Source organism: Cryptomeria japonica, chromosome 11, assembly GCF_030272615.1.
Source record: "Cryptomeria japonica chromosome 11, Sugi_1.0, whole genome shotgun sequence".
NCBI classification, from domain to species: Eukaryota; Viridiplantae; Streptophyta; class Pinopsida; order Cupressales; family Cupressaceae; genus Cryptomeria; species Cryptomeria japonica.
In genome coordinates, this window is record NC_081415.1 from 182,781,535 (window position 1) to 182,853,623 (window position 72,089).

Sequence of the window (72,089 nt, forward strand, 5' to 3'; positions counted from 1 at the left end):
GAGACACTTTATCCCTTGGGAAAGATTGTTGGTGTTATTATAGTTTTTGGTATTTGGCATTTCTGTTTTGGAACTTTGATGGTTTTTCCATCTTGTGTTGCCATCAATGCCAAAGGGGGAGATTGTTGGTATTTTGGATATGTTGACATGGTTTTGTCATTGATATCAACACTTATCAACTCTGGTCAGCCTACTGGCACTTGGAGAATTGGCAATGTTCATCGGCAAGCAAGTGACTTATTCACAGTCATTGGTATCTGGTTCACCGACAACATATATTGTTCACCGGCACTTGGAACAACATGGAGAATACTTGGTTATGTTGAAGACATCATTTGAACACTTTGTCTTGAAGATTTTTTCATTGGTTTATTCGAGTTTGCATATTTGCTATTACTGGCAAATAGGTCCAGGATAAGCATCGACAGGCTTATCTATTCTAGATCAGCATGACACGCTATGGAGATGATTTATTATTGTTGTAAATGCATTAAGCCGACATGTTGAATCGGTTATTGCATCGATCATTGGTTTACTTGTAAATTGTTTTTATTGTAATATTTTTTAGAGCCGACCTACTAAAATTGGTCTTAGGTTATGGTATAAATGCAAGATCTTATTTGTAAGATAAGAGTGCGAATGTGAGAAGGATTATAATTCGGTATATGCGAAAATAAGCAGAGATATACACGCAGACATCTCTTGAAGGTTGAAAGAAGGTTTTTGTGAAGGCATATCAGAATTGAACCGGTACTGAATCCAGCATAAGAAGATGCTATTTTGAGCAGTACATCATGATTGGATTTAATCATCCAATTGTAGTCAATGTGACTCCCATTTGTGATTGAGAAGTGAGCTCTAGGCACTTGGCCTTTCTACATGTGTAGACCCCATTTGTATACACTTACTATCTGTAGTAGTATCATCTGATTGTGGGTAAGGTTTCCCACCATGGTTTTTCCCCTTACAAGGTTTCCACGTACAAATATTGGTGTTATGTGTTGTGGATATTATTGTCTTTCTATTTCATGCAATAATCTTTACCGATATTGCAATTAACTAACAAACTATCTACCAGTATTAAGTTTTGGTTTACCAGTAAACTCTTGACAACTATAGCATCTTACATTTTCATTTAAAGGAAAATCCTTAAAATTATTGTGCGGTACCAGTTTATTCTTCCTACACTCAAAACTCTTATGACCATATCCATTGCATTGATAATAGACAACATTCATATCCTAGAGTGCATTAAATTGATTTCTACTTTCATAACTCATAGAGAGCTTATTGATTAATCTACAGTCAGCTATTCTATGCCTAAATTTGTTACACCAGTAATAGTAACCATGAATGTTTGAAACATTCCGGTTAGGTTGCCTTGGTCCTCCAAAGGATTGCCTCATTGGGGGTCTTCCCTTCATGTTGTTGATTCTGGTGAATCCTTCGTGGTCAACTCTTGCATTTCTCCTTGGAACTACATGTCGATGCAACATGTGTGGCCTCTGGTTCATTGCTTGTGTATACTGGTTTGTGTGGCGATTTCCAATAGCATCTACATCTGTCCTTTTGCCAGTATCCTTGCCTACAGTGAATGTCTTCTTTTCTTCAACTTCATTTGAAGAGGTGAAGTTTATTTCTTTGCCGGATGTATCTTTGTTGGTTGAACTTTGTCCTTCTTCAAATACTAAGCCACCAGTGTCTTTAGATTGCTTCTGTTTGCTCAACATCTTGTCTAAGGCCTCGGTGTTGCCTTCATATTTGCTCCTTACTTTTATTTCTTCCTTATTTTCTTCAAGCTCCTTTCTGAGTTTCACTATTTCTACTTCCAAATCTTGATGCTCCTTTCCTTCTTTGTCAGATCAGAGGATGTAGCTTCATATATCCTCTTAGTTTCTTCCAGTTGTAATTTCAAATTAGATATAGCTTCACTTGACTCATCCAGGGATTTCTTCAAGAGAATTTGTTCATCTTCAACGACAAGCTTGACCTTTTTGAGTTCTCTTCTTGTTTTACTCAATTCCTCAAGAGCACTGATAAGCTCACCTTCCAAATCCACTTCAGCTTCAATAGCCTCCTCTTCCTCATCTTCATCAACTGGTTCACCAAGTGCCATGAAGAGATTGACTTTTCTGTCATTCTCATGGTAACCATCTTCTAATGCATTTTCTTCATCTATTGTATCATCCTCAATAGTATATAGGTTGTTCTGACTCCGATAGCCTCTCCTTCCTTTTCGATAGACATTTATTTCTCTATCTTTTCCAGCAGATTTGTTGAACTCTCTTGACTCATCTCCACCGGTTTCTTTGTGGGGACATTTTGTCGCAAAGTGTCCAAGCTTACCATAGTTGAAATATTTAAGTGGTAGCTTTCCTTTATACTGGTTGGATCCTCTTTTGAGCTTCCTGACAAAGTTTTCTACTTCTGCATCAGAGTCTTTATTGGATTCTTTATGAGTAGATACTTATTTGCCCTTTTTGGTGGTATTTAACACTACTTCTTTCCTAAAGGAAGTATCACCAGTTGTTCTCATTTCATAGGCTATCAGGGGGCCAAATAGCTCATCCATTGTAAAAGTCTTCAGATCCTTGGCTTCTTCTATGACAGACACCTTAGTATCATACTTGTGTGTGAGAGATCTAAGTATCTTCTTGACAAGAATCTCATCTGCAATTTCTTCTCCAAGTCCTCTGATGGTGTTCACAGTTTCATCAAATCTGTGAAGGTAGTCTGCAATTTTTTCATCATCTTTCATCTTGATGCCTTCAAGTTGGCCCCTTAGTGCTTGCAACTTGGCCTCTTTGACTTTTGCATCTCCTTCAAATAATCTCTTCAATTTATCCCAAGTTTCCTTGGCTAATGCACAGTGCATGAATTTGACAAACTCATTATCAGAAAGTCCACTCAAAATAGCATGTTTGGCCTTTTCATTGTTCTCATACTCCTTCTTGGCATCTGGATTAGTGGGAGGAACACTAGGGACATCATACCCATTCTTGACATACATCCACACATCAAACCCAAGAGAGAAAATATAGGTCTCCATTCTTCTGCTCCAAAAGGCATAGTTGGATCCATCAAACATGGGGGTTTTTGAGGAAGTAGACTCATTTCTTGCCATTGTGTTCTAAGTCCAGAATCTACCCAAAGTTTAAAAATAACTGGGAACCTGGCTCTAATACCAATTGTTGAACACAGAGTACCACTGAGAGGGGGGTGAATTAGTGGTTCCTAAATTTTTTTACTTTCAAAGCAACTTCAGAATACTGGTTATTGTCTTAAGCACTAAACAATCAAACTAGTAAATCAAAATGTAAACCAAAGAGATCAATCACACAAATGCAACCCACAACACTAGATTTATGAGGAAACCCAATATGGGAAAAGAAAACCTCAGTGAGAAATGTTGTTGGAGACTATTGCTCCAATCCAGCCTCACAAGTAACACATTGGATTACAAATATTTAGGGCACCAACCCAAGGAGCACCAACACCTACTGATTTAGGGCACCAACCCCTTCACCAAGCTCCAACTTGGTGATGTATTTTGAGAATACAATTTTAATACAATCATGGCTTCTTTTTGCAAATGAATTATGCAACTCTTGATCAAATAACTTACTGTCAGTTGATAGTATTTTCTTCTCCACAGGATCTCACACTATCAATTGTGATATCACTCTCTATTTCTCACAGTCTCACAACTTGCTATGTCACACTTGGATGTTGTCTTTCTCTACCACACCTCACCGATTTTCTTAGCCGTTGGACTCGCTACAGTAAACCGGTACTGAAACACTGCTGGTTAAACCCTCTCACCGATTCGCTTGCTCACTTTCTCTGCAACTTTCTTAGAATAAATTCTAAGTCAAAGTGATCCTTCTCTGTGCTTAAGCTCTCTCTTCTCTCTTTTTCTTCTCTGTAGCATCATCTTGCTCTATTTCAAGCTCATCTATTTATCACCATGGTTTCCGGCCAAGAGTGCATTCAAACACTGAGCGGTTAGGGTTTCCTTTACCCGACACAATCTTCATGAGATTCGATCCATTCTATCTTGGATCGATCACCTGTACTCCAGGAATGCATCTGTACATGTTTTCCATTATCCAATGCATACTTGCTAAAGATAGCAATCTCGTACATGATTTTCTACCTTGAAATCTGTCAACTCATAAAGCGCTCAGTTGTTTCCTTTTCGAGGTCTTCTTGTAGTCTGATTTCCTTTGCATTGATCTAGGTGCCAACTACTCCCTGATCTTCCTCTATTGTTCTTTCTTCCTCGAGCTGCATCAATCAGTTGCAATCACATGATTTGTGGTTGTTTCATTAATATCGACTAGTTGTTTCAAAAACCAAGTCGATGGAGGCTTTACCGACCTCTGCATGTTTTCCACCTCAGCTCCACATGGCATCACAACGTTCAATCACTTAGCTCACCGACACACAATCAGTTCATACTTGAAAATTCAACAAAATCATACTGATACATGCCTTTACCAGTGAGACCTTCTCTTTATGCTAACCAGCGGTGCTCGCTACACTGGTAATACATCTTCACCTCCTATGGTTTGTGATGATTTTAGCATTCTACCTCTTCATTACAAATAGGAAGCCAACCTCCAGAACAATTTATTGCTCTACTGGTTGCCAAACATCATGCTAACATACAACCATCATCTTGATTTATGCCTTACCGGTAAGCCTTCCTTATGTCTTCTCACTCTCATGTAAAGTGCCATCAGATTGGTCAACCCTTCTTCCTTGCCGGTGACCTTGCCAAACCGGTTGACATCAATGACAACTAAATGCCAAAATGTCAACAACCTTTCAAATGTAATATCATCATTGTGAGGTAAATTCATAGTGGGAATTATTCTAAAACCAATCATTTTATTTTTCAATTCCCTAGTAGAGTTTCCATTTTGTTGGTGTTACCAACCGATTACTCCAAAATTCCTCTATGAGTAGCCAGCATCAATCTTCAAGGCCTTGGATCACTGGACCAATTGACAAAGTAATGACTAGGGATACAAAAATAGTCATTCTCTCTGCACTTCAGGTTTTGTAGGACCTAGGTTGGTACCCCTTCTAACAACATCATTTGATGGTTTTGACCTATATGATGTTGTAACATATATGTTTTCAATCTAATAAGTGATTCAGAAGACTTAAAACCTTTAGTATGTGGCTTTTATCCGTTTGTGTATCCTGATCACTATGAGAACTAACTATCCTATTTCTGTAAAGTAAAGTTATTTTGTGAATGAGATTTTCCTTTTTTCCACAGTTAACAACACAATACCATGATCAATGTCTTATATATTGGGCTAGATGAATCATTATTACAATATAAAATGTGCAAACTTTGCACCATCTGGTGCAGGGGCACTTAGCAATTTTTGTTGAGTTTGTTTTTAGGATGCTGAAATCATGTTTTTAGTTTTGTAATAAGGCCAAGAGGCCATTGAGTGTGTGCTCAAATGATTGTAAGGGCCCTAAGAGTCTTTGTTTGGCCAATTTTGGCATGTGAGCTCTCAAGGGTGCTAGGTAGAGAACTTAATAAGATATGTATTTTGGGGGTTAATGTAGGTTGGTTGATGCTATTTTGAGGTTGTTAGGGTCATATGAGTCATGTGAAAGTGACCAATATTGGGTTTGAGCAAAGTTGCTCACCTATGAAACAAATTGCAAAAGTTGCTCATAGCAACTTTGCAACATTTTTATACACCAACGACAAGTTGGTTGACACAATTGGTTATAAGCATGTGTAACTAATCCAAGGAAAGTATAAGGCTTTGAAAGACTGAAGATAATTGGTTGTTGAAGATCTAAAAAAATAAACTAATTTGGTTTCCCATTTGGTGTGTTTTCCGAGTTACCACCTATTCGTTGCAAGTTTGTATGACCTGTACGGATTGACACGTGCAAGACAGGGTCATGGATTGTTAGAATGGTGTCTTACCTTCATTTTTTTTTTGATTTGGAGTCTTTAAGTGTTGTAGTTTATGAATAAACTTCATTTTGTTGCAGGTTGGTCCAAGAGCCCTAAAAACCAGGGTTTTGAGAGAAAAATGGCTCCAACCTAACATTCCATGGTGGATTTCCTCTCTGAAACCTTGTGGAATTTTAGGTTGCATTGTATACTATGTTTTCTTTTTAGTATTGAGACAGGGGAAGCCAAATCAAAGATTTGCCACCATACCCTCGGCTTGGCACGTTGAGTTGGCAAGCATTAGGAATCATGGATAACAGGCCCTAATTGGGTGAATCCGGTGGGTGGAGGTGAAGTATGATTGGTTTGGAATTCCATATGAAATTAAAGACATTAAATCAACATCAGTTCACAAGGGCAGTCAGATCGGTGAAGGAGTTTTGACCAATCCTTACTTTTTAGGCCTAGAATGGGGAAATTAGGCCTAATTAGTCTGGTAAGGGTTAGATATGTTAATGACAAAACCCACCTCCAGTTTTGAGATATTGTATGTAAACCCCAAAACCATGTCTAGAATGTAAAATCTTTCATAGGGTTTTTCAGGAAGTTTAACCGGTAAATGCAGAATACCTCGTTGACAGGGCTACTAGAATTAGGTCTCCTATTAGGCCTAAAAATGCAATTTGTGGATAAAACACCAAATTGGTAAATGTCAAATCTCTTGAGAAAGGAGTAGATTTGGGAATCCATCCAAAATAATCATTCCTTATTCACGTAGTTTGGGAAATGAAACCTATGATAGAGGGGTTGAACTCTCCAGTTGAGTGTGAAAGGGAGTGGGAAAACAAGGTCTCCTAACCAAGAACATGGAACTCACAAAACAACAAGTGTTTAGCCTAGCCTAAGCACCTTTGGAAGGTCAGAGAGGGTAATTATTGAAGAACCACCACATTTGGATTGGTTCCAAAATGATGAAGCTATAGTTGAATTCTTGGGTGCTAGGGATGGACTTCCCTATGATGATCACAAGGTCGGTTTTGATATAGATCTGGACAAAAGTGCATGAGAAGAAAACTCCTCTTCTAATCTAGAAGATGTAGATGGAATAAAGAATACACCTATAAATAGACTAGGCACTCTCCCTATAGATAAAGAATAATCAATATTACTAGTAGAAGAAACTGTAGAGATCAACATGAGAGATGCTGAAACTATACATAAGATACACTTGGCATGGTCGCTAAATCCCACAAAGAAAGAAAAAATCATTCAATTTTTCACACAATGACCAATCAACTTTGTATGGTTGTATGTTGATATGCCAGGGTTGGATACCAAATTGGTCTTGCATCATTTTCCATTGCTACTAGGAGTGAAACCTTACAAATAGAAACTCAAGAAGATGTATCCTCACATAGCCCTATTAGTCAAAGTTGAGCTACAGAAATTGTTAGATGTGGGTTTCATCTGACCCATAGACTATGTAGAATGGATTTCAAACTTAGTATCGGTGACTAAAAATACTGGAGGCATAAGAATCTGCACTGATTTCAGGGACCTCAACAAAGATTACATCCCAAGGATGATTTTCCACTACGTAACATAGATATGATTGTGGATTTGACAACTGGAAATGAAATTCTATCACTCAATGATGGTTTTTTTGGTTATAATCAAATTAGGATTGCACCAAAAGACCAACATAAAATAGCTTCACATGTCCTTGGGGAACATACTACTGGAATGTGATGTCGTTCAACCTCAAGAACGTCGACACCACTTACCAAAGAACAATGACAACCCTATTTCATGACATGATACATAACATCATGGAAGATTATGTAGATGACGTACTGGCTAAAACAACAACTAGGGATGATCATCTTGATGTGATGGGCAAAATATTTTAAAAAATTGAGAAATACAATGTCTGACTCAACCCAAAAAAGTGTGTGTTCCGAGTAACATCTGGTAAACACTTGGGGTTCATTGTATCCAACAGAGGCATTGAAATAGATCTTGAAAAGGTGAAGGCAATCCTATAAATGCCATCACCTCCACACTTACGCAATTGAGAAGTGTACAATGGAAATTATAGTCTATAAGGCACTAAATTGCACAATTGGCAGACAAGTGCCAACCATTTCAACACCTCTTGAAGAAAGGTGTAACCTTCAAATGGATAGAACAATGCTAGGAGGAATTCCAAGCATTAAAGAATATATTTTATCAACACCAATCTTGGTTCTCCTAGTACATGGAAAACCATCACTATTGTACATATCTGCAATGAACTCTTCTTTGGGTGCTCTCCTAATACAACATGATGAGAAAGGTAAAGAGAGAGATATCTACTATATCAATAGAACACTCATAGGATATGAACTCAACTATACATTTATCGAACAAGCATGTCTAGTAGTGATCTTTGCATCCCAGAAGCTTAGACACTACATGTTGAGTCATAAAATCCAACTCATTGCACATTTTGATCCTCTCAAGTACCTGTTGAACATAGCAGCATTAACTAGAAGACTATCCAAGTGGATCATGATCCTAAGTAAATTTGACATAGAATATGTCAACAAAAAGACCATTAAAGGGTATATCATAGCAGATCAACTGGCAGAGGCACCCCTACAAGACAGTCATCCATTGGTGGTAGAATTTCCCAGTGAGTTAGTGTATTCAATCTTAGCATCCACAAGATGGAAATTGTAATTTGACGAGTCATATACAAATCATGGAGTAGGAGCGGGAATACTTTTCATCACTCCTCTGTAAGAAAGTTAAGTAGCGAAAAAACTTCCTACACTAACCTTGAGAGGAGGGTAATGCAATTTTTTTTAATAGATCATTACAACAGTTATAGAAAACAAAAATGAAGATAATAACATTCAAGCCATAACATAGTGATTTAAATGGGAAAACCCTTACGGGAGAAAAACCCCACGCTCCAAAAGCTGCCCAATATATTATTCAACAATCAAAAACATATTACAATATACTTGCAGAGAAAGCTCTTCACAGGACTACCACTAATCAATGATTCAAAGGTAACTCAATATCCATACTCTTACACACAACCTCTATCTCACACACGTCATATAAAGGAGATACAATACAAGAAATTGCCAAACGGTATTACAAAACCATGGGCTAAAACAACTCATTAAGGTGTAGCTAACCTTATCTCCCTTCTAGATACCCTATGATGTGTTATAATCAACACATGTCTCTCCCTTTTATAACTCATTTATGTGTCAGATGAATTTTATATTTCCTATTTCAGGAGTACAAACTTCCATAGGCCATAACTTGTGAACCGTGTGTCTAATTGATGAATTGTTTGAAGCGTCTGAAAGCTCGCGAAGTGCTCTATCACCTTGTAAAACGCTATTCCATTTAAACCCAAATTTTAGGGTATTTTGAATAGTCTAAATTCCCCAAAATTAAGTTTAAACCTTTAATTGCATCCCTCCAAAATAAAAACTTTAATATCTTCAAAACTAGCTGTGATATTGTGACAAAACTTTACTGACATGCTTATGTAACCAACCAAAAGTTTATGGGAGAATTTCGCACCATTTCATGCTCAAATGAAAATTTACTATAAATAGTAACCTCATGTAAATGCAAGGTTGAGACACCATTTTCCCAACAGCCTCACAGAGACTCCATTCCAAAATCATTCATATTTAGTTTTCGATGCACCAACAACATAGCCAAATATGAAGCCATACTCATAGGAATTTGTATTGTCTTACAATAGAAGATAATGAAGTTATAAGTCTATGGAGACTCCTAGCTTATCATCAATCAAGTGAACTATGATTATAATACGAAAGATGAAAAATTGACACCTTATAAATAATTGGTGGAGGAATACAAGCAACATTTCACCAATGCAACATTTGAACAAATACCTAGAGTAAAAAATAGAGCAGCTGATGTTATGGCAACATTAGGATCTCTCTCAGATATCCTCAACAATGGAACTCAGTTTGAGTTCATAGAGAAACAACTAATGGTACCAGTGTATGAAATTCCCTCTTCTGAGTATGTGTGTATGATAGTGGGACCTGAATCTCCTTGGTACAAATAGGTATACACCTATTTACATGATCAACATATGTCTACTGATCTCTCACATAATCAACGGAAAACACTTATACGTTAGGCATCAAGACATACAATCCTTGTTGATACTATGTACAGGAAAGACTTAGATGGTACTTTGCTTCGCTGCCTGAATGTGGAAGGGGCATAAACAACTCTAAAGGAAGTTCACAACGAGATCTACAATGCTCACTCTTCTGGTCCTGCACTAGCCAATAAACTACTAAGAATTGGATACTATTGCCCAACAATGGAAAAGGATGCCTACAAGTATGTCCAAAAATGCAGACAATGACAAATACATGGAGACCTGATTCATGCACATGCCCAAGAACTTCAACCGCTTACATCACCATGATCGTTCTCACAATGTGGATTGGATCTTGTAGGAAAGATAAACCCTACCTCCTCCAATGGACACAAGTTCATACTTACAACTACTGAATACTTTAATAAATGGGTCAAGGCAATCCCTATGACTTACACAACATGAAAACAAATAGCTAAATTCATATTGAACTATATCATCTATAGATATGGAGTCTCCATGTGTATCGTTACAGACAATGGGTGACCTTTCAAGAATCAAGAAGTGAGTGAACCTTGTAATCAGTTTCATATCCTCCAACAATATTTCACAACTCCTTACTATCCCCCAAAAAATGGTCAAGATAAGGCAACAAAGAAAACGATATTAAAAATCTTAAAAAAAGTTATCAACAAAGTTGGATGAGACTGGCACCTTTAATTGAATCCAGTGCTCTGGGCCCATCTAACAAGTGTATACACAACTACTTGTGCTACACCATACTCTTTGGTTTATAGTTCAGGACCCATTTTTCCTATTGAGGTAGAATTGCCATTGCCGAGAGTCTCCCTGAAACATATCATATCAAAGGAAGACTACAAAGTCGCACATTTGCAATAACTATAACTATTAGATGAAGACAGTCAAAGTGCTATGAATAATTTACAATGTTACCAAGATAGAATGAGGCAAACTTATAGAAAAAGAGTAAGACCATGCTGCTTTGAAGTGGGGGATATGGTCCTTAAGGATAATCAACAGAACCTAGCAAAATGAGAAAAACCAAGAAAATTTGAGCCTAACTGGTTAGGTCCTTTTGTGATAACAAGAGTGGTTGAAAATGACGCCTATAACTTAACAACAATGGAGGGAAATCCATTCCCCGATCCTATGAACATCACGCACCTTAAATGATATTACATCTAAGGGATGGGTTAATTTAATCTTTACTTTCTGCATTTGCATATCATATTCTTTAAAGTATTGCATCTCATATAGTTTCTTTCCTAAATGGACCACATTCACAATCTTCATAGCATATTGTCTTTGCTTGCGCATATAGTTGTATCAATAAAACAAGGCGAATATCTAAGTCATTTACCTATCTGCACTGAAAGGAACAAAGGTTGTCTCATTTCCTAGATATCGGTACATGAAGTTCTTACGAGGTCTTACATCATTCATCTTCAATGTCACCTTGTGATTGAGTTTTATCCATGGTTGTTTAGAGGTTTCAATATTGAGCCTTGTTACCCAATTTCTATCAATTATTATATATATCACAAATTAATCATTTTCTTTAAGTCATTATAGATACCTAGTTGGTCATGTGGCTAGGGGAAAGTCCAAAATTGTACTTCACCACCACTATAATCATCATACCCAAGTACGTTTCATTACTTACAAGTCAAGTCAAGAAAATAAAAGAAAAAGAGTTATGCCAAAATCCATATGAAAATATCAAGGCAACATAGAAAAGATATATAACTGAAATATCATGCATACAAGTGCATTATAAGCTTGACTATGGGAACATGCGAGTAACTCCATCAGGGCTATGGACCCATGTTGGAAATGGAGAATTATTTGAGAGATTACATTGTATAACCTCGTCAGGGCTATAGACATTTGACTGGGAGCAAGGCTCTATCAAGGATTTTTTTATGTAAGAATAACTCACATAGCTAGTCACATAGGATTCCAAGGGTCTCTAATGGGTATAAGAGTCAGAATAAATTCAATTGCACACACATGGGCAAAAGAAAATCAAAGATTCAAGAATTGGTGGGGAATTTTTCTGCGTCTTGATTCATAAATCTTACTTACATAGTGTGTTAGGTTGGATGGTCCAAAGTCTTTTGAGAACGGATTGAACTCCTATCACTGAAATCTTTTATACCTTTAATTCAATTAATGCATTTTAGAATGAGAAGCACATGCAATCATCCTTGTTCAAATGCATCTTCATCTTGCATAACTACATTACCATAGATCATGCCAAAAATTCACTGTCTCCATATGCATTGTATCGATCATCATGTCATAACAGGTCTGCATATTAGGGGCAAAGCTGAAAAAATCATTAAAATCGTACATTATGAAAAAACCATAAAAATCAGATAAACTTCTAAAAAACAAACATAAAAATCATCAAAAAACAATCAGAAAACAATCCTAAACAAATACCAAAAACATTCGAAAAAAATCCTAAAAAAAATCAACCAAAACTATCAGAAAATAAAAAATCAAACAAAAACATTCAAATACGATCCTGAAAAAAAATCTCAAAAATGTCAAAAAAGCTTTTCAAAACAAACTAAAAAATCAAAAAACATCAAAAACTTGCAAAAAAATGTCTCGCAAGAGCCAAACACCCTAGCAGATATCCAACAAAAACTTTGCACAGAGTTCGCAAAGGATAAGACTATCTTGTCAACATCTACAATCAACTGATCAAATTGTCTTATCAATCGTATCAACTATCCTTATCAAGTGATCATTATCTTGTCTTAAACAAAAGAATATACACTCGAAATTAGATAGGTCAGTCTTAAACGGGGTCCAACATTTCTGAAACCAGACATTATCAACAATCACATCAACCAATCAAAATGAAGGTATGAATCAATATGGCTACTGGATTTTGTCCTAGTTGGTCTTTATATTTTTATCAACTGGTGATAGATCATGTTACTATGCTACTAAAGGATGCCCACAAGTGACTAGAGGAGTTGTGATGAGCATGATCTTTTTTTTGGTTTTTGTTTGTGGTGTGAACCAATGAAGTTCAGGGGCAATAGTTCCAGTGGGTGTCTGTGATTGGTACGTTCATTCGGCAAGTATCTCATGAAGGATAACTATGATTGTGACTACCCCACATACCTCGACCCTTGGTGTTATTCCTAGAATGGAGGGTTCACTCCTTGTCTGCTATGTGTTTTTTCTTTGCAATGAGATATGTTTTACATCTTGGTTCCTTGTACCCTGATGTATGCAACTTTATTGTTACATATTAAGGCTCAATGATGAGTGTATATTGCGCTATGAATAAAGGCACAAAATTTCATGTATCAAATATCAATCTCATCATGTTGATTGGATCTATCAAGATCATTCTTTCATCAAACATCTTTTTGTGGATTGACTTGATTATTCTTTCTGATCACTCCATCATTTAATTTTGTCTCTCACATCATCTGTCTCTAATCTTTTCATCTTACTAACAATTCTGCTTCGTTATGAAGTCAAGTGCAAAACCAATTTTTTTGGCACTTTCTTTAAAAAAAAACATTCATTCATTCATATAGTTGCATTCATTTATTGCATTCAATATAGTTCACATGCATTTCCATTTAGGTGATTGCATGCATATCATTTAGATTCATTAGAATTACATTCAGTAGATCAATTAACATTGCATACATTTACTGTGCATTATCATATAAAATTATTGTATTAGATCATTTCAATACATTTATTTTACATTATCATATAGATTAATTGCATTATATCATCTAATTTGCATTCATAAAAAGGTCATAACAGAATCACATCATACATCATGTATTATAAGCACATAGACCTGCATCATATAATCACATAGAATCATAGATCACATATAGATCATAAGTAAAATCATATAGAAGGCATTACTGAATCATATAAACTGCAACATAAAAGCATAATAGAACAATTCATCACAAATAGACCAAAAATCATATAAATCACCACCAAAACTACATATCATATATTTCTCAAAAATGATAACGTGTCAGAATACAATCATACAAAATGCCCAAAGGCTCAAGTAACATCATCAACAAGTGTCAACCGACATTGCCTCTATCACTAGGTGAATCCTATTTGCCAGATCCTGCCCTCAGATGTACTAAAGATGCCCGAGGTGGACCCATCTCTCCAACACTACTCGTATCCTGACTCTAAGTTTGGGAACTTCTCTACGATCGAGAGGCCCGATAGCTAGGAACTCTCTGACCCTTAGGAAGAACCGCCTCATAGTGTCGATGCTAGTATAATGTCTCATAACCAGCATGGAATAATCTATCCACCATCTGGTGTGCATCAGTTCAATAGCAAAATACCGGATGAAGAACATCAAACTCAACAAAAAAACAACATGAGGATCAATGCAAACCCCCTAGTCACCAACCTCTCGAGAGACTCAAACAAAATAATTTGTAACATCTGGGATACCTTGCACCTCCCCAAACTATTAGAGCACTCGTCCTGGGAGATGCATATCAATAATGCGATGTGTATCAAGAACACTTCCAATAAGATACCTCTTCTTGCAGAACGAAAAATGTTGAGAATTGTCTGCCAAACCAGGGCAATCAAAATAAGGTCTCCAAGTAATGTACTGTAGAATATCGAGTTGATGCCTCTAGTACAGGGTAGTCCCCAAACCCTTGTGTCTGACCCCTGAAGTGTATTTGTAAGCATAAGGCTACTCATCTTGAAGATCGACATGAGTAACTTGCCGAGAGATGGCAATACGCTCCCAAGCCCAGACCTAAAGCAAAGTGACACCACATCCAATGGATCTTTGTCTCAAATATAAAATCCCATGCATCTAGTAATACAATATAGCAAGAAGACATAAACCCCATGCAAATATACATTTGTGCACAATCATATCAGGGATCACTTGACCCTATCCAAATGGAAATCTAAGAGTCCTCCTATCAGGTATCAGAGTACCGGCTACTATACTGCACAAAACTAGAGAGAGATCACCGTAATCTATATACTCCCAGGGTATCTCGTACCGACCCCTCATTTGCAAATCCTTCTTTGTACACTCGAAGAGATCACACAATCATGTGATACCTAATCTGTGCTCATCTACAACTCTGGCACCATGAATCAGAATATGCAATATACACTGACATCCTCTAAAGTGATGGATGCCTCACTAGTCAGAAGATGGAATGAGCACGTCTTAAAGTACCAATGCTCAACCAAAGTAGTGATCATGGTCCTATTGGTCGTAACCTCAGGAAAGTGCAGAATATGATATAACCCAAGATGTTTGATCAATGCAACATCCTTTGCAAGTAACTGACCTCGACGATCAAGGCCATCAAGTCTTGTCTATCTACATACGAGTACATGGAAATTCTCCTGCAAGCGAAAAACAAGAGAAAAGTTGGATACCATATTCGTATTACAAATTGCAATTCATACATGATAAAAAACTACCAATCCCAATGAATGTGAATTAATAATGTCGATTGCACATCAATAAAGACGAATGTAAATTATTAATATCAAATGTGAAACATTTGCATCGAATGCGCATCAAATCAAACGATTGCACAATAATAACATTGATTGCGCATTACTATAAGCCAATGCATAACAGATATGTGAATGCGCATTACTATAAGCAAATGCGAACAATTTGCATCTAATGCGTAAAAAATGAAAGGTGAATGTGCATGAGAGCTAATTTTGCTTTGAGAATTTTTTTGAAAATTTGGCAAAAAACAAGAAAAACAAGAAAAATCTTTGAAATACATACCATGCTTCCAATCCTCGGTGGTCTTTGGTATGAACGAACTCAATCTGATAGGTGCAATCGTGCTCTATGATCGGCCATGATGCTTCGAAAAGACACAAGAAAGCTCGAATATCAAGAAGAACTCAATAAACTCAAAGAATACAAATGAGCAAATGAAAATAAAAAATTCCTAATTATAGCTCAAAAATTAGGGTTTTTACCACTCTGACGATCATGGTCCCCCTGAACTTCAATGCACTTGTAGGCAGGTCAAGTAGACTTGAAATCGTGCGAAACTTGAAACGATTACTCAATAAATCTGTATCGTTAAATTGGTCTTCATTCCATAATTTTTGAACAATTTTATGAGGGGGCATATTTACACCCTAAGTGTCATCGAGGCATACTGGGGCATAATTCATTTTCTTTGAAACAATGTCGTGCCGACATCACCTAAAAATGTCTGATCGATCACATACTAATTATTGGTCTTCTTAATTAAAAAATTCTTTTATTATTTAATTAAACTAATTAAATTCTTCTACATCGCACCCTAATCATTATCCTTCATCTTACTAATTATTCACTTTCTATCCCTTAATCATTTCATCATTTAACCCCTTTCTCAAATATTAATTATTTATTTAATTATGATTTAATTCCTTAATTAAATAATCTTTATTATTTAATTAATTCCATTTTTAATGATTAAATAATTTCATTTAAATTAATTAATTAATTAATTCATCCTCCAACTCCCCAAATTCAGATTTCAATTAATTTCATCTAATTTCATTTCTCCCAAATTCGCATTTCATCAAATTCTAATTTCATCCCATACCAATAAATTTCATGTGCATTTCAATTTCAGTATTCGAAAATAAAAAATTCAAATCCAAATAAATATGAAATTGAATTTCAATTCAAATTCCTACAGCACATGTTGAAAATCATGACTGATTGATCAAATCAGTTAACTCAGTTAACACTTGAATCTCCGCTCTTAACTCCCAATTACCTTTTTCTAACTAACCAATCTATTTAGTCATCTCCCATTCTATTCAATCTTCTCCCCAATCAATTCAGTTAACTAGCCAATCTATCTAGTTGACTATTCAACAAATTGAGTTATCAATCCAATCAATCCACTTAACAAATCAATCAAAATGAGTTGCCCGATCAATCAAATCAGTTCAACTATCAATCAACGCTCTAGTTCAATTTCTCACCCAAACCATCTAAAAAATCTATTAAAGTGAGATCATTTTTTCATTCTCAATAATCACGAATTTTGAATCTTTGTGCCACTTATAGGTTATCAGCGCGGTATCTAAGAGCCACCATACCAAAGAGATGAGAAAAACAATGGAAGCTAAAATTCATTTGAGGGAGTTTTCATTTGTTTAATTCTTTCAAATCTACATTCATGTCTATTGCTTTAAGTTTAGAGTTATCTTAATTAGTTAAGAGATTTCATGATTATTCCTTATTTTCTATTATTCCTAATATGATTTTAACCATTAAAATAATCCGAGTGCGGAAGATCACCAAGTAGATACATTTATTATTGACAGTTATCAAATTGAAAAGAATGTACAAAAGATCTAATCTATCTACGGATATGATTTTCCCAAGAGCTTGAGATGTGATTTTTAAATTCATTCTTGGAGGGAAAATTAGGCGGTATCTAGATTACCACAAAGTGAAGTTAGTGGAGAGTTGAGGAGATATTAAAGTGTGAGAGTGTGTGTGGGTGAGACAAGAGAAGAAGCTCTACAAAAACAGAGGATAGAGAACAGAGAGAGGTGGGAGCAGAAAAATGATTTCCATAGGTGTCAATAGCACGACATCTATGTAGTCAATAACATCATAGAAAATATTGTAGATAAAGTAATTTGAAGTTGAAGAGGTGATTAGTGGGAGCTGAAGGTCAAAGAAGAGAGTGCAGAGATATGATATAATTTAGCTATACAAAGTAAGACATAGAGCAAGAAGAGGAGAACAATAGAAGAAAGTTGCAGAGACAAAAAGATCAGAGAGTGCAGAGAAAATAAATATTGTAGTCACATAAATCTGTCCACTTAATTAAATGAATATTTAATATTTATTTGATTATTTAACCATCAATCAATAATTAATTAATTTAATATATTTAATTAATTCATCTTAACCCTCTTCTCCTATTAATTAAATAAATTATTCAATTTATTTGATTTAATTCACTTAACCAAATTCAGACCATTAATTAAATAAATAAATCATATTTATTTAATTAAATATTCTCTCACATTTAAATAAATTAATATTTATTTAAATCCCCCAAAATCCCACCTCTCACAATTATTTTAAATAAATAATTTATTTAAATCACCTTTATCCTCCACCCACTTGTATTTTCCTACAAAAGCAAGTTGCACAACTATTTTAAATAAATTATTTATTTAAAATCCTATTTATCCTCGCCCACTTGAAACCTTTAATGGTTTCCCTTAAAGTATTCAAACTTGATGGCTTCCTTCTATAGTCTTCTTAAGCCTTTAATGGTTTCCCTTAAAGTCTTCTTAAGACTTTAATGGTTTTCCTTAAAGTCTTCAAGCCTTTAATGGTTTCCCTCAAAGTCTTCAAGCATTTTAATGCTTTATCTATATTTTTCTCATTTAAATAAATTAATATTTATTTGAATATTTATCCAAATGCAAATTACACCATTTAATTGAAATAAATGATTTTATTTTAATTGAAAATACCAAAATTTCTCCCACTTACATTTTCCTACAAAATCCACTTGCATGCCTAAACCCCTTCTAGAATTTTCTAATCACTTCTAAATAACCTAACCCCTTTCTCTAAACTTTGTCACATTCCTAAGCAAAAGGGAAGTCACTTCTCAAACCCTCAAAGTCTTTGATAACCATTAAAGGCTTTCAACCTTCAACCACTAAATGGCTCAAAGTCTTTGATAACCATTGAAGGCTTTCAACCTTCAACCACTTAATCCCCAAAGTCTCCAATAACCATTAATGGTTACCTCAAACCCTCCCACATGGTTAAAACATTTGTTTTGACTCAACCTCTACCCAACCCAAAGGTCTCATCAGGCCATTAATGCTTTGACCATGATTATCTCTTAAACATTTGCACAAAGGTTTATCCTTGGATTAACTCTTAATCCAGTGGGTAATCTTAATTTGGACTTGACCCTTAGCCTCTAGATAACCATGAAGTCTTCTCAGGCCTTTAATGCCTCCAACCTCTTCTCTCAACCCAATCCTATGTTGACTCTTGTCACCATTTTATTGGTGTCAATTGTGCACATGGATCCCCAACTTTCAAACTTGGCCCTTGATTAAACCATTCAATCTTAACCCTTCATTTCTCCATTTCTTTTATAAATAGAACCCTTCTCCTCAAAGCAAAAAAAAAGAAGCATTAGAGTATTGTTGTTATACTGGCATTAGCATAGAGTTTTCTCATAGCATCACTATCTACACTTGCATAGCATTTGCTTAAAATATTCAACCATCTTGAATCTCCATATGGCATCCATGGCTAGTGCTAAAAGCTGAGAGCTACACTCATTTGGGACTTGGAGAGGAGAGGAACAAGGGAGGAGCAACTATGAGCATCTTGATTAGCTATTTTATTCTATGTTTATATGCTTTTTATTTCATGCTTCATATCTCTCTTGATATGCCTGTTTAGGATAATCTTTTGTTGCTAACACTAACGTTTGTTTCTTGTACTCTTGTGTGTGTTGCCATCAAACAGATTTTCTAATCCTTTTTGCAGAGCATCATTTGGTGAACCCGACGTGAATCCAAACACCAAAAAGATCAACTTTTTTTTTTAACCAATAACATGTTTGAATGTTGAAAATGTCACACAGGTTGCGCTTTTGACACTGTTTTGGTGCGTTTGACATTATTTTGGTGCTATTCACCCTGTTTCAGTGTTTTTTCCTTCTCTGTCTTTCCCTTTCTTTTAGTACGTTTGTGTTAAATAGTGCCTCTGTTCAAACGCAGACTAGCGCTATTGTAACAAAACGTTGTACAAATCACCTTGTAACCAAAAAAAAAAAAACCAAAAAAAAAAATTAGGCTTGTAGAAGCCCACCAAATAGGCGGATTTTACTAACTATTTTTCTCTTTTGTGCAGATTTAAATTAGATTAAAACGTAGATTTATATTTTTTACTAACTTGTTTTTTTAAGTTGGTTTTAAAAATGAATTCACTTTTTATTTTGGTTTAAAATTAACTTCACATTTCAAATTTGGGCTTTTAAAAAAGAATCACACATTTGTTTGGGGCTCTTAAAAAGAATTTCATTGTTCCAAGGTAAAAAGAACCACAAACTTATACAAAAACAACTTTATTTTTATTTTTATTTTTTTTGCAAGTTAGGAAACAAACTTCGTTTTGTTGCTAAAAATCAACAAGGCAAATTTTATTTCTTGCATCAAGATAAAACTCACAATCCACACTTCCATTTTTGGTGCAAATAAAATTCACAATCAACTTGTCTCATTTTTAAAGCAATTTTACTTCATGCAAACGTGTTTTTCATTAAGTTGACCAGGATTTTCAAATTCTAGTTTACTCAAACAATTGCTTTTGAAAATTAAAAAGAACACCATGATTGTTGGAGCAACATCTCCAAATAGTTAGATCACATTGCAATGATAGATTAAAAAGAACAAGTGTTTTTCGTGCTTGGCACACTTGTGCAAAGAGTTGGTCGAGTGGTCCTACTTCTAACACACACTATCCTCTCCCTTGGCTTTCGTGGTCCTAGGTGCAAGAGAAAAGTGTTAGTAACACTCAAAATTTTATCTTTTTAAGAGAGGCCTGCCAAGAGACACATCACTCTTGGGAACGACCTTGAGCGGTAAATCCTTCGAGCCGCTATAGAAATCAGGTGTGAGTGAAAGCTGTAGCCTTGGGTGTAGTTGTTCCTATAGTGTAACTAGCTGAAAGGACAAATGGGCCCCACCACCAGTTACAAGGCTCTTAAGTGAGTCACTGTAGAATGCACTTATGTCCAAAAACATCGAACATGACTAAACACCTTTAAGTAGTAGCCCACCCGTTCTATTGATTGAGGATATTTGAGGTATAATTTAGTGCAAGAGCATAGATGGTTTTGCTCCCAAGATACTCACCATACGTATTTCATACGTATTTCCTTGAGTAGAAACATAGCTTTTTGAAAAGTCACTTGTGGCTTGATAAAAGTGGTGACTCCCCCATCATAGGGATCATCTATTTGTTATGCTTGTGCAAGACTTAGTATATCACATCCTTACCTGCCACGGCGGGATTCATAAGGTATGTAGTACCAAAGTCGAAGAAATATCAAGATGTGGGATAAATTTATCACAACTGGCCATTTGACCTTAGGGATAAAAAGTGTTTGAAGTATGTTCGTTTTAAAGACCTAGTGCAAATTGAGCCGACTTCAGGCTTTGGAAATACACCTTAAAATACATCTAAAGGAAGGGTTATATACAAGTCCAAGGATTGGGTTGATCTAGACCCATACTCATTTGTGCCTTTGGAGGCAACATTCTTGTGTTTGTGTGTTTGCTTTGTTTTCTTGTCAAAGAAAAATCAGAAAATCAATCCCAAAAACAAAGTATTCATCCAACATTTCTCAAAAACAAACAAAATACCAAAAACAAAGTACAAACAACAAAGAGTCAAATTTTATGACCATTCTTCACATCTTGCGAAAGAAGAAGTGTCATCAGAATATCAACTTGAAAAGGAGACCATTAAGCTCAAAGGCTTTGATCAAAAGAAGAAAGTTCTTCTATCTAAATAGACAAATCTTTGTCTCACATAGAGTCTTTCTACATCGCATGCGTCTATACCTTCAAGGTAAAACAAACGAGTTTGATTCAGAATCCTTGAACCGTAGAGCTTTTATGCAATATAGAGCTCTGAGTTATCACAAAAACCAAGGAGGAAAGATTAATCCCAACTTCTTCCCAAACGTCTGCATCACCTACAACACAGCTCGAGAAGTGCCACCAACGCCTGAAAGGGAAGAAGTAGAGTTTGTTCCATTTGTAACACAAAGTTTTTATTGAAAGTTGAAAAACAAAACATCCATCATCTTACTCATTCATCATCACTTCATCATCAATTCGTCCCAAACTCTCAAAACATTAAGAGGTTCTTGTCCCAAGTTCTCTTTTAGATATTGCTTGAAATCAAACACCTCACATCACTTTTTAGATTGTTTCTACATCTAGGATAAGCTCATCCTAAGAGACACATCTACACAGGTTAAAACTAGTTCATGAGTGAATCCTCTCATTGCTAGGTAGTCAAAATCTGTAACACATCTCAGATTTCTCTACACCTTATCACATCCTAACTCCTCAAACAAACAAGCAATTCAAAGAAGGAATTTCGGTTACATCTACCTTAAAGTGCTAGAGATCCACATACAACACAAGTCACCAATCATCAATCTTTCCTTTCATCAATAAACTCATCATCATCTTTGATCAACTTCAACAAAAACTTGTAAACAAAATGGCTCAAACCCGATCACGGTCAAGGCAACGAGAAATAGAAATTGAGGAAGAAGAAGACGAAAATCTCAATGAATTTCAAGAAGCACTTGGAGGAAATATAAATGATGAAAACCCAAGTACTCCCACTCCTTCAACAATCAAAAGGGTTCAGCATAACCCTCACTTTAACAGATTGTTTGATGAAATACTCAGGAGCAATGCGGATGCTCACTTCTTAAAACTCGCTCAAGAAGGAGCCAAACTCCCCTCTGACTTCGATCTTACCCAATTAAGACAAGCATCAGAAAGACAAAGTCACCATGAGGAGGAAAGGGGTAGAGATCCCATCAGATATAACCTTCCTCGAGGTAACCCACCACCTCCTCCTCCAAATGACATGGAAATGTTGCGGCAACAAGTCGAGAATCTCGCCCAACAACTTCATAGTGGTGTTAAGACCAATCAATTCTCACTTAACGACATCTGTCCCTATCCGTTTGATAGGAATCTTTATATGCCGCCCTTTCCACGAGGATTCGAAACACCAAAATTTGAAAAATATCGAGGAAAGGGAGATCCTCGTGATCATGTCCGAGAATTTCATTCCGCTTGTCTTGAAGTGGCATATGAAGACACATACCTAATGCACCTTTTTCCCCAAAGCTTGGGAGGAACAACCACATCATGGTTTTCCCGACTACTAGGTGGCATTAGAACATTTGAGGAACTCATCCAAAAGTTCCTATCTCATTACTCTTATAACATTGAACGCGACATCACCATGGCTGATCTGTGCAATACCAAACAAAAACCAGGTGAACTATTCTCAGTATTCCTGCAACGATGGTGCCAAATGTCTAGCAGACGTTCTCTTCAGTTACCTGAACGAGAACTAGTGGAAATTTTCATTTCCAACTTAAACGAAGAAATGGAATTTCACCTGGATGTCAAAGACACAGACTCTTTTAACGATATGATCACCAAGGGTATAAAATGTGAAAAGGCACTCATCAAGAAAGGACTCATCAAAATCTTTAATGAACCAAAAGATGGTCCTCGCACGCGCTTCAATAGTGATAAACCAAACTTCTGGAACAAGAATAAGAATATCGTCAATGATGGGGTTGTGGATGCTCGAACTATCCAAAATGCGCAACCTGTGGTTCGGTTTGCAGGACAAAATCTTCCACCTCAGAATAACACAAATGTTCCTTCCAATCAAAGTCGCATCACATTTCATGATGAACCAAGACCTCGTCCACAAAAACAAAAATGCACATACACTCCCTTAGGGGAACCCATTGAAACAGTGTTGCGACAACTCATTTATCAGAATTTGATCACTCTACCTAAGCTACCAAACTATGAACCTCAGGTCAAACCGGCATGGTGGAGAGATACTGAACACTATGAGTTCCATCAAGGAAGAGGACACAAGACAAGTAATTGTCACCGATTGAAAGATCTCATTCAAGATCTTATTGATCGAGGAGAAATTGAAATTGAAGGACATGACCCAAAAACGACCAATAATGATCATCTGATGTTCAAGAATCCACTTCCATCACAAGATCAAAGGGGTCCTTCCACTTCCCGACGAGGCACTAATACCACTGATTATACGCAGGCTGCGTATAACTACACTGTAAATCACCTGTATGATGCCAATGAACAAATTGCAACTATCACCTTCAAAAATCCCACCTCAAATTGCAATGTTGTCACACGTCGTGGCAAGGTCACCATCAAGGCAGCTCCACAGGGCACCACCTCCGTCCCAAAGCAGTACAATCTTGTGGAACACTTAGATAAAACGCCTACGCTTATATCCATTTTAGAGCTATTGCGCCTATCGCCATCTCATAAAACAATCTTGGATCAAGCACTCCAAGAGGCGTCAGTCCCTGCGAACCTGAACACAGACCAATTTCAAGCCATGGTTGGAAATCTAAAGTCATCACCTTGTCTCACTTTTTCCGAAAGTGACAACTCTTCTTTCCAACAACCTCATAATGCTTCGCTACACATTGAAGGCTTTATCAACCAACACAGGATCAAGCGAGTCTTGATAGATAATGGAGCAGGCCTAAACATTTGTACACTACAGTTGGTCACAGCATTGGGATATGCAATAGAATCGGTGGATCCTCGCAAGAAGATCACCATCAAGGCCTATGATGATGCAGAGCGTTCATCCAAAGGAGCTGTGGTACTACCAATCCGAGTGGGCCCTGTGGTAAAGCACATAATTTGTCAGGTTCTGGACCTTCCTCTGCCATATAATCTATTATTAGGGAGACCTTGGATACATGTCATGCAAGCTGTTCCATCTACCTACCATCAATGTATCAAGTTCCCACATAACGGTACAGAGATCACAATCCTGGGCGATGCAAATCCCTTTGCATTTTGCCATAATATCAGCCATCAACTAGAAATTACTGTTCCTAATAATAGGGAAGCCATTTCCTCCACATCATATGTAAGTCCCACCTCTCTTGCCAGTTCGAACACCCCTATACCCAAGCAAGAAAAGCTTAAGATGAAAATAGCAGAGGAAGGTCCTGGAGAATACAACTTGAGTCAGCTCTTTTGTGTGGGACAAATGCCCACTTCTCCTAGAACACATGGTAAACCACAACAGTTACTCCAGCAACCACTAATCATGCCAGCATGTGCCTTGACGCCTTTCGTCCTTGGAAAGAGTCAAGAGGAAGAGACACAAGATGAGGACCTAGCGGACTGGATCTATAAAGATCCCATCACCACTGATAAACCGCAAGTTACACTTCCTACAAAACAGTATGGCAAAGGCCTCCTCATTATGCAAAGAATGGGATATGATGGTCAAAGTGCTTTGGGATATTGCAAACAAGGACGACATGAACCTCTACTACCAGAATTCAAGCCCAAAGGTAATACAGGCCTAGGCTTTGAAAAAGAGATCCTTCCTAAACTCAGATTCAAAGGAAAACCCAGCAAACCATTTTGCCCACCTACTGCAAAAAGGACACCTTTCATTATCAAAGCAGCTTCAAGCACCATCCCGACTGCCCCATCGAGGCTCACAACCCCAACACAACCATCTACAATACCAATCATCCCACCAATCAAACCAGTAATCCCATTCGCAGCAGCCATTACATCCATAGTACCATTAGCAGCAGCAACTGTATCAGAACCTGCAGCAGCATCTATGGTACCAGCAGTTCCCGCAGAAGCCACTGAGTCAACACTGCCGATACTTCCTGTGCCAGATTCGTTTATCCCCATCAAACTTCCTGTAGCACCAATCACTACAAAGGTACATCAACCAATCACACCTGCAGTGTTTAACTCAAAAGACATCCCAGTATGGTATAGCAATCGGATGCTGGAAAGTGATTCAGAGACCGACTCACATGAGTGGGAATTTGATTCTGTACAGCTTAACACTTCAGATGAGGAAGGCACATCACCACCTCCACCACGCAAAGACATCCCTGTTTACGGAGAAGCACAAATAAAGACCACTTGGGTACCTGAGCTGGAAACATCTTCCACAAACCCTACGTCTCATCCTACGCCTGATTCTGACAGGAAGAGTACCATCAACGACCTTCACCACACTGTCTTAACCCTCACTAATACATCTAACGAACTTAACCTAATCGATGACGTAATGCCCATTATCCACCCTGAACTCATCGAATGGACCCAATCAAATCCCCCATGTCTTGACCTCTTCCAAAATGATGAGGCTATCATTGACTTTTTGGAAATAAGGGATAACCTACCAAGCGGGGATCACAAAGCTGGATTCGCCATTGAACTTAATAGCGCAGCATACTTCGGGGCGGATGCCAAACCTTTCAGCTGCAAAAATATAATAATAAAACATGGATCTTCCAGTGAAAACCACACTGTGGCACTGTTTGATCTGACAAAAGTAAAAAGAAAGAGCGTATCCAACAGTGAAAACCTCTCTGAGGCGCCTGAGGATGAAGGGTTTGACATTCTCCCTGCTAATGCACAACAGGAACGATCAACGATTCTTATCGAGGAAACCAAAGAATACAATGTGGGGACTCCTGAAAATCCTCATATTATACATCTGGCATCTCTTCTCACTCCAGAGGAACAACATAAATTTATAGAGTTCTTCCAGCAGCGCTAGATCAACTTTGCATGGTCATATGCAGACATGCCTGGGCTTGATCTGGATTTAGTCATGCATCATCTCACAGTAGCAGAAGGAGCCAAACCTATCAAGCAGAAGCTTCGTAAGATGCATCCCCAGATTGCAGTGCTAGTAAAAACAGAACTCAAGAAACTCCTAGATGTTGGTTTCATTAGGCCAATTGATTATGCAGAATGGATTTCCAACATTGTGCCTATCGGCAAACCAAAAGGGGGCATCCGCATTTGTACTGACTTCAGAGATCTGAATAAGGCATGTCCTAAGGATGACTTCCCCCTACCAAATATCGACATCATAGTGGATTTAACAGCAAGACATGTGATGCTTTCACTCATGGATGGCTTTTCTGGCTACAATCAGATAAAAATCGCACCCGAAGATCAACATAAGACAGCCTTCACATGTCCATGGGGCACCTACTGCTGGAATGTAATGCCTTTTGGTCTAAAGAATGCAGGAGCGACCTATCAAAGAGCAATGACTACCATCTTCCATGACATGATGCATACTATGATGGAAGATTATGTGGATGACTTACTAGCAAAATCACTCACTAGAGATGGGCATCTCCACATCTTAGATAAAATCTTTGATAGACTGGAACAATACCATGTTCGACTCAACCCAAAGAAATGTGTCTTTGGAGTGACCTCCGGGAAGCTTCTAGGGTACATTGTCTCAAGCAAAGGCATTGAGGTCGATCCAGCAAAGGTTAAGGCAATAATGGACATGCCACCACCAAAGAATATCAGTCAGCTAAGGACATTACAAGGACGGCTTCAATCCATCCGAAGATTCATTGCACAATTGGCTGATAAGTGTCACCCATTCACACATTTGCTACACAAGAACATCCGCTTTCAGTGGGATGCCCGATGCCAGCAAGCATTTCAGGCGCTTAAAGACTATCTCATGAATCCACCATTGTTGATGCCACCAGATCCAAGTAGACCATTGTTACTTTATATCTCAGCAACAAGTACAGCATTGGGTGTATTATTGGCACAACATAATGCAGAAGGCAAAGAGTGTGTTGTATACTACATCTCTCGCACACTGGTGGGCTATGAACTCAATTACACACCTATTGAGCGAGCTTGCCTAGCAGTAATCTTAGCAGCCACTAAACTAAGGCACTATCTATTAACACACAAGGTACAACTCATCGCAAAAATTGATCCATTCAAGTACTTACTTAGCAAAGCAGCATTGACAGGTCGCTCAGCCAAATGGGTGATGATTCTAAGTGAATTTGACATTGAGTATGTGGACCATAAAGCTATCAAAGGGCAAGTCATTTCCGATCAGTTGGCCGATGCACCACTCATAGGCGATCATCCTCTCATTTCCAATTTTCCAGATGAAGAGATATTCATGATCACAGAAGCACAGCCATGGAAACTATATTTTGATGGTTCATACACTAGGCACGGCTCGGGGGCAGGCATTCTGTTTATCACACCTCAAGGTGATAGCATCCCGAAGTCTTACAGGCTCACATTTCCATGCACAAACAACATAGCGGAGTATGAGGCCTTGATCACAGGACTCAGATTAGCCATACAATGGAAATTACAAGAACTACAAGTATATGGTGACTCCCAACTGGTCATTCGACAAGCCACAGATGAGTATCAGACCAAGGATGATAAACTCATGCCATACAAGCAAATGGTGGACACTCTAAAGACATCATTTACTACTATCACTTTTGAGCAGATACTAAGAGATCAGAGTCGAGCTGCTGACGCTATGGCTACCATCGCATCTCTACTAGATCTTTCGTAGAATTCAACACGCTACGAGTTCTTGGTAGAACAGCTTTGGATCCCTGCTTATGATATCCCTGAATCTGAAATGATATGTCACCTTGTTGGTTCTGAATCCCTGTGGTACGGTGAGTTCTACACCTATCTCCGTGATCATACCCTTCCTCCCGACCAATCAAATAACCAACGAAAAACCTTCATTCGCCAAACTGCTCGATATACCATTATTGCCGAAACCCTATACCGACGTAGTCTTGATGGTACTCTCCTTCGATGTCTGGAACAAGATGAGATAACAAAGGTTTTGGAAGAGGTACATGAAGAAATTTGTGGGACTCATTCAAGTGGTCCATCACTAGCCAAAAAGATCATGCGAGCTGGATACTATTGGCCATCTATGGAAAAAGATTCTTACTACTTTGTCAAGAAGTGCAAGAAATGTCAAATTCATGGTGACCTGATACATGCACCAACCCAGGAACTGCAACCAATCACAACACCATGGCCTTTTTGTCAATGGGGCCTTGACCTTGTGGGTAAGATTCATCTATCTTCATCCAACGGCCATAAATTTATTATTACCGCCACTGAATATTTCACCAAGTGGATCGAAGCTGTTCCACTTACCCAAGTCACCGGCAAGCAGATCGCCTCATTCATCCTCAATTACATCATCTGCCGGTATGGTGTACCCATGTCCATCATCACAGATAACGGTCTTCCTTTCAAAAATCAGGATGTCCGTGAACTTTGTGAGAAATTTCATATCCAACACCGCTTTTCCACTCCCTATTACCCACAAGGCAATGGTCAAGCTGAAGCATCCAATAAAAACATATTGAGGATCCTAAAGAAGACAATCAATGATGCCGGCCGTGATTGGCATGTTCAACTAAATCCAGCGCTATGGGCATATTGAACTAGCATTCGAACCCCTACAGGTGCAACTCCTTATTCATTGGTCTATGGTGCAGAAGCTATCTTGCCTATTGAGGTCGAGATACCATCATTATGGGTTTCCTTGCACAATCTCATCGATGATGAAGCATACAGAGTATCCTATCTTCAGGACTTAGAGTTACTAGATGTGAAGCGACAAGCTGCATACAATCACCTCAAAGCCTATCAGCAGCGCATGAGTAGAAGCTACAATCACCGAGTTAGATCTCATACATTTGAGGTAGGTGATCTAGTTCTACAAGAAAATCCTTGCAACCAACCAAACAGAGAACATCAAGGCAAGTTTGAATCAAACTAGTTGGGCCCATATGTTGTCACTGCCATATTTGGGTCTGGGGCATATCAGTTGGCTACATCAGACGGAGAACCATTAGCAGATCCGATCAATAACATGCACCTCAAACGGTTTTATACCTAAGCTGAATAGAGCATCAGGCTCCCCTACATACCAGAAAATACCAAAAACATTCAGAAAAATGTCCTGAAGAAAATACAAAAACATTCAAAAAAGTAAAGAAAAATCATGCATCCAAACGGTGAACAACCACTCCGGTGGCACCTTGGGTAAGTGCGATGGTGAAAACCTGGCAAACAGGCGCCACTCATAAGGGCTATGGCTCCATTGTCTTTTCAAACTTGTTGCGATCACATTTACTTCATACATACATCCATCCATCCAAAGCCATGGCTTGTTATTCATCTGCTATTAAGAAAGTACTCCATGCGTCTTACATCCCGCTTTTTCATAGTCAGGTCTAAAACTGGGGGCAATACTCTTAACCTATTGATGGAAGTGGATTCTACATTACTGGTGATTCATTGGCAAAAACATTCGAAAATGTCTCACAAAAATCAAAAAACATTCGAAAATGACTCTCAAAATACCAAAAACATTCAAAAATGTCTCACAAAATCCAAAAACATTCAAAAAATTGTTCCACAAAATAAAATAAAAAACATGGCAATACATTGTACATACCCATCTGAGCAGATCTCAAACAAACATTGCGACATACTTAAATGACCATTTATCAATCAAACCAAACAACATCAACAATCTACACCACAAACTGTCTTCAACAAGGATGCATCCTTCCTTACCAAAACAAAGACAAAAGTGACATTTTCTTTGACAAGAAAATTGTGTTAAGCTATCAAATACTTGGTTGATTTATGAGTAATTCATTTTGATTGTCTGTATCAGGATCTTTCAGCATTATTTTGTATCAGTTGCGCATTATTTCCGATGAAGTTCTGGGGCATGTACTAATGGTGTCTACGTGAGAAGTTCACTAAGCTACGTGATCTTATGCAAAATTCAATCATAGATCACTACGGCTTGCTGACTACAGCGTATACCTCGACCATATGAGCATGAACCATTACCAAGGATCCATATTCTTTATTCTTTATGTATATACTATTTGTTTGCAGGTACAATGCTCTTTCTTTGGTTCCTCCTACCTCATCCAAACTGGATAAAGGTTTTATCTCTTATTACGGTATGCACTTGTCTCAGGATATGATCAGTCTAAGATCAAGGAGGACGATCCAAGTCATGCATGAAAGGAGATAATCCTTGTCTATTCCACAAGCAATACTCAGGTCAACTTGATCCATTATATCAAGTTGCTTGTATTAACTTGCTATATCAAATCCATGTAAGAAATACTCTGGTCATCTTGAATCTTTATGTCAAGTTGCTTGTATTTTCTTACAACATTTTAAAGCTCAATGATGAAAATAGAGCCCTATGGATCGTCATCTCATCTCATCTATATATATTGCATTTCGTTGCATTCCACCCATCCATACATTCATAATAGTTGCATATCATGCATACATAGTCATAATAATGCATACTCTATTTTACTCATCTTCTTCCATAGGACTCAGTCCTAGTCCTCCATTTCTTCTATCTAACATCGAATCCTCCCTCACCCTCCCTATCTTGATCATCAACATCATCCTAATCCCTTCATTGCTTCCCATCCTCACTCATCCAAAAAAATTAAGTCAGTTACTCTGTCTACACAGATACATCAACTCCCACACACCTAGACTATCAACAAATACTCTGATCAAGTATCTTCGGGTCTCAACAGGTAATCGATCATGGTAATCCTAGACTACATCAGGCATTTATCATAATGACCTAGTCTCAACGGGGCTGCCATGATTCCCCACAACCATCCATCACACACACACACACACACTATCAATTGATCAACCAATCAAACACAATCCAACGGACAATTACATCAATTGTCTAAGTCTCAACGAGTATTTTGCTTCAGATACCTTGACTTCATCGGGCAATTACATCAATTGTCTAAGTCACCAACAGGTCACTTTGATTCACTTACTCAGACTTTATCATGTCCAAGAAAACAACTGACATCAACTGTCATGCTTTGACTTGACCGGGGCAATTAAACCGATTGCACAAGATTGTCCAACCAATTTTGATCAATTGTATAGCATCAATCCAAACCCCACACTACATCTGCTATGTATCTCTTGCATGACCTCAGGGTACTTGCTGGCTTGTTGTTTCTTCATATTCACTCCATTTTCTCCCATTCTTTCATCATTAGTTCTAATTTCTTCTATTCTACCTCCCCTCCACTTTTCATTCTTTTTCGAGAGATCGCCCGATTTTTCAAAAAAATTCGGCCCATCTCTCGAGGGGGCATTTCACCCATTAAATTTACATTTTATGGGGCATTTCTTTACACTTATTTTTCTTTCTTTGAAACGGCGCGATAAACTGCACCGTCTCAAAGAGGAGCAAATGTAGTCACATAAATCTGTCCACTTAATTAAATGAATATTTAATATTTATTTGATTATTTAACCATCAATCAATAATTAATTAATTTAATATATTTAATTAATTCATCTTAACCCTCTTCTCCTATTAATTAAATAAATTATTCAATTTATTTGATTTAATTCACTTAACCAAATTCAGACCATTAATTAAATAAATAAATCATATTTATTTAATTAAATATTCTCTCACATTTAAATAAATTAATATTTATTTAAATCCCCCAAAATCCCACCTCTCACAATTATTTTAAATAAATAATTTATTTAAATCACCTTTATCCTCCACCCACTTGTATTTTCCTACAAAAGCAAGTTGCACAACTATTTTAAATAAATTATTTATTTAAAATCCTATTTATCCTCACCCACTTGAAACCTTTAATGGTTTCCCTTAAAGTATTCAAACTTGATGGCTTCCTTCTATAGTCTTCTTAAGCCTTTAATGGCTTCCCTTAAAGTCTTCTTAAGACTTTAATGGTTTTCCTTAAAGTCTTCAAGCCTTTAATGGTTTCCCTCAAAGTCTTCAAGCATTTTAATGCTTTATCTACATTTTTCTCATTTAAATAAATTAATATTTATTTGAATATTTATCCAAATGCAAATTACACCATTTAATTGAAATAAATGATTTTATTTTAATTGAAAATACCAAAATTTCTCCCACTTGCATTTTCCTACAAAATCCACTTGCATGCCTAAACCCCTTCTAGAATTTTCTAATCACTTCTAAATAACCTAACCCCTTTCTTTAAACTTTGTCACATTCCTAAGCAAAAGGGAAGTCACTTCTCAAACCCTCAAAGTCTTTGATAACCATTAAAGGCTTTCAACCTTCAACCACTAAATGGCTCAAAGTCTTTGATAACCATTGAAGGCTTTCAACCTTCAACCACTTAATCCCCAAAGTCTCCAATAACCATTAATGGTTACCTCAAACCCTCCCACATGGTTAAAACATTTGTTTTGACTCAACCTCTACCCAACCCAAAGGTCTCATCAGGCCATTAATGTTTTGACCATGATTATCTCTTAAACATTTGCACAAAGGTTTATCCTTGGATTAACTCTTAATCCAGTGGGTAATCTTAATTTGGACTTGACCCTTAGCCTCTAGATAACCATGAGGTCTTCTCAGGCCTTTAATGCCTCCAACCTCTTCTCTCAACCCAATCCTATGTTGACACTTGTCACCATTTTATTGGTGTCAATTGTGCACATGGATCCCCAACTTTCAAACTTGGCCCTTGATTAAACCATTCAATCTTAACCCTTCATTTCTCCATTTCTTCTATAAATAGAACCCTTCTCCTCAAAGCAAAAAAAAAGAAGCATTAGAGTATTGTTATTATACTGGCATTAGCATAGAGCTTTCTCATAGCATCACTATCTACACTTGCATAGCATTTGCTTATCATATTCAACCATCTTGAATCTCCATATGGCATCCATGGCTAGTGCTAAAAGCTGAGAGCTACACTCATTTGGGACTTGGAGAGGAGAGGAACAAGGGAGGAGCAACTATGAGCATCTTGATTAGCTATTTTATTCTATGTTTATATGTTTTTTATTTCATGTTTCATATCTCTCTTGATATGCCTGTTTAGGATAATCTTTTGTTGCTAACACTAACGTTTGTTTCTTGTGCTCTTGTGTGTGTTGCCATCAAACAGATTTTCTAATCCTTTTTGCAGAGCATCAAATATAACACAATGAGTTATATACATTGTGAGAAGCAAAGAAGGAGGAGATATTAGAGCAGAAACTAGAGATTTGTTTTCAGTGACAAGAAGAAGACAAAGAGAAGAGCATAGAGGTGGAGAGAAAAAATCAAAGTCCATAGAGAAGTGAGTAGTGGCAAATAAGACAACGAGTTAGTCACACAAAGTGGGGCAGAAAAAGAAGATTGATTTGTAGAGACATGAAGATAGAGATGATGCATCAGGAAGACGTCATTTCAGTGCAGCAGTAATGTGTTACAAAACTCATTTGTAACAAGGTTTTTTCTTTGTATCAAATTGTTTATTTAGTCATTGTTATTCTTTGAGTGGGTGCTCAGAGCAGGGGTAGGTGCTCCTTTGGGTTGGTGGCCATAAAGCTAAGGGTTGGTGCTCCTTTGGGTACGTGCCCATAAACTACAGGGGTTGGTGCCCATAAAATTTGTAATCAGATTTTCATTGTGAGGTTGGATTGGAGCAATAGACTCCAACAACATTTCTCACTGAGGTTTTTCCCAACCGTGAGTTTTCCTCATATCTCCGGTGTTATGTGTTTCCCTTGTGTGTGTGTGCAAATGAGTTGAACATCTCTGCCCATAATTTTCTTGATGCTTGTTGTTAGAACCTTGATTGTTTAGAATGGTTTCATGACTTGTGTGATTAATGTTTTAATCATTCAAATAGTTCATGTTTTTTATTACCACTGATTCACCCCCCCTCTCAGTGGTCCATTTGTGTTCATCACACATCACTTCACCTAGATAACACTACATTACTAATACTCTCCAAGGCTACCTTATATAGAGAAATACAACAAAAAAAGGAATCTTCTAGATGAAGCAACAAGATGGGATCCTGCAAAATATTTCACCCTATTTTTTGGCCATCAAAAAACATGCAAATGACACATGTACATGTCCAAATGAGTCCCCATTCAAACTTCCTAAGTTGGGTGCCCAAAATTTACTATTTTGAAGTATGACAAATTCTTATATGCATCTTACAATTGTCATGACTTAAACACTTACAACTATAAGAGAATCTATGATAACTTACTATTATTAGCTTATTCTTGTGCACCCGCCTTCTCCATGCAAAAGTTATCTCCTGCCACTTGTCCAATATGTCATGGAATATGTCATAGGCTATCATAACATGGCACTTGTCAAGATCCTCAAAGTGGGATATGTACCTCCACATGTGCAACATATGTGTTATACAATAATTATGAAATAGGATGCCACCAAGCTTGTATGTCCCACTACATGACTAGACATTCGTAGTTAAGTTTTTATTTAAAATAATAAATAAAAATAACAAATAAATGCAATAACCAATGTTAGGATTTTCAAAGGTTGGGACACCTTAATCCCAACAAAATACAACCTTCAACAAGGTTGAGAATGACCAATTGTAACAAGTATTTGTCAAATATTGTCCTAAATTACTCTACAATCAAACCCTAGAAATCATAATTCTAAATATAGGGTTATAAATATTTTAAAGTAATTCACATATTGATCTAAACAATTAATTTTTGGAAGCTTACATATGAGATTTTTTATGAATACTAATGGCCAAAGTCATTTCTGTAGTCATCTAAAATCTCCCAACTATTGATTTGCAAGACTCTTCTCAAGAAGGAAATACCTATCAGTGAAGCTATATTTTAAATTATTTATCTAAATTATAGTTGAATCCTTGGTCAATTCCTAAGCCTAGTTAGTCCTAGCAACAATTCTTATATTAGTTTTGACATAGTTTTTCACCAATTATGAGTGAAAAATATAAATGATTGTCAAGTAAATAAACTAATTCTTAAAATACCCTCAATCATGAGGTTTCAAAGAATAATATTTCATCTTATCCTAGAGTAAATGCAAGGTGGGTCCCTCTATATGAGGTATGACACAATCAAATTTTATGGAACAGTTAGAGGAAACATGAAGAAAATAGGGATTGGAGAAATCTTGAGAAATAGTGAAGGGAGGCTAGTTGGTTCTACGGTTAAAACATGTATAATTTTAAATATTAAAAATGTTCTATAGATGGGGATTTGCAAATTACAATTAGGATATTATGAAGATATCAAACTCCAAATTGGAGGCATAACAATTTCATAAGGTAATATACTAAACTCCTTGACACCTTTGATGGATTTAAGGTAAGCCACATGTTCAAAGAAATAAAGAGGATTGCTAACAATCTTGGAAGTGTAGTGATAAACATGACTCCAAACTATTATTTTGTAAGCTCGATTGGCATGTGACATGATATAGCCTTTGATGTCTCATCTTTCTTCATAGTAAGCACAATTAATTATCCCTATGTAATTAGAATATTTCATGTTATTTGACCTACCCGTAGTCAATTGTATTTCTACACTTTTGGCTGCCTAGTAAATTGAATAAAGACTATTTGGGGGTAGCATTTCATCTCTTATAATTCAAAATGGATGCCACTATTTTCCTCAAGCCAAGAAGTGTTAGATAGATTTCAAAGGGGGGGTATCTAATGTACAATTAAAAAAGTCTTCAAAATGAACTAAGTGGTAGTGTTGCATGCAATTAGGCTAGTGTTTGGTACAACTTTTCTCTTCTCTGCTAGGGTACAGGGTTGACAGGAACATTTCATTAATGTTCATGGTATTTTTTTTGGATGCAGGGGAGGTCAAAGATGATATTCAAGCAATAATAGAGTTGATTATCAAGCTACATTGGTGTGGTTGAAAAAAAGAAGGTTGTGGATGTTGTGTTGGTTGAGCTAGGCTTTCATCTAGACAATGAGAAATGGCCCCTTTATCAATCCATAATTATCAAGCCCCTAGGCACATTTCATAATAAGGGCAATGGGTGAGAATGAGGTCGCTTGCAAACACAAGGCAAAGTGGGACATTACTTTTGTAAAGGCAATTGTAGGTATCTTAACCCCTTAGGATGTCAAATACTCTTTTGATGTAGTATTTAACAATTCATAGTGAGAAGGAACCTCTACCATGTTATAGGGATAGATATAATAGATAAAATCTATGTTTTAGTTTATGATTGTAAGATGTATATGTAATTTATTTGTTGGAACTACTCTCTCTTAAAGAATTTCAAATAGAATTTTGCAATTTGAATATCAATGCGAAGGGCATGACTCTACTAAATCATTTTCATCAATATTTTTTTTTTAAACAATGTCAATAAAATAATATTTCTCCACAATCACATAAAAATTACTTAGAACTAGTAGTTAATTAGTTATGTTGATGAGCGCATGGGAATGGGAGCATGGGGGATTGAAAATGTTAGTACATAAAATCCACTTTTTGTCAAGGATAAGGATAAGAATAAATAAAAATAAAAAATATAATGTTATGATAATATACTAATATTTTAGCTTTGATAGTTTTTAAGCTTTTGTAAAGAGTTTAATAAAAGCAAAATAATATAAGACTAAAAATTTAGTTTTAAAATCTTTTTTACTTTTGTAAAGAGTTTGATAGAAATTTAATAATATAATAATAAGAGTACATTTAATAATATAATCATACAAACATATATAATAATAATTTACTATTAATTAGTATAACAATATAATAATTTTTAAAGTGAAAGAATGAATAAATATGTTAGATTTCAATGTCTTTTATATTTATATTTATTTTTAAATATGCTCAAGTTTAGTGATAGTGGGTTTGGAAGCACCAAATAATGAAGTAAATAACTAGTGAAGGGAAGCTAGTTAGTTCTACTGTAAAAAAAAAAAAAGACTTCCAATACGAACAAATAATGAAGTAAAATTTCATGTTAACTTGTTAGGCCTTAGAATATGCAAAACTTTAAATATTAAAAAGGTGCATACAGAGGGCGATTTTCTCATTACGATTAGTATATTATGAAGACATCAAACTTCAAATTGGAAGCTCAACATTTTCATAAGGTAATGCAGTAAACTCCTTGACACCTTTGATAACTTTAAGGTAAGCCACATGTTCAAAGAAATAAAGAGTATTGCTAATAATCTTGCAAATGTAGTGATAAACACAACTCCAAACTATTATTTTTCAAGCTCAAGTGACATGTAACATAATATAGTCTTTGATATCCCATCCTTCTTCATAGAAAGCACAATTAATTGCACATAAATAATTATAATATTTAATGGTATTCAACCTCACTATAGTCAATTACATTTATTCACTCTTATTTGTCTAGTAAATTGAATAAAGACTTTATTTGGTGGTAGCATTTGATGAATACTAAGAAGGGGGGTGAATTAGTATGCCAAAAATTACTATAAACAAATTCTTAAACAATTTAGTAGATAACCGGTACACCAGATTCACTAATAAATCAGTTAAGATAAATGCAAACTAAACATCAAACAAAGCATTCACCCACAAGAGCACAATCACCATAACACAGGATATTTGACGTGGAAACCCAAATGGGAAAAACCACGGTGAGCAGAAACTCACAAGTAACTATCTGCAGAATAGTAACCAGACCGGTTAAGGTCATACAATGTTCTTCACCAGAACAGATCCTGTTAGGAATCTAGATCTTTGTTAGGAGATAAGTCATGTTAAAGACTACCCATTTAGAGGATTTAAGATCCATAGTTGTGAACCACCTTGTTAGAGGATTTACAAAGGCTTCGCTGAGCCTACCTGGTCAAGGGCTTCAAACTTGTCGAAGATGTGAGTAATCAACAAGTGAATGGTCTAGCTAATAGCACAGTTTGCTTAATTAGATCCTTGACAACTCCTTGTTAATGCATTTCAACATTACTTTAGTCTTCAATATCTTCACACTCTATCTCTTCAAAGATCGCACATAATCTTTTCTATTCTTAGTCTCATACATGCAAAACCCTCATATCATATATAAACCCTAGACATGATGTCCTTATAAAGGAATCTGATTTCATGTCGGTCCAATAGGATTTGACTACAAGTTCCTTGGTTCAGTGCATCTAGACACATTTGGTAACACGACACAAAAACACCACCCAAGTGTCGGTGGATGATAACTCATCACACATTACAGTAATACTGGTTGGTAACTCATCATAGATTAATACCGGTTGCTATAATATATCGATTACCGGTTGTCAAAAATGAAGACTGGTAGATCGTAGTGTTCCGATCAAAAGCTAACTACCACTTGGTTCCTTCATACCGCTTGAGATCCTCGAACCGCTTGGGATCTTCATACCGCTTGGGGTCTTCAGTCAATCCGTGACCAGTAAACCTTCATCTACAAAATATCGATAGTATAAAGACTACACATTTCAATAATACACAATACCATTTGGAACACCCATTAAGCATAACTCATACATCAAGAAAGTGTGTGTCCATCAATAACAATCAAAACATCATCAAAATTCCAATAGCATTTTCATCTATTATCGTTCAAGGTGTGTACCACCATTTGTCTTCAAGCTCATAGTCATTTTTCTCTTAACTGAAGTGTGCAAGATGGGAGATAAAATTATGTTTCTCAATTCTTGGCCACTTAGTAAATTGAATAAATACTTCATTCTGTGGTAGCATTTTCATCTCTTATCATTTTAAGATAGATACCACTATTTGTCTTCATCTTTAAATCATGTTGTTTTCCAAGTTTCCTCTTTGGTTTTTATTTGCATTGAGAGGAAAAAATGCTATTTTGATTTAGAAGTCTGAGAAGTTGTGCTCTTCAAATTTGGGTTGGAAGGTGTCTGGCCTTTGGATTTATGTTCTCTCCTTTTTGTTTTTTTTCTCTTCTCTATAAGAACTATTCTTTTAATAGTATGAGTAGTTGAAGATTAATGTCTATGGATTTGGGTTATTCAGACACCTTGGTGTGCTCCCTTTTATATTTTCAATCTTCATTTCCAAATAAGATGATTGAAACATCTTATAATTACTTTGGATTGGGACATTAAGAACCACTGCTCTGTTACATTGATACTTCCCAAATAGTTAAAAAGATGTGGTTTTATAAATTGAGCTACTAGTATACTTTTCTCTTTTTTGTTTGCTTTGTGATGAATCCTCATGTTTAGTGGAAAGAGAGACTATTCAACACTTTTGATTGTTCAAGAGAAAAGATAACTAGATTGAGATATGTGGAAATAGGAAGTTCCTGGTTCCTGATGGTAAAAATTATTCTAAATCAACAGGTGTTGGCATTTTGGCACCGAGTTGTCATTGATGTCAACCAGTGGAGATGAAAAGGCAAAGTGTTAAGGTGTGCAACCGGTACTGGATGCTATACCGGTCAAAACATGAAGAACTTGATCGGTGAAGGAGCTGGACGACCGTGTCTTGATTGGAGCAATGTCATGTGAAGCTGAGGTGGCAAGTAGGGTGTAGTTGGTGGAGTTTCACTCACTGGGTTGATGAAACTGATATCCGTCATTAATGAAGGAACCAAATATCTAGGAATCATATCAGACTAATTGCGGCTCGAGGAAGAAGGAATGTAAGAGGAAGATCAGGGGAGTAGTTGGTGTCTGGATCGAAGACAGAAGATCGGATTGAAAGATCACCTCGAGAAGGAAATAGCAGGAGCATTAATGGCAATCTATAAAATGCAAATCTAAAATGAAGGATCACATTTCCCATATCTGGAAAAGCACGAAAATGATGGAGAAGAACAGATGGACATCAAGGAGATCAGATCTTTCATATTTGATTAGATTTTATTTGCCTCGAGAATGGTGTAGAAACCCTAACCGCCCGGATTTTGAATCTGCCTTTTGGCGGGAACCTACTTGACAAGAAAAGGGAACAATGGACATAGGAGATGTTGCTGCTGAGGTGTAGATTGCAAAACAGAAGTGTAGTGAGAAGAAGGAAGTGAGGAGGAGGAGACTGGAGGAGAGGTTTCATCAAGTTACAATATGAGGTAGCAGACAAATCGGTGAGTGGCTTGTACCGGTAGTTTCTCAATAGAGCGGTTGTGCTAAATTAGTGAGGTGTGAAAGTGCAGGCAACATCCTGGAGTGACACTGTGTGTGGAGACACAGTGAGTTAATTGATTCAAGAGTTGCAAAACTCATTTGCAGCAAGAAGCCTTAATCGCACTTAACCAGTAGCTCAGTATACATCGCCGAGTCTAAGATTGGTGCAGGGGTTGGTGCCCAAAAGTGCAGGGGTTGGTGCCCAAAAATCTATGTAAATCTGTGTTTTACCTGTGAGGTTGGATTGGAGCAGTAGACTTCAACATCTTTTCTCACCAAGGTTTTTCTCATGTTGAGTTTTCCTTGTAAATCTGGTGTTGTGGCTTGACTGTGTGTGCATGGGCTCTTTGGCTTTCTCTCTTATATTACTTGTCTGACAGTTTATAAGATTAAAGCATAAGATTGACATTATTAAGATTGTTCAAAGAAAGTAATAGATCTAGGAACGACTGATTCCCCCCCCCCCCCCCTCTCAGTGGTATTATGTGTTCATCAATTGGTATCAGAGCTAGATTCTCGGTTATCTCTAAACCTTGGGTAGATTCTGGACCTTGAGCACAATGGCAAGAAATGAGTCTGCTTCCTCAAAAGCTCCCATGTTTGATGGATCTAATTATGCCTTTTGGAGCAGAAGAATGGAGACATATATTTTATCTCTTGGCTTTGACATATGGATGTCAGTCAAGAATGGGAATACTGTTCCTAACACTCCTCCCACTGATCCAGATGCAAAGAAGGAGTATGAAAATAATGCAAGGGCTAAACATGCCATTTTGAGTGGATTGTCTGATAATGAGTTTGTCAAAGTTATGCACGGTGCTTCAGCTAAGGAAACATGGGACAAGTTGCAGAGGTTGTTTGAGGGAGACGCAAAGGTCACGGAGGCCAAACTACAAACTCTAAGGAGCCAACTAGAAAGCATCAAAATGAAAGATGATGAAAAAATTGCAGAATATCTTCACAGATTTGATGAAATTATGAATGCTATCAAAGGACTTGGTGAAGAGATTGCAGATGAAGTTCATGTCAAAAAGATACTTAGATCTCTCACTCACAAATATGATACTAAAGTGTCTGCTATAGAACAAGCCAAGGATCTGAAGAATTTCACTATGGATGAACTGTTTGGTTCCTTGACAGCCTATGAGATGAGAACTACAGGTGAGACTTTCTCAAGAAAAGAAGTCACTTTCAATACCACCAAAAAGGGGAAGGAAGTTGTTGCTCATAAAGAATCCAGTGAGGATTCTGGTGCTGAAGTGGCAAACTTTGTCAAGAAGCCCAAAAGAGGATCTGGCCGGTAAAAAGGAAAACTACCACTAAAATGTTTCAACTGTGGGAAGGTAGGACACTTCACTGCAAGTTGTCCTCACAAAGATACCGGTGGAAATGAGTCAAGAGAACTCAGAAGATCTATCGGCAAAGACAGAGAAAGGAATGACTATCAACAGGGAAGAAGAGACTACCGGAACCAAAACAATCTTTATACCATTGAACATGACAAAACAGATGATGAGGATGCATCAGAAGATGATGACCATGAGGACCACAAAAAAGTAAATCTTTTCATGGCATTTGACAAACTGGTTATTGAAGAAGAGGAAGATGAAGATATTGAGGCCAAAGTGGATTTGGAGAGCGAACTCATCAGTGTACTTGAAGAACTAAATAAAACAAGAAGAGAACTTAAGAGAGTGAAGCTTGTTGTTGTAGATGAACAAGATCTCTTGAAGAAATCTCTAGAAGAATCCGGTCAAATCATATCTGTCCTGAAGCTGTAGCTAGAAGAAACTAAGAGAATCGGTGAAGTTACTGCCCTTGACCTGGCAAAGAAAGAAAAGGAATATCAAGAGCTTGAGGTAGGAATATTAAAACTCGGGAAGGAGCTTGAAGAAAACAAGGAAGAGATAAAAATAAGAAGCAAATTTGAAGGAAACACTGAAGCCTTGAATAAGATATTAAGAAAACAAAAGCCACCCAAAAACACTGCCAGTTTAGGTTTTGAAGTTGGTCAAGGGTCAACTCACAAAGTCAAATCTGACAAAGACATAGTATTCACCTCCTCAAATAAAGAAGAAGAAAAGAAGACATTCACTGTAGGCAAGGAAACCAACAAAAAGACATATGCTGATCTATTAGAAATCGACACCCCAACCGGTATGCATAAATGAACCAGAGATCACATTTCTTGAATAAATTTGCAAGTCCAAGGAGGAATGCCAAGATTGACCAAGAAGGTTTCACCAGATTCAACAACATGAACGAAAGACCCCCAATGAGGCAGTTCCACTCAGGACCAAGACAGCACGACTGGTATGTATCAAATTTTCATGGTTATTGTTACCGGTGCAATAAATTTGGGCACAAAACAACTGATTGTAAGATAAACAATAAACCCTCTATGAATTTTGAAAGTAGAAATTCTTTTAATGCACTCTGCAATATGAATGTTGTTTTCTATCAGTGCAATGGATATGGACATAAGAGCTTTGAATGCAGGGAGAACCAACAGACATCCTACAATAGTATTAAATGTGGTTCCTTTATTGAAAACATAAAATGCTATAATTGTCAAGAATTTGGACACTTAGCTAAATTATGCAGAAACAAGAAGAGAAAGCAAGTAAAGGATAATCCTGATCAAAGGACGGTATCTGAATCTAAGCAAGATACAGGAGCTGAAAATAAGAAGGAAATCAAATTGGTTTGGGTTGAAAAAGAAAAGGAAAAGGTAGAATCAAGTCTCTTGGTGCAGACTGCCTTGCATGCTGAGAGGAAAAATCTATGGGTAGTAGATAGTGGTTTCTCAAACCATATGACTGGTGACAAAAGAAAATTCATCAATCTTGAAGATTGGAATGGTGGATCAATAAGGTTTGGAGACAACTCCTCCATCAAAATAAAGGGAAAAGGGACACTAAGTATTGATGGAAAACTAAAAGCACATGATGTATATTATGTGGAAGGCCTTAAACATAATCTGCTGAGTGTGAGTCAAATGTGTGACAAAGGTTACAAATTCACCTTTGACTCAGCCGATTGTCAGATAAAGAAAGACAACACCGATAAGGTGTTGGCAGAGGGAAAGAGAACTGATGGAAATGTTTATAATCTAATGGAATGCTATGAGTCCCAATGCATGCTAGGACAAGTAGATGAAAGTTGGTTGTGGCACAGAAGATTAGGCCACATAAATTTTGATAACTTGGTTACAATGAGCAAAAAGGGGTGTGTGAGAAATATTCCACCCATCATCAAACCAGTTAACACATTTTGTGATGAATGTGTAAAAGGTCAGAAAACAAGAGTAAGTTTCAGGACAAAGGAGCACAACACCTCAAAACCACTTGAAATTTTGCATACAGACCTATGTGGTCCAACTAGAACAAGAGCCCTTGTCGATGAAAGATACTTCATGCTCTTCATTGATGACTACTCAAGGATGACGTGGGTCACCTTTTTGCAAGATAAATCACAAGCATTCGAAAGATTCAAGATCTTTCGGAAGATGGTGGAAAAGGAAAGTGGGTACGAAGTAAAATGTCTAAGATCAGACAGGGGTGGAGAGCTCACATTAGACGAATTTAAAGATTATTGTGAAAAACATGGAATTAGAAGACAATACTCTGCTCCTAGAACACCACAACAAAATGGTGTGATAGAAAGGAAGAACAGAATAGTCGAGGAGATGGCCAGAACTATGCTGAATGAGGCCAGTCTACTGGATACATATTGGAAAGAAGTTGTCCATACTGCTGCATACACCTTGAACCGGGTTCAGTTAAGAACAAACAACAAAATGACATCTTATGAATTATGGTATGACCAGAAACCATCAGTCAAATACTTCAATTTTTTTGGAAGCAAATGCTTCATTAAGAGAGACGTGGATGGTTTGGGAAGTTTTAAATCTAGGAGTGATGAAGGGATCTTCCTTGGTTACTCGTCAAAAAACAAGACCTACAAATGCTACAATAAAAGACTAAGAAGAATTGTTGAAAGTGTGCATGTAAGAGTTGATGAGAACATTCACAAAGGATGTCAACCACATACCAACTGGAATGATGACTCCGATGATGAAAATATAGAAGTTCAGTCTAATACTGAGCCAGAGGCAGTGCCTAAGAAGGTTCCAAATTTATATGTACATATGAATCATCCAAAAGAGAAAATTCTGGGAAATAAGAGTGATGTTGTGTAGACCACAAGAAGACTTGCCCAAAATGATGAATAGGTCAACCTATACCTCATGTTTGAAGTTGAACCCAAAACCTTCATTGAGGCCAACAAGAAACAAGAATGGATAGATGCCATAGAAGAGGAAATGCACCAGATTGAGAAGAACAAGACTTGGGATTTGGTTCCCAAACCAGAAGACAAGAACATTATTGGCACAAAGTGGCTCTACCGGAATAAAATGAATGAAGAAGGTAAGGTTGTGAGACACAAAGCTAGACTAGTGTGCAAAGGATACTCTCAGGTAGAAGGGATCGACTTTGAAGAAACATTTGCACTAGTGGCTAGATTGGAAGCGATTAGGATGTTTCTGGCTTACTCTGCCTACAAGGGCTACAAAGTGTACCAAATGGATGTAAAATCGGCTTTTCTGAATGGAAATTTGGAAGAAGTATACATGGAGAAACCTAAAGGATTCCTACTACATGATGATGAGACTTTTGTATCTCGACTAAAGAAATCTCTGTATGGTCTTAAGCAAACCCCCAGAGCATTGTACTCAAGATTAGATCTATACTTAAAGGAACAGGGATTCAAAAAGGGAAGTGCTAACACTAATTTGTACATAAGGAAATATGGGAATCACATGATTATTGTGGTTGTATATGTAGATGACATCATTTTTGGTGGCAATAAGGATACTCTCTGCAAAGAGTTTGCGGATCAGATGCAGTCAGAATTTGAGATGTCAATGTTGGGTGAATTGACTTACTTCCTAGGCCTGCAAATTCTACAGAAGGATAAAGGAATCTTTATCTCACAGGTTAAGTATGCAAAGGAGATGTTGAAGAAATTCCAACTGGAATATTGCAAACCAGTAAGCACTCCCATGATGACTGGCAACAAATTAAGTAAAGATGATGACTCACCAGTAGTGGATCAGACTCTGTACAGATCCATGATAGGAAGTCTACTATACCTAACTGCTTCAAGACCATATATAGTTCAGGCAGTATGCATGGTGGCCAAATTTCAAGCTGCACCAAAGCAGTCTCACTTGAATATTGTTACCAGAATCTTTAGGTATCTACGAGGAACACTCAATTATGGTTTGTGGTATCTTAAGTAGGGAAATTTCATTTTGGAAGCATACACTGATGCCGACTGGGCAGGCTGCATAGATGATAGAAAGAGAAGAAGCGGTGGTGCATTCTTTCTGGGTGACCGGTTGGTCTCATGGCATAGCAAGAAGCAGGACTCAATCTCTCTATCCACGACTGAAGCTGAATATATTGTTGTTGCTACATGCTGCACTCAAGTGCTCTGGATGAAGCAAACTCTCAAAGATATCCAAGGGGAAATTACTGATCCCATTCTCATCCGGTGTGACAATTTGAGTGCAATCAACATAGCAAAGAATCCGGCCATGCATTCCAGAACAAAACATATTGCAATCAAATACCACTTCCTCAGAGAGAAGGTTGAAGGGCAAGAAGTAAGAATAGATGATGTTCCTACTGGTGATCAAGTAGCAGACATTTTCACCAAACCTCTACTAGTAAGAATGTTTGAATATCTCCGACACAAGTTGGGAGTTGTGTCATCTGCATAAAAGGTTTGTGTGGCTCAGGGGGAGTATGCAAGTACCCTTTTTCATTGTGTTAAAGGAGGAGAATGGAACTGGTATGTAGTGGAATGTGTGAAGTTGACATCAATGCCAAAGGGGGAGATTGTTGGCATTTTGGCACTGAGTTGTCATTGATGTCAACCGGTGGAGATGAAAAGGTAGTGTTAAGGTTTGCAACTGGTACTAGATGCTATACCGGTCAACACGTGAAGAACTTGACTGGTGAAGGAGCTAGAAGGCCGTGTCTTGATTGGAGTAATGCCATGTGAAGCTGAGGTGGCAAGTAGGGTGTAGTTGGTGAATCGGTATGTAGTGGAATGTGTGAAGTTGACATCAATGCCAAAGGGGGAGATTGTTGGCATTTTGGCACTAAGTTGTCATTGATGTCAACTCGTGGAGATGAAAAGACAGAGTGTTAAGGAGTGCAACCAGTACTGGATGCTATACCGGTCAACACGTGAAGAACTTGACTGGTGAAGGAGCAGGAAGGTCGTGTCTTGATTGGAGTAATGTCATGTGAAGCTGAGGTGGCAAGTAGGGTGTAGTTGGTGGAGTTCCACTCGCTGGGTTGATGAAATTGATATTCGTCATTAATGAAGGAACTGCATATCTAGGAATTGTATCAAACTAATTGCGGCTCAAGGAAGAAGGAATGTAAAAGGAAGATCAAGGGAGTAGTTGGCATCTGGATCAAAGACAGAAGATCGGATTGAAAGATCATCTCGAGAAGGAAACAACAGGAGCATTAATGGCAATATGTAAAATGCAAATCTAAAATGAAGGATCACGTTTCCCATATCTAGAAAAGCATGAAAATGACGGAGAAGAATAGATGGACATCAAGGAGATCAAATCTTGCATATCTGATTGGATTTTATTTGCCTCAAGGATGGTGTAGAAACCCTAATCGCCCAGATTTTGAATCTGCCTTTTGGTGGGAACCTACTTGACAAGAAAAGGGAACAATGGACATAGGAGATGCTGCTGCTGAGGTGTAGATTGCGGAACAAAAGTGTAGTGAGAAGAAGGAAGTGAGGAGGAGGAGACTGGAGGAGAGGTTTTGATCAAGTTACAGTACGAGGTAGCAGACAGACCGGTGAGTGGCTTGTACCGGTAGTTTCTCAATAGAGCGGTTGTGCTAAATCAATGAGGTGTGAAAGTGTAGGCAACATCCTGGAGTGACACTGTGTGTGGAGACACATTGAGTTAATTGATTCAAGAGTTGTAAAACTCATTTGTAGCAAGAAGCCTTAATCGCACTTAATCAGTAGTTCAATATACATTGCCAAGTCTGAGCTTGGTGCAGGGGTTGGTGCTCCTTGGGTTGGTGCCCAAAAGTGCAGGGGTTGGTGCTCCTTGGGTTGTTGCCCAAAAATCAATGTAAATCTGTATTTTACTTGTGAGGCTAGATTGGAGCAGTAGACTTCAACAACTTTTCTCACCGAGGTTTTTCTCATGTTGAGTTTTTCTCGTAAATCTGGTGTTGTGGCTTGACTGTGTGTGCATGGGCTCTTTGGCTTTCTCTCTTATATTACTTGTCTGACAGTTTATAAGATTAAAGAATAAGATTGACATTATTAAGATTGTTCAAAGAAATTAATAGATCTAGGAACCACTGATTCCCCCCCCCCCCTCTTAGTGGTATTTTGTGTTCATCAACAGGGAGTTGATCTTGTTTTGATGTATTTATGAGAAATTAGTCACATAAATACTGTCATGCCTAGGTCTCTGTACGACCTTTGCTCGACCTCCAACATGAAAGTCAGTAGGCTGTATAACTCAGAGTTTTATTTTAGGGAGCAGAAAAGTTGTCATTTCAATGTTTAGTCGATGACTAATTTATTATTATGTTAATTTTATTTATTATAGAAAATTTCAACTCAGCATCATTTAAGTGTTTATATCATGGATTTTGCCAGCCAACTATTTCACAAACATCTAAGTTATGAAAATCCAAAATTATCAAAAGAAAGAGTTCAGGATTGTCATTTTGTTTTTTTATCAACAATTATTATTTCTACTTATTATATCTAAATTCCTTGGAAAGCCCAAAAAAACTATATTATTCTAAAAATTATGTGCAATCTCTATTTCTATCTCTATTCCTAATATGTTACTAGTAATAACTATGGCCAACTTTACATCATAGTATGGTTAAATGACTTTCAGTCTATTTATAATTTTTCATATCATACTTTATTTAGGTAAAAAAATATATTGAGAGAAGAACTTAAGGCTTAGATGTTTAGATTTTTTGGATTGATTATAAAATGAGCACCATACAAAAAAATGTTTAGTTCAAGCTAGAGAAGCTCACAGCTTAGAGGAAGTACCCTATTGACTTAGAACATTCATATATCAAAGTGTCAACTCGAGTTATATTGCCCTGACATCATCAAAAATCAAAACTGAATAAACTTGAGAGTGTCTAAAATAAGAGTTCGGCCCCAGGAGTAGTGGTATCGCCCTGCGAGGGGAACCAAGTAGTCCAACCCAGCTCTCCATCCTGTCGTACCAAGGTACGTCCCAGCATAAAATGATCACGATGCGGGTGGTTGATCACAGTCTCTGCTACAGCCTATATGTCATCTTCCCTACGTTGCCTTTGCTCCCTACATGAATTTCATTAGAGCCTGTTCAAAAGCAGTCTTATCACCGCCCACTCTATCCCATGAGAAACCATGTGACAATTCTCTGATATACACAAACGTAGATCCCTCATTCAACCATCTGTCAAACTTGACTTCATCGAGCCACAGAACCACAGTAACCTGCATTGAAACATGATAAAAGATGAGTCTCCTAAGAGACTCGGTGAAGTATCGGCTCTTGCCAGCATATAAATCATCATTTCTATATTTCCATATAATCCATAAAATTTCACATGTGAAAGTACAGACCAAAACATTCTACTATATTTCTTGTTGCTGTTAACATGACCAAGAATCACATCAAGATAAGACAAGGACCAGAATTCTAGGTGGATATCAAATAATTTCCAGACTTCCTTGGTGAAATGACACTCAAAGAAAAGGTGTTGCACAATTTCAGGTACACGGAGAAGTTTACACAACAACAAATTACCATCAAAATCTTTAAGGAACAACTTATTAAGAAGGATCCTCCAGGTGAAAAATTTCTTTTTTGGTTCGGGAGGGGCAACCCAGAATTTGATAAGGGTATTATTCCATCGTTTCCAATCCCAATTAATATTCCAAACAATATTACAGTGCTCAAGGATGTCACAAGTGTCGACAATAGAAGAGTATACAATTTTGGCCTTCAAGGCGGGGAGAGGGGTACCATCTTTCCAGCAAAGAGAGGAGATGGGGGGAGGGCAGGCAACCAGTTGAGGAGAAATCAGAGAGGGGGGAGGGCTTGTGAAAGGATGTTGAAGGTTCTAGCCTGAGAGGGTGGGAGGGAGAAGTTAGCTTTCGGATCTTCGCAAGGGATGAGGGAGTCGTCTCTAATAATGTGTTCGAAGGAGATGATGCCCGCATTGTGCCATTTTAGTGCCGAGCACCCTTGCAACAATGCCAATTTCTTATCCTTATGACTGATGTTCCACCATATAGATCTACTATAGTTCAAGCTACCTTGAGCATCGAACATATCTTGTTTTAGAATATACTTTCTAACAACATCCCAAGCCTTCCAGATAGACTTGAAGACCTCAGAACCTGTTGGGGTAATGTCAAAATCTCCGGCCACAAGATCCCATAGTGGCAAATTCTTCCATTTTTTTGTTTTTCTTGGATGAGATCTCTGGATGTTATACCTGACCAAGACTTTCCATGGCTCATCTCCTTCTAAGGACCTGAATATCCATTTGGAGGCTAATGCAATACCTTGAGTTTTTAAGTCTTTGAGACCCATGCCTCCCTATAGTTTTCTCTTAGTACACCATTCCCATTTGATGGCATGTTTCTTACGAGACCCTTTTCCATCAGACCACAAGTATTGCCTAATCTTCTTTTGAATGTAGTCCATCTAATAGTTTCAAAACAACCATGCAGAAGAGAAATAAATGTTACACGAAGACATAATTTTCTGGCAAACCTGAAATCTGCCCGCAAGAGATAGATAGTTTCTATTCCACTTATTCAGCTTCTTGTCTATTTTAGCTTTGACCCATTCCCACATATCCTTCAAGTTTGGGGAGACCAAAAAAGGAATACCAAGGTATCTTACAATATTGTGGGGACCTTCCCATTTAAGTTCAAACTTAGACATCCATTCAGGGGGTGACTCAGACCACCCAAGAAGGCTGGATTTGTGTAGGGCGATTTTGCTCCCTGAGGCCTTACAAAATATATCAATATTTAAGAGCAGAGAGGCAAGATTGTCCTCTTCCAATGCCAGAAGGATAGCAGTATCATCCCTGAACTGAACATTAATGACCTCCTCCTTATTGGGTAAGGAGATGCCCTTAACCTTGGGGGTGAAATTTGTGTCTTTCAATATATAATACATAGCATCACCAGCTAATACAAATAGGGCAGGGGCAAGGGGACATCCCTATCTAATGGACCTTGATAGAGTGAAACAGTCAGATCTGAGCCCATTCACTTCAACCATTGCATTGGCCTCACTTAATAGAGTTTGAACCATTCTGCAGAATTGATAAGGGAATCCCAGACTTTCCAACATTTGCAAGATGAACCCCCACTCAATCATATCATATGCCTTTTCAAAATCAATAATTAACATTGCACCATTTCAACCTGATTCCTTCTCCCACTCAAGCGATTCCTAGCATGTTATCAAGTTCTCAAGAATGAATCTGCCTTTGACAAACCCTGTTTGAGTGGGGCTTATAATCTTAGGAAGGATCCTCACAAGTCTTGTGGCTATAATTTTGGCCAAGATCTTATATGATACGTTTAACAAGGTTATGGGTCTCCAGTTTTTCAATAGTGTTTTGTCTCCCTCTTTAGGGAGGAGTTTAATCACCCCATGGTTAATATCTTCACCCAAATATCCTCTATCTATGGCCTCTAAATACAAGCAAAGCAGATCTTCTGAGATCCATTTAACATTTTTCTTATAAAACTCTATTGGTATACCATCGGGGCCTGGAGACTTATCATTGCTAGAAGCAAGGATGGCCCTTTCCACTTCTATCTGGGAGATAGGTTTACTTACTTCTTCACTATCCTCTTCATCAAGTTTATGAGGAATAAGTTTCTTTATTAGCTTCCTAGCTTCAGTTTGGTCTTGTGTTACATTATCAGAAGTAAATAAGGACTGGTAATATCGGGTAAAACATTGTAGGATTCCATTAGGTTCTATGATCAGAGTATCATTCTCCCAAATACAACCAACTCTTTCCTTAGCTTCCTTAATTTTGAGCATTTGAAAAAAGAATTTTGACCCTCTATCTCCTGTATCCAGCCAGTTCAGCTTAGCTTGGGTCCTCAGACCTTTCACTTTCTCATTTTGCAATTTCTTCAACTATGTTTTGGTTTCTATTAGCTTATCAGTAAGGTATCCATCACAAGGGTCCTTTTGAAAATCCGATTCTGCATTACACAGGTCCTCCTAAAGAATTCTCTCTTTTCTCCTTGCATCCTTGGCCTTTTTCTTGCCAGCTGTTTGGAAGAGAGATGTCCAACTTTTAATATTCTGGTTCCATGTGTTAATGCAGGAAGAATAGGGGTACTGAACTTTGTTGAAGGTTCAAACAAAGGCCACTGCCGAGCATATGTCATCGTCATCAAGAAGCCTAGTGGTCAGAGTGAAGGATGGGGATCTGAAGGAGGAGACCCCAGATGCTGAGGTGAGGCAGACCCTAATCTGGACATGATGGTGGTCAAATAGGGTGAAAGGAGAGAAAAAATATTGAAGGCCTTTATCATCCTTGCATATTTCAATGTATGACTTATTGATGTAGAATCTATCCAACCTATAGTACACTCTCTTGCTTAATTGCTCTGAATTGCACCAGGTAAACCATACTGTGTTCACTTGGTTCTTTCTCCCAGCTATCGGGTCATAGAGGTTGAGTTTATTAATCATTCTACTCCACTGAATTCTCTCTATACCTTTCCATTCAAATTTATTTCCTCCATTTTTATCCTGAGCAGATTCCACCATATTAAAGTCTCCCCCAATCATCCAAGGAATATCCTCAAGATTAGACAACCAATCCCAAAGAACCCCCCTCTCTCTGTAATCATTTGGTGCATATACCGAGCATATACCTAAGATCTGGCCATCAACTTGAATCTGTACCCATACTGCCCTATCACATGGAGAGTGACCCCATTAGATCACCTTATTGGCCCATCTGGGGCTTAGTAAAATAGCAGTACCCCCTTTGCCTTTTGGGTGGTTAGTAACATAGGAGACAACATCCCTCCAGATGCATTTAAGGCCAATTTGTAAGGTGAAACCAACTAATTTGAGTTCTTGCAACAAAAGACAGTCAACATCCTTATGTTGATTTAAGAATCTCTTGATGATATATTTTCTATCAGGGGCCTCGAGGCCCCTAATGTTCCGAGATATTGCTTTAATCATGAGGAACATTATTGTTGGTGTCCATTGGGGACTTAAACCCCTCAAAACATTTAGGCCACTCATTCTTGTTAGTGATGTTACTGGCATCAAAAGAAATAGTAGAGCAGGGTCTACCCCTTTTTTCCTCACCTCAGAGATTTGCTCTGGTCCTAATGATTCTTTCCTTACAGACACATCTTTGATAGTTCCAAGAGACCTCTTCCTTCTAGATTTCCTAAATTTTACCTCGGTGAATCCTTCTGATTTCTCCAAACTGCCCTGTTCAAACTTCACACTTCCAGAAGTGAATTGGTCCTCATTATTTCCATTCTGTATAATTCCCCTGTCTTCCACAGTCAGGGTATTGTTAGGGTAGGGTGTATCAATGTGGGTGCACCAAGAGGGGGTGTTCTCAGGGAGCACTACATCCACTGACCCTTGAGGACCTAGATTGTCCTCCCTATTCTCAGGGGTATCAACATTTTCTTTAAAGTTAATCTCAAATGAGGGATCTCCACAACCAGTAGAGTTCTCTTTAGGCCCACAAGGGCCAGTCAATTCAGGGTCCCGAGTAGACACCATCTCAGGGGTATCCATATTGATACCCCCTATCCTACCCATACCCCCAATGTGGGATAGATATCTAGAAGAGTTATCCAGTTCCATTTTTTGTACTTGCAGTGCCTGTTCCAGTGATTTCCTAGCTTCGACAACGTTTTTCAATTTATCCAGAACAATTTGTTGTGCATTTAGAACCCTTGGTCCTTTGGGAGGGATAGAATCATCCACAGGGGGAGCATGAGGTTCTTGAGCTCCAATCATGGCTTCTTTGAGAGCTTGTTGGTACTTAGTAATGGAATCAACCATCGAGGGGGGGTGTGGTTCAAGAGATAGGAAATGAAGGTTCAGCAGGAGGAGGGGGGAAGGTTCCAAAGCAGGGGGAAGGCAAGGGGGAAGGGGGGGGCGGAGCAGGAGGCTTAGAGGAAGGATTATGAACAGGAGAAGACGGTTGGGAGGGACCGGTGGTGCTTCTGTTATTATTTTTATTCAATAGAGGGCAACGGTTCTTAAAGTGTCCACTTTGCTTGCAAAGGTGACAAGCATCAATACCACCCAGATATTCAATAGGGCACGAAAAAGTTTTATTCTTCAAATAGATGTCAAGAACCGAGGGAAGACTAATACCTGGGTTAAGAGCCACAAATAGTCTAGCATCCAAGTTGGGGAGAAGGGAAGGCGAAGAGTCAATTTTCAAAACTTTACCCAGTGGTTCAACTAATTTGCCAAGACATGACCATAGAAAAGGAGGAACATTCTTCAAAGTAATCCATCTAGGATTGGAAAGGGAGAGAATTTCATCATTATCGGCTTCAGGACCCCATTTTACAGCCCTAAATATGCTATTTCCAACATACCAGTATTAAATATTAACAACTTTCAATTGACTTTCCTTATTGTTAAAAAAAATTAAGAAAAGTCCTTTCTGAATAATTCTACAAAACGAGAAATGGAAGCCCAATTTGGTCGACCAAACATCATGGAACCATTTATTCATATATTGACAAGCAGGGACCCTATTAATATCTACAGCAGCAAGAAATACAACAGAATCCTTTAACCTACTTATTTCACAAGAAATAACAGAAGACATGGAGATATTAGGGTGCACGATGATTCTCTGCGCAAGAGGTACCTCACCTTCTTCCGGCTCAGAATGGGCGCCATCATAGTTGGTTGCAGCCGCTTCGAACCTTGCATCTTCCGGGAGAGGAGATCGTTCACCTTCCACCGCCTGTTTAAACGTTTTCTGCCTGCCTGCAACTTCTCCAAAGTTGTTATTGGAAGAGTGAGTATCAATGTGCAAATAAGGGGTGCCTTTATTGCCCTCCATTAGTGCCAGAGGGGCGAGAAATGAATGCGAAGGCCACCTAGTAGAGCTAGGGAGCCTTCGCACGCTTTGGCCGCCTGCAACCAGTCCCAAGTGTCGGTTCCATAACCGAGTTGCAGAGCCTCTGTCTCTTTCAATCGATTTCGAAATTGATGTCTGTTTCTTGGATGTTTAGATTTGAATGAGATGGTTTAATTAATAAATAACTTTATTTAATTATTAGTAAAGATATAACGTAGAATTTATGATGTCGATTGATGGAAGTGTGACGATGATAGGTTATTTAAATGTGGAAGTGAATTCATGTTCCCCAAAGATATGTTGTGTGCCTTAATGGGCAAGGCTAAGGGAAATTCTTCAATCAATTTGATGGAATATGAACCCATAAGCTAAAGTTAATAGTGAGCCCCGACAATGGTTAAAAATGACCATTTATTAAATATTAGAAAAAATAAAATTGCAGCTATGTGTGAGGCATGTATGCATTTTGGTTTTTGTTTTGTTAGGTTTTGTATGTCTAGAGATGAGAATACACCTCGATAGATTTCTTTGAACATTTTAGAAAGCATAACTTTATTACTTTCCAATGACTGTCCACAAACTTAACATTAGACAATGATGCAAACAACAAATTTATTTTCATCTTAGAAATTGCTTGTAAGACTATGTTTATTCTTCATCTTAATTAAAAGATAAAATATGACTGAGCACAAGATATGAACAATATCCAAACTAAAGTTCTAAATAATGCAGATACAGCCACAAGTGAAAAATCTACTAAGAACGCTATATGTGAATTTCATTGAATAAATGTTTGTAAGTGATGAATCATTTTTCTTTGGAATTGGGAAAAATGTTATATAAGATGACAACCATCTATCAAAATAGCACCCAGAGATTGTATAAATCAAAAGTTTGATGGATAAATCTAAAATGAGTTCTCATCACATATCATCACATAAAAAAGGAATTATCAATTTGAGAGTAGGTGCACATGTTTCTTGAGTAAGCATGGTCTGTTACGAAGGAAGAGGACCCTAGCTTCACTTTTTGAATTCTGCTTCATTAGATGAATCTCTATTATCTAGATATCAAACATTCAAAGAAGAGGGATGGCCTTTGATCTAATGGGGATGTGATGAACACTAGAGCCCACTGGGCAATGAATGAGTAGAAGTGTAAGATGTTGTCAACAAGGATAATTCTTTGTGGATTAAATCTTAGGGTAATATTCACAGAAGAATTCACAAAATATGCATTTAGCATTCAAATCTACAACGTTTTTGGTGCTAATTTTTATGTATTATATATCATAGATCTCAAGAGGAAGTCTTGCAATTCTTTTCCATATGGTGTGGGAGATTTTTGTGTCACAAACCTTTGCTATGACAATGGTCCTCTTGGTTGCTACAACTATAGTGGCAATTCGAAATGAATCTCTCACACAATGCTAATCTTGGCATATTAATATTGTGCTTTGAAGAAAGTTTTAATGAGAATGACACTCTTAACATGATCAAATATTTGCATCGACTTCCATAAGAGAATACTCCTCTCAAATCAGATTTGTCAAATCAGTGGTCCTTTCTGTATTCACTTGAAATAACTTCTATGACATGAAAAACAATAAAAACTTGTGCCCAACAAGAAAAATGGTTTGTAATGTGTAAGCTTAGGATGGGACATTGACCTCCATAATCCAATGGATTGGATGTGCATGATAATAAAGTTATAATCATAATATTGTTGAACCTTCAGATAGTTGTTGATAGAAAGTCGAGCCCCCAAGGGAAGAAGAAATATAGTTGAGGACTGGAGGAGTGGCCAAAATGGTACCATAAACACATGGAAATAAACCCATACATAAAATTTAAAAGCCTTTTGTTTGGACACAACAAAATGCCTTATCCAGAGAAAGAAAAATAGCAAAAGAATTGCACACATAATGGTGATCATGACAAACAATTGTGTATGCATGGTTAGCTTCCACAAAGAAAAAGAGGAAAAATCATTTGGTAAAGTTGTGGATACCATCTAGATTAAACCCATGTGAGACCCACCCAGAATTTGCATGGTTAAGAAGCATAATTTCAGATGATATGCAAATAATAAAATTTTCAAACCAAATTAACAATAACAAGAGCAACATCTAATCAGTTACTAAAATCCATACCTTTGGTAGATCTTGGAAAAAAAATTACAAGGTTCTTCTATAGTGGTGCATTTTCTTTCTCTAATCGCTATTGCTCTAGCATTAAAATTTGGAGAGAAATGTGTGGGTTCTATTTAAAGAAAAAGGTAGCTACCCTAAGGGCTAGAAACCCTAAGCTCTTTGATGGTAACATAGAGAGGACTTTAAATATGTGAAATTGTCAACTATTGAGGTTGCCAAAATATTATTTTTGCCTCTACGCTATGTCTAAATTAATCAGGTAAAAAATTGTGCCCAATGACTCTAAATAATCACTAAATTTGACTAACTAATGTTGATGTTGATCTAAATCTAATGAATCAATGACCCCAAATTGAAGGCTTTTGATGCCACAAGAATTTTTAAAATGAAAAGATAGGAATCAACCTTGTAAAGTCATATATTTTTGTACTTGTTGAAAAATAGTATGTTCTTACACCTTAAGAATTATTATAATGCATTCATACCAACTCTTATGCACTTTTTGCTACCCTTTCTTGACCTTGCATATCTACTTTGCTTCATACTTGATTATAGATTAGGCTAGAGTTGTCAATTGAAATTTACTTATAAAAAGTAATTTCAATGAGCAATAAGGGAAGAACATACATGTAAGTGGGTTAAACTAAAGTTCCAATTTTACAAGCATTGATCTTCATTGGCTTTTCAATATTTTCAAGCTTGCATCAACAAAAATTGCAAGATACATTAATCTCTATATAGGTGCCCCATTTTGGGTCTTATGATTCAATGGTGAAAATAAACAATAGTTGTGTACTATATTGAAAAGAGGGTTAAATTAACATGTTTTAGAAACATATTTTTAAATTTTGTATCCCAGGCATGCAATGAATGTACCCAATTCAACAGACATACATAATATCAAAGTAAACCCATAATAATGAGTCCCAAACATGGAACATTAGATTCTTCAATTCAAATGAGAGTGAAAAGCAGGAAAAACTTGTGTTTGAAGACATTTCCTTGAACAAATAAACCTTTGCTTAAATGACTTTGAAACAATAGACATTGGATGGTATAGTTGAAGAGGATTTTGTTAAATTGTATACAAATGATATATAATTTGGTATATATGCAAGAATATTTTCCATCTACTTATTGGAGGTATTATAGGTCTAGTTGCAGCCAACATTAACATTCTCTTTGATTGTCATTTCTTGAAGACCTTAGGGAATACTTCATTTTGGCTAATTGACCCTTAAGAAGAAGAGATTTTTCTCCCTTACGCACTAGCCTAAGGATGCCTTGGTTTAACGGTAAGTCCACACTATAAACCTTTGTTGATTATCACCATCCTTTGATTATATTATTTTCCTCTAGGGTTTGTGAAGAAACAAGTTTGAGTGCTTACAAATGATTCTATTTTCAAGAAAACATTGATAGTGCAAACTCTTATGGATCATTTGAGTTGTTTCTAATTGTTTGAAAACTAATCCCAAATATTTTTGTCCTTAGAGATCATGTTTTTATTCAAGTTGTTTGTCTTTGAAGTATTTGTGACTTTATAGACCCAAATCAAGATGTGAGTTGTTTTCAATCAAGCTTTCTAAAGTAGTCAAGGGATCTTTCACTTGTGTGTGCAATATTTGATGTTAAGGTACATAAGGTTTTCTTACTTCTTCTCTTGAAACAAGGCTACTTTCATACAAGATTATATATTTGTATGACATTTTGAGATTCAACCCAAAACGATATAAAGTTGTAAAATATGGACCCTTGGCATAAAAATAACTCTAGGGTTGCTTCTTCACATGTCTACTCTTATACTTCTAGATTTATATATCATTATGAGGATAGAGACACAAATTATCATAGGAATACATCATCTATCTTTTCAAGTAGTTGCATACATTCCCCAAAACCATGTTAAGGCCCTTATGCATATATGAAAAACTATCAAACCTTGAAATTCATATATAATTATTAGAATTCCTTGCATCACTACCTAATTCCTAGCCAATTACATCCAAAAACTAAGTATCAAACCTATTGTGTCTTCCTCAAACTCTTATCAAAATATAGATGCTTCCATGCAAGAGCTTATAGATTTTTGAAACCAAATATAGTAGCTTGAGTGTAATTTCTTATTGAAATCCCAATTTGTTCACAAATAATCAGAAATTTAAACCTCCTCACATGTTATCTTCACTTGATCATAAAGGTGAGTCTACAATCTTAAACAATGAGTTAGTGGAGGTGCAGTGTGTTACTAATGTTTATAATCCAAATTATTCAAATGCTTGTTATGATTGTGGAAGTAATATAAGTGACTCTTCATTCCATGCTAGTCATGTGAATGAAGAGGGTGATGTGTGATCTAATGTTTTTTTTTGATGACTTGATCTCTAATGGTGATGATGCTTATGTTGTGGGCATATGTGTCAAATGGGAAGAAAATGCATTATTTCTTGTTTGATGAACTTCCTTGTTTTGTCTTCATTTATTATAATGATGGAACTAATGAAGACCTTGTAGAACTATTTTGTCTACCTAAGGATGATATGGATAGTTCTAAACTTAATAATGAATATGATGACAAGAATGTGAGTACTTATGAAAATATTTCCTTTAAGGATTGTAAAAATGTGATCATGTGGATACATATGCCACGCTATTTCTTTTGTGTAAGGCATGTAGCTTTCCCCATTGCTTCTTTAGCGTAAGGAAGAAGAAGAATAATAATGTTGCAAGGCTAATTATAGTGCTTTAGTTGTAGTATATTACAACGAAAAATACAAAATAGAGATTCATTTATGAAAGAATTTAATTATGCACTTGAGGTGTCTCATGGCATTGAATTGCGTGATGATGATAAATAACTTATGTTTTGAATCATTCACATGATTCAAATATGGGAAAATGTATCAAAATTGATGATATGAGTATGTACAAACTATCACTTGTTAGTGAATTGGAAATAGTGCACAAGTGAATTCAAGAGTTTATCCTTTGGTGAAATTCCTATATCTTTCCTTGAGGATGTATGGTCTACTCATATTCTTGAGTCATTCTCTTGGTACATGTTCTTACATATGTAGGAGATGTTAGGATACAACATTTAAATGAGTATAACAATCAATATGTATTTTAGTTTCACCACATGTTTGAAGTAGAAGTATTTCAATTTTAAACCCATGAATATATGTTGTATGTTGATAAATAGTGCAATCAAATACCTTTTTCTTTTCCTTATGATTCTAATGCATTCACCTTTAGCTTGAACTTCAATGGGATTAGTCAATATGATCGTAATACAAATGTGGAAGGTGATTTTTGTTTCTCACCTATATGCTCATTTTTGCTACTCATCTTGTTGAGGTCAGAAATTTTAAAAAACCCGAGACCCAATTGAGCTCCCAGATCAAAAGATATGGCCTCTAGAAGTCGTGCTTCTTTAGGAGAAAAAAAAAAAATTCTCAAAATATTCTAATAAATGCCAAAACTCATTTTGGGCACATTTTTAGTGTATTCCAATATAGGGTAATGGGATATAAAAGTGGTTGGCCTCAAAAGTGGGAATTGCACTTTCCAAAACATTATAGGGTGGTTAAACTTCTCAATATAAAGAACACAACTGGGGGTTACAAAGGATAGTTCTAGTAGTGCAAATTGCACCTCTATCTTGTAGATTATTGTTATGAGAAAGCCCATGTGGTTGTAGCATGTTATTTTCTGAATGTAGTTGTAGACACCTAAAATTGTCCTAGCTTGATTAAATAAATATTTCATTTTTTTAATTATTTCATCTTAAGTCTTCTATTAATTAAATAGATTCATATTTATTTAATTAATTCATCAATCCTTTTCTAGCCTTTCTCTATTTAAATAATTTCATTTATTTATTTAAATCATCTTTTTCCTAAATTAAATAAATATTTTATTTATTTTATTGTCCTCACTTCTTCTATTAATTAAATAAATATTTATTTATTTAATTAATTTATTAGCTTTTTCCCTCCATGACACTTGTCATTCGTCTCTTAATTTTCCTTTAGCCACTAAGCTCTAATATATTCCTATTTTCTATACCTACCCTCTAATCATTGTCGACCATTTATCCTTCCACCTCTTAATCCTATCCCTTCATTTCTAAGGCACTCTCTATATAAAAGGATCATTTAATCCTTGCCAAACCCTAACAAGCGAATGAATCTTCATGTGACCTTTCATTGTGATCAAGCAATCAAGCATCTACACAACCACAATCCATTCTTTGTTGAGCTCTTGTGCACATTACAAAATCTAAGAGAAACCATATCAAACAAGATCAATGCAGATAGGAAATATTGGAGATAAAACCCTACTAAGCATGTGAATGGTATAATCTTTCATATTTTATGTGTTTTTCATATTTTAGGTTCTTCATTGGTGTATGGTGGATTTAAATTGTAGAACTAGGGTTTTATGTGGTTGGATCTTTGTTTGGTTTTACAATAGTTTAGCATTCCATTTTCACCATATACAGTTTTAATTTCATTTCATTGAGACAATAGAAATAAAGTGTTTCCTTTCTTGCATTTTCTATTCATTTATCTATCATTGTGTGTTTGGTTTTGTAAGGGGAGTACGCTTCATTAGGGGTTGATATCTACAAATTGGGTGGAGACAAAAGAGTTATTAGATGAGGGTGTTTTATTACATATTATGATTTTAGAAATGGAAATAAAGGAGTATGAGATGTAGAAAGGGGAGTGAGGGATAAGAGGAGAGATAAAAGATAAAAGAGAGAGAGAGGAGTAAGAGGGGATGGATAGAGAGGCAGACATGGAGGGAGTGAAATAACTAAGGAAGGAGAAGATAGAGAGGTGATGGGAGAAAGAGAAGAGAAGGAGATATTTAAAAAATAGATATGCGTAAAGGGGTAGGTAGAGAGAGGTGGAGAGAACTAGAGAGGGGACACATAGATAGATGAAAAAAATAATACGAGAAAGAGAGATGAGAGACCCATATGGTGAGAGAGGGGGTAAGATATATAGAAGGGGATAGAGAGAGGTGAGTAACAACACATGGGTAGTGAAGAGGTAGATAGGTTGATAGGAAGGGAGGGAGAATACTAGAGATGGGAGAGATGTGACAACCTAAACAATAGAGAGAGAGAGAGAGAGAGAGAGAGAGAGAGAGAGAGAGAGAGAGAGAGAGAGAATAACATATAGTGGGGAAGGGAGATGTACATGAGGGTATGTAAGGATGGGAAGATAGAGAGGGAGAGTGGAAGAAAGGGAAAGAATGACTTAGAGAGGGGAGGGAGGAAGAAGAGGAGAGACAAAAGAACAAAGGGAGGAGTAGGATGAGATATATGGAGAGGTAGACATGGAGAGAGCGAGAGGCCTATGGAAGGAGGAGATAAAGAGGTTAAAGGAGAGAGAGAAGAGGAGGAGGGAGTTCTCAAAGGGATATGGTTAAGGGGAGAGGGAGAGAAAGGCGGAGAGGGAGGGAGAGAACTATAGAGGGGACATATAGATAGGCGAGAGACCTAGAGGGGTAAAGAGAGGTGAGAGACCTAAATGGAGAGAGAAGAGTGAGATAGATAGAGGGGAATATAAAGGTAGATAATGAGACCTATATGTAGAGCTAGATAGGTGGAGAGGATGGGAGGGAGAAATCTAGAGAGAGAGAGAGAGAGAGAGAAGTGGGATGGAGAGGTAATGACCTAGACAATGGAGCGAGAGAGGAAGAGACAATAATAGAGAGTGGGGGAGGGAGGAAAGGAGGGAATAGGGAAGAAAGGATGTGAGAGACATAGAGAGGTAAGGGAGGGATAAGATGAGAGAAATAAGAACAAAGAGAGGAGTAAGAGGGGATGGATGGAGAGGTAGACATGGAGGGAGTGAGAGACTTAGGGAAGGAGGAGATAGACAGGTGAGGGGAGAGAAAGAAGATGAGGAGATATTTCATAAGGGATAGGGGTAGGAGGGGAGGTAGAGACCTAGATATGGATAGAAAGAGGGTGGAAGGGATAGGTAGTGATCGTGAGAATGGAGAGCGAGGGGAGAGAAAAAATAAGAGAGGGAGAGAGAAGAAGAGAGAGGGAGAGAGACAGGGATAAAGAAGGGGGTAAGGAGGGAGTGAAAGGTAGAGAGGGTGGGATATACCTAGAGAGGGGAGAGAGAGGTGAGAGAGACAAGAAAGGGAGATAGATGGGTCTAGAGTTTGGCGAAGATAAAGAGAGTGAGATAGAGAACTAAACAATGTTAATAGGAGCTTGTTGATTACTGAAATTTGACTAAGACTAAAAATTATTATGATCCTCTAAAATATGGAATCTACATTATAACTCCTATTAGCAAATACCACTCTCAAACATCCTGCTAATATATACATGAAATAGAACTTAAATGTGACATATATTTAAATATTATATTCTTCTTCAAGGATCGGGTATAACTTGTGTCCAAACTGGAACATTTGCTCATTCACAACATCTCCTAAAATTTGCCAATGTAGAACATTTGGCAAGCACCAAATGTGGTGCTCGTGCAAATTAAAAAAGTGATCTTTGTGGATTGGGTATAACTTGTGTCCAAACCAGAAAATTTTCCCATTCACAACATCTCCTAGAATTTGACAATGTAGAACATTTGGTGAGTGTCAAATTTGGTGCTCGCCAAATGCAAAAGGTACATTTTTCACATTTGGCAAGTGCCAAATTTGGCACTTGCTAAATGTGAAAAGTGCACTTTTTAAATTTGCTAAGCACCAAATAGGATGAGCATTGTTAGGAATTGCATGCAAAAAATATCAATTACATGCAGATAAATATTAAACAAAGCAAATGAAAAACATAAATAATAATAGTGAAGAGACAATATATAATGTGGCTCACCCAATCTTGCGCCACATCCACCAAATAAAGAGTCCAATACTATTATCTAGCAAATCAAACTGATTACAACCATCAATCCCTTGCAACTTAATACCATTGTGAGAATGATGACATCATACCTAACGAGATGGTTGCTAGAGTGGTAGAAGTGGGTAATGGGATTAGATATTTGTATAACTGAGATCTTTTCTCCTGTCTCTATGTAATATTTATTTGGTTTTGATAGAAGGGTACTGCCCCCTAGGCAAATCTTGCTTAAAAAAAAAGAAAAAAACTCAATACCGTTGCAAAAGTGCTATAGAATTATCTATAGAAAACCCTAACCCTTAGCCTTTTATGAAGACAAGTCGGTTAAAAAATAGGGTTACAATGTGTCAGCCAATAGAAAAATAACACCCTATGCCTTTATAAAATAATAAAATTCGGTTGACCTTTTGGGGGTGTTGCCCCCCAAATCCCTCGCGAGAGCGCTACCCCTCGACCCTACCTTATACTACAACAACAAGCGTTCCAAGGGTGTTGTCCCTTCACCCTGTCTTAGGGGCACTACCCCCAATTCCTCATTGAATAATATGGGGTGAAACTGCACCAATAAAAGTAAGGAAAATATAATCTTCGAGTCCGATTAGGCTCCATATAACAAGCACCATGTTTGGTACTTGACAAATTGTTTGCATTGGAATACACCAACCCTTTGGGTTGGATTTTCCTTGGGCATCCAAACCAAAGTTTTGGATAACCATTTTAGGCCTGGAACATGTTTTTATTAAAAATTTTGACAAAAACACATATTTTTGGTCGTGCTATTCATTAGGTTTGCAAGTGTTTCAATGCAAATAAAAAAACACCATAGTGGCGTTAAGCTCCCTCTGAGAAATCCAACCATATAACTTGTTTCACATTTGGATTGTGTTAAAGCTTTCATCTTTAATTTCTTTTGTTAGTGTGACCATTTTTGGTTGAAAAACAATGTGTTATTTTTGGGTATAAGTTTTTACATGTTTGTCGAATTTGGAAACAACTTATATTATTAGAAAATAGACTCTATTCTACACATTGAATTTTTTGTTTTTTTTAACTAGTTTTCATTGATTTTAGGGGGAGCACACTCAAATTTATGTTTTTCACGATGTGTCCACATGAAAAATTTGTAAAAAATGATATACTCATTAAAAAATTTGCCAAAAAATCTAGCATAAACTACAAGGTGTTAGCTAATTTCTCATTGAAGTAATTTTAATTTTTTAATTAAAATTTACATGGTAGGGGGGCCACAACATACACTATGTTATGTTTTTTGGTTAAAAATAGGACTACTTTATGTGGCCCCCCATCTTGAAACCCTTAGTCTCCACCACTTTCAAAACAATGTAGTAGATTAGAAAGTGACATCTTAAGACCCCCTTTTGGTACCATATCTTGTTCACATGTACCCTAAAAACAATAACAATCTTTATAAAATAAAAAAGTAATATTTTTGTTTTTGTTTTTTGGAGCATCAAATGCCATGGTAGTTGACAACACTTAAAATAGCCATAGATAAAACCATAAAGTCAATGCCTTCATTTAACAAATAAAAATACATTGTTTAAAATATAATAAAGATACCAAAAAATTGATCCACTCATGTATTGTTTCCCCAAAAACACACTAAAACCATGGAAAATGACTTACCTCATGATTTTGCACAAATTTTGTCATGTTGTGAATGATTTCAATAAGAAAAAATGGGCAGAGTTTCCAAGAAAAATGTTATGGCATTGGTCAAAAGAAAAGTTGTCTTTAAAATGAGATGAACCAAAATCAATCTCCCTACAACTACTATTATAACAAGCAAAAAGTAAATTTAGATATATCGGGATTTTAGAGTTGCTCGCTTAGAGTTGGAGACATAATTTTTTCAGCTTTTTAAATAAAAATATTGGTTATCGATTTAGGATCGCTCACTCTAACAAACTATATACATACACATCTATGTGTGTGCACATATATTATATATATGTTCAAACACCAAAATTATAAAATATAAACCGTATCAGTGTATAACTATAAGAAGAGTGATACTCAAGAATCCATAATTGCCAATAAATATCAATAAATAGAATAGTTTGATACCTCATTTAGATTTTACAAAAATAAAAATACTCAAGTCTCAAGATTTCATTACACAATGAAAATCCAAATTATAATTGATTTTAATATTCATGTTTTTCTTCATGAGAAACGTCAAGGTCAATATCAACATTTGGTTCAATTTTATTTGAACCACAACCAATTGGATTGCCACTACCACTAGCTATGTCAAGTATAAAGCTGGTTTAATTTTATTTTTCAAACATTTGACAAAATGCCAAATCATTAGCAACACAAGGAAAGTGATTTCACAAAACATAAGCAAAAAGTTGCTACATACGCATAATGTAAATCAACTAAAATCAATCTTAGTAAAATTGATATAATGTTTACTAACCCTGTGTTCATAGGTATAACTCACAAATGTAGTTGAAATGATATTTAATTGTGCTCTTGCTCGCATATTCTAATAAAAAATGTTGGCACAAAGTTATGAGAGAGAAACTGAGGTTTTTCATTTATGAAATTATGCTTGGGTATGACCCTTGGTACTTCTTGAGTGCTTGGGTTATTTGTGGGTATCCAAATACCCAAGAAGAACCCAAACTATACCCAAGGCCATACCTATACTAGGACCCAACCTAAAATAGAAGAACCTGATAACATTTTGTAAAGAAAGATGGTTATGCATAGAAGTATTGTTTGAAGTTGAATGTAATGCTAAAAGCTCTTGGTAAACTTGAGAATATATATCAAAACCTTATTATATTTTTTTTTTGTCATTTTGTTTACATAAATGCAATTTGGATGGTTTTTGAACCTTAGATAAAAAAATTTAATCAAAACGATTTCTTCAAGAATCTAAAGATTTAGTCATTGTCTAAATTTTTGTGACTTGCGTTGATCCTGTAAGGGTAGGTGAAAGTCTAGTTTGTTATCAATATTGTAACCTTAATAACAATTGCTAGTGGCACTCATACACTATGATCAATTAATGTTTTATAGCTATCACATAATGTCACACATGCTATTTTATATATTATCTTGTTTATGTTATCAAGTGTTTTTGTCTGAAATACATAGCTCACCTTTAAACACTCACATTATTATTAATATGATCTTTAGTTTATATTATCAGAGTTTGATTTATTTTTATAATTAAACTTGTCATATGATTTGAAAATTCATAGAGATTTACATTTGTGATGTGAGGTTGTCAATTGGATGAATATTGTATTGTTTGAATATATATGCAATTTATTTTCTCATGACATGTTTTCATCAATATTAATATATGGATCCTTTTGCATGTTGCCAAGAGTGATTTGAGAAATCTACTTTTATAATGTTGTGGATTGGTGATCTTCATCAAAGTGCCCCTACAGGGCCTTCACTACATGGTGACCTTGCAAAAGAAAGTAACCTTATCAACTCGGTATATAGAATTTGTGATGTTGTGCATCATGGTTTATTGAAGGTTCAATGTAAAGAGAGACCTACTTCTATATTTTTTTCTATTGTGCTTGCTTCTTCATTTATTGAATAGTCCCATGAAATGCACTTGTGGCCAAATTTGACCAATTTCCTAAATTTGGTTGCCAAGAAATAGATTATTGTTTAGAACATTTCATTCTTTAAATACCATGAAGACCATTCCTTCTTTTTTGCATCTTGATTGTTCTTGGTTCTTTGTCTATTTCTATGAACATAGGGATGTTAATAGATGTATGATATTAATTAATTTTTTTGGTAATAAAATGTTTGCAGTATGGAATGCTCAACAATTGGCAAAGGCGAGAAAAATAGATCTTGGCTGCTCCAAAATCATCAAGTTTTTGAGAATGTTTGTCAATGACACAAGATATTTCATGTAACAATATGTAGAAGAAAAATGTGATTTAAAAGAGAAATATCAATGTTTTTTTCAAATAATTATCAAAAGGTGAAAAATAATAAAAATATCATTTTCAATGGTTCACACATTGGACATTATGTGGCATTCTTAAACAATAATACCTTCAAAATGATACACACATTGGCTATATTCTTATATGTTGATGTCAAAACTTTGGAGGCTTTTGACAAAACCTTAACTACAAGGTTTGGTTGGTTGTGAAATCCATGAACAATGGCAATAATAATAGTTGTCTTGCATCTCCTTGTCACCCCACTTAGCAGTCTAGGCTGGGTTTGACGGGGATCCTCCTTAGAAGTCCTTTGCATAGTCAATTTTCAGTAGCTTCTCTAATTCTTAGGCTTCTTTTCAGATGCCTCTTTTAAGTATCACTCATTACAATTATGAAGAGAATGGAGAGGGATGTAATAAAAGATTAAATATTTATTTATGATATATTTTGACATAAGAAATAATTGATTTTTAAACAATATTATTATTCATTGTAATGTTTAATGTAATTATAGTCATTAGTGTTGGTTCTTTTATGTCTTTGCCTCCTTATTTTAATTAGATTTTTAGCCAAAAAATGAATTCATTGCCAAAAAGTTATGTCCAAATTGAGCTTTGTTTAAATCCAACCAAAATTAGTAATTGTGTTAAATATATGTTCAATATAATAACATAAGCATGTAGCAAGTCTAAGAATAATGTAGCATGGAGGCCCTCAATAGTTGCCAAGCAGAAGGTAAGAAAAGTATAGCCAAAATAAACATCTTTCTAAAAATAGAAAATAAGTTGAAGTCCATAGCCAAATCCTTGAGTTATCTTTATGAATATTTAAGGTCCTCAAAGACCACAACCAAACATAAGGATGGAGTGATTTTGGGCTAGAGAAATTGGGTTACAAATGAAAGCACAATTGTTATGATGAATACTAGGAGAGGGGGGGGGTGAATTAGTATGCCTAACAATCTAAGCAGACTCTTAAACAATTTTACTGCAGACCGGTGTAGCAGTTTAAACAATAAACCGGTTAAAGCACAAACAAGCCAAATAACAAATAAAGCATTCACCCACAGAAGCACAATCACCATAACACAATAAGTTTTGACGTGGAAACCCAAATGGGAAAAAACACGGTGAGTAAAATTCACAAGTCAACTATCTGCAGAATAGTAACCAAACTGGTTAAGGTCTTACAACGTTCTTCACCAGAACAGATCCTGTTAGGAATCCAGATCTTTGTTAGGAGATAAGTCCTGTTAAAGACTACAGTGTTAAAGGATTTCAAATCCATGACTGTGAACCACCTTGTTAGAGGATTTACAATAGGATTGGTTGGGCCTACACGACTAAGGGTTTCAGACTTGTTGAATATATTAGTAATCAACAACTGAATGATCTATAAGATAACACAGAATGCTTGATTAGATCCTTGACAATTCTTGGTTAATGCATTACAACATTACTTCAGTCTTCTATTCTTTGCACTCACAAGCTCTGTAGTGAGATGCGCTTTTCGCACAGACCTAATCTTTTTTCTCCAACACTTGCACACATCAACAACACTAAAAACCCTAGACATAATGTCCTCATATAGGAACCTGATTTAATGTCGGTCCAATAAGATTAGACTACAATTTCCTAGGTACAATGCATCTAGACACATTTGGTAACATGACACACAAACACTGCCAAAGTGTCAGTGGATGATAACTCATCACACTTTAGAATTATACCAGTTTAACACAATATACTGATTACTGGTTAACAAATGAAGACTGGAAAACTTGAACATAGTGTTCTGATCAAAAAGATTAACTGTCGCTCATGGTCTTCATTCTGCTTGAGTTCTTCATACCACTTGGGGTCTTCAATCATGCTATGACTGGTAAGCATCTTCTACAAAACACCAATAGCCTTTGACAAACAAAGACTATATAATGACATACAATACCAATTGGAAAAACTACTGGTTGAGAATAACTCATACATCAAATAAGTGTGTTTCCATCAATGACAGTCATAACTAAACAACATCAAAATACCAACAATCCCCCCCTTTGGCATTGATGGAAACACTTAAGAAAATTTTGACATCTAAGTGCTTACAAAACAAAAAAAGATGCCATAATCAAAATTACTCCCCCTAAGCATATACTCTACTCCCCTTGCAAAAATTACAAGTATGTGCATGAAATTTTCAATACTACTCCCCCTGTGCCAACAATGACAAAGTAATGCGAAATATTCCCTTTTTGGATAATATAAAAACAAAATATATGTTCATGGCAGTAGAGAGTAAAACTTCTCAAAAAGAGATTTATAGTTTTGCATAAAATTCTTCATGTCTGAAGACCATGAATGAAGAAGCGAGGTAGAAATTTCACTCTTGGTCTTCATCTAGAAGGCTAATTCTTCCATTGCATCGATAGTGCTCATCTCCTGTGTGACAATAATAGCCTCCAAGTTCAGGAAGCACTTCTGAAGAACCTACAATTTTGGTAATAGAAGCAACTGGAGCTCCTGCAAATCTCTGAGTCAAGATTTGCAATCTGATGTTGGTGAGTACGAATAGTTTGTCCATATACTGTGAACAGGTCGTAGGGCAATTTGAAGTTGCCAATATACTTTTTCAACTCCGATTGGAGTTGACTCTTATATTTTAGAGCATCTTCACAAAATAGGTGAGGTTGGCAGATTTTTCTCAAGAGTAGGTTACCTTCACCCATAGCTAAAGTTATATCATCTGTTTGCTTAGGCAATTTTGCTTTGTCTTCATCCATTTGCTTGACTAATGAAACTTTAGAGCCTTTTCATGCTTCTTCTCTGCAGAAATCTGGGCAACATCTTCTAAAGATTGCACTTGATCATCTACTACTATGCAAAGAAGTTTTAGCTTCGCCAGCAAGGAATTAATATTGGGAAGGTTAGTACTGGGGATTATATTGGAAAGAGTGTCAACAACAAACTGAATGACATCCTATTCTTTCTTTTTCCTTAGTTCTTCCAATCTGACCTGCGCTAGTTGAATGCTCCTCAGTAGCTTGCTTTCATCAATCAATTGACTCAAACAGGCAAGAGTCAAATCGGTGGGACCGATGGGATCAACCTTCTTGGCTTGATCTTTGGTTGCCTTAGGTGTTTGTCCTCCTTCCTTTGCCTTGATCTCCTCTTGTCTTTTCTTCTCCTCTTCTTCTCTTTCCTGGGCCACCTTGACGACCTTCTCTTTCTCCTCTTCCACTCTCCTCTTCTCTTCTTCTTTCTTCCACTCTTCTTCCCTCTTTTTCTCCTCTTCCTTTTTCTTCTCTGCTTCCTCCTTCTTCTTCTCTTCTTCCTTCCTCTTCTTCTCTTCTTCCTCCTTCTTCTTCTTCTCATCTTCTTTCTTTTTCTTCTCATCTTCTTTCTTCTTCTCATCATCTTCTTTCTTATTCTCCTCTTCCATTCTCTTCTTCTCTGCTTCTTTCTCTGCTCTCTCTTTCTCTTTTCTCGCTTTCTCCGCTTGCTCTTTCTCTTGTTTTTCTTTCTCCGCTTCCTCTTTTTCCTGTTTCTCTTTTTTTGCTTTCTCATCCTTTTCTTTCTCTACTCTCTCCTTTTCAAATTTCTCCTTATCTGGAGTGGTATCCTCAATATCTAGTGCATCAACATCAATGGGGTTATTTTGTTCTGCTATTCTTTCACCCAGACTGTCAAAGATTTCATCTTGTTTGGCTGTGGATAGGTCAGGTTCTTGCTCAGCCTATCGATTAGCTTCAGATACTTTTTGCATTTTGACAACAACTTTAACTTGTAGATGGGTGTCTTTTTCCACTTCAGAAGTTTTGCCTCCGAGTAGCTGAAGTCTTCTTCTTCACGTGAAGAAGATGCCTTTGTACTTATCAATAATCTCAAACAATTTTGAATTTGAGGCATCTGGAAAATATTGAGCAAAAAATTTCTCCCTGATGTCTTGCTCCTTTTCAATGGCAATGTGCCATTTATTGTCCAATGAATCATACAAAGATTTAGAAGTAACTGATTTAATATCAGTAGGTGACCAATCATTAATACATAAATATTTAATAAGTTCTTGTTCAACATCCTCTTTT